The sequence below is a fragment of the Lissotriton vulgaris genome, chromosome 9, assembly GCF_964263255.1.
Source record: "Lissotriton vulgaris chromosome 9, aLisVul1.2, whole genome shotgun sequence".
Lineage (NCBI taxonomy): Eukaryota > Metazoa > Chordata > Amphibia > Caudata > Salamandridae > Lissotriton > Lissotriton vulgaris.
Window position 1 is genome coordinate 211,074,759 of NC_141697.1, and position 72,089 is coordinate 211,146,847.

The following is a 72,089-nucleotide window of genomic DNA, read 5'->3' on the forward strand; positions in this document are numbered from 1 at the left end:
TACTGCATGCTGGACTCAAGCAGACACCCTTGCATTATGGTGCAAAGGTGTGTGGTGGCACCTGGCATCCTGATTGTGCATCGACGCTGGGGAGAGGGGAGGAGAGTGCCATACCTCTCTAGAAAGGACACTTTCCTGCTCTCTCCCTGTCATACAGTCCAGCAACTTTGGGTTCTATGCTGCAGGGTGTAACCAGGTTGTAAATTGCCTAAATTTGATTTTGAGTTGAGATTTTCTAAAGCGCATGAATGCTCTTGGGCGTCTTGGTGCTAGCATTATCCTGCATCCAACCCTAATGTCATAAAATGGGGGGGCAATAGAAGCCTATAGAGAAAGTGAAACCGAAAACATTGTAGGTGCTTGCAGAAGCTGAGAGAATTAAACTGTCTTTTGAGGTTCATGGTCAGTCTGTTCCAGAGTTTGCAGGTAGAATAAGCAACACTACAAGCGCCCCAAGAAGCTTTCTTGTTTCCAGGAATGATTAATGAACTAGAGATGGCATATCACAGCAATCTTTTTGGGGAGTACCACCTAAATTCATTTTGAGGAACTCTGGTCCAATTGCATTCAGAGCTTTATGAGCCAGAGAGAGCCTTAAAGGCGATTCTTTTCCTGACTGGGAACTAGTTAAGCTACGCCAGGGTGCCTGATACACTCTGTATTTTCTTAAGTAAGCAGCACGTTGCATTCTGTAGGATCTGGAACTTATTTAATGATCTCTGTTTAATGCCCATGTAAAAGTCTTCACAATAATCAAGCCTAGATAGGACTAGAGTGATGACAAGTGGTTTTTATAGATTAAAGGGAATAAATAGCAACACCTTCACGGAAAGAAAAAAAACAAGACAAGGGCAGTTGTTTATCTGATCCACAAAAGACAACCTAGTATCAAAGCAAACAGAAGGATACAAAGTTCCCCGGGGAAGAGAGTGAAATGAGTGAATCAGGCCCAAAATTTCAAATCTGACCCAAAGTCTCAAATGGAACTTATTGCAGTTGTGGGAAGCAACAGGACATAACCTTTGAGCTTAGTTTTTCTACAGGAAGTGACATCATACAGTCAATGAATATCTAAAAAATATAACACCTTTCGAGTATATACAAAAACTTGCAATATGTGTAAAATAAATAAGAGTACTTTAACATGCCAGTAACACACATTAATGGTTATGTTAGTTATCCACTGTTTGGTAAACCAGTTAAAAAGCCTTATTTACAAAGGTAAATTTACACCTATAGATTTTCCAACTTACAAATCTTCTACTGTACTTAGGTGTAGATCTCTAAATTTTATGCAATTTAACCTTTTCGAGTGTATATTTACACTCATAAGTAGACGTGTGTGTGTTCATCCTGGAAAGGGCGAGAAAAAACAAGAGTGCAATGGCAAACCTATACAAGGTTATGCTGATAATTTCACATTGTGTCTCAGGGTTATTGATGACTTGCTCATTATTTCTATAGGAGACACGTGTGCAGACAGAATGACGAGTTTTTTATATCGACTGGCAGAAATTTCGAGTCATAAATATCGTGAGTGAGAAATGTCAACGGTAAGAATATCTTGGTCAAGAATATTATCTTAAAGTAAGTAATATCAATTTTACAAATATTGAAGTGTTTAATATCGTTTGCAAGAATATGGTTGTTAAAAATATTGATTTTTTAATTAATGTTATTTAGTATAGTATATGTTTTAAATGTATGTGAATAAGGGTGGGCATAGTTCGCGAAGCAGCGCTACGCGAAGCTACGCGAAGTGCACTTCGCACTACGCAAACTTCACGTAGCACTATGCGAGCTGCGTAGTAGCATGTTCGCACTGTGCAAGAAGTGTTTTCAATGATTGTACAGTGTGGACAAGCATCCGGCACTATGCAATCATTGAAAACGGCATCTTGCACAGTGCGAGCTGTAGTTTTGTGCTGCTCGAGTAGATTATTACTCGAGCTGCAGCTTTCTCAACGCGAACTGATAGTTTCTCATTGAGAGCGGTCGCGAGCATGCGCAACCACTCACAATGAGAAACCTTACCTCCCCGCGTTGAGAATCTCGCTGGGATGTCATTTTGCTTGCTCGCAGTCGCGAACATGACGTTCAGGACCGTGAACAAGCAAAAAATGAGCTCTGCACTACGCTACGCTGCACTACGCGTGTTCGCACTGTGCTACGTGCAGCTCGTGTAGTGCGAAGTTGGGCAAACTTCGCAAACTCCGCGAGCGTATAGTAGTGCTTTGCCCAGGCCTATATGTGATACTTTATTTGGTATAAGTATTGTTTATATTTTCTAATATATGTTTTACATTTTTAGCAGTTATAAAATAAAATTTGAATTTAATTATATTAAGTGAATTATTAGTTTTTTTAGTTAGTTTATTAGTAATATTTATTTAATTGAGATGATATAGTGTTAAATGTGTAAAGCAATATATGATCGATTAATTAATAATGAGTTGTTAATTAATATTAATAATTGTAATTAAATATGGTAATTGTGTAATTAATTTCGGATGTGCGTTTTGGTGTTTATTGGTGTAAAGGGTCGGAAGAATGTTTTTTATTGATGAATTAGTCATTTGTTGTTAATTAATATGAATTAGTTAATTTGTAATTAATTATCTTAATTCTCTGATTAATTTTTGGTGTGTGTTTTGGAGTTAATAGGGGGTAAAGGGTGGCAAGTAATTTTATTTATTATGAATTATTGGTTAATTTAGTTTAATTAGTGTAATTAAAAATAATTATGGTAATTGTGTATTTCATTTTAGGTGTGTGTTGTGGTGTTTATAGGGGTAAATGGTGGAAAGTACTTAGGGGTCCATTAGGATGTCGGGCGGTGGCACCACCGCGGTGCTGGCGGGGCGGAAAAACGCATTTTTCCGCCCGCGAGCAGCGGAACTCACGTCTGCCATATTAGTATAGCAAAACATAGGTCATTTCCCGTCTGCCGGGGAGAGATGTGCACTGCCATCAAAGTGCGCGGGCCACCCCGGCAGTGGTAGCCAATGGAGACTGACCACCGAACGGATTGACATCCGCCCCGCTCCACAAATTAGGATGGCCCAAACAGGCAGATGCACCGCAGCGGAGACACCGCCCAACCAGAGACGGCGGAAACTTGATAGCGGAGCGCCATAGCACAGAGCCTGTCATCACCACCCGGTCATGAACGCCAAGGACCCAGCCCTACATATGCATACAGTCATGTACCTGCTACTGCACTACCATCAACTGGGCCGCCGTGGACGACGCCGCAGGTACGCAAATACACAAATACAACACACAACACATGGGCTGACACAGGGTCCAAGTCCACCACAGACACTTTGCTGGGGGTCACAACACATCCACAAGGGCGCCCCTACATCACCCACCTGCAAACAAATCCCCCCTCTGCATCCGGGACACACATCAACCAAGAAACTAGCAGCAACGTCCCGCTCCCGGTCACTTCACTGCAGCGGTCAACACATGCGCACAATGCAGAAGGCAGGGCCACTACAAAACATGGGCAGGGCACAGAGACCACAGGGACACACCACCCCCAACAACACATCAAAACACACCAGCAAGTCACAGGCCAAGTGCCCATCCTGTGCACACCAACAAGCACAGCAACAAGCAAGCACAATACACACCCGGCACCACACAACAGACAACCAGGGATACAGCCACTGCATGAGTGGCTGACAAGGAACACACAACACCAGTGCCACACACACTCAAGGCTGACAATACTTCCCAGCAAACACACACTCCCCGGGTGTATCCAAAAACAGAAAACACACACAGGGTAGCCTAAATAGATGCCTTACCAATACTACACACAAACCCCACAGGAATACCCCCCCCAACAGAAGCAGACATACCCTGCCAGCCCAACTGTGGAAAGGCAATGTGAGTACAAACACAACATGAGTGCACAACATCATCACTCACGAAATAAACACACACACAACATAACACAAATCACACAAAATTGCACCTGCACAGAACTACACTGCCAGATCAAACAAACCACACATGCACATGAAAGCACAAATCAACAAACACCACAGGACATCAGGGGATGCACATCAGGCAATGCCAAGCCCACATACTCACAGCACTGTATGTACAACAAGCATTGTGTGCACCACAAGCACAACAGCTACACACAGACATGACTGACACAACCTCAACACACACACCACAAGTCAGCACAGCGCAACAGCACACCCAGGAAGTGAAGCTACACCGCAGCCAACACACAGACATGCAACACAACAACAACAGGATGCACCACTCTGGGATACAAGAGCACAATCAGCCACACCAGAGCACTGGGCAGCATGCACAGCTTAAGTGCACAAGGGCAATCCACACTGATGAATAGCACAAGAACATCACACATAAACCAATGTGGCCATGTCCAGAGTGGAACAGCACTCTTGGCCCAAATACTGCACCACAATGCACAGTCTCACAAATGAAGGGATGGGGAGGCACATACACATGTAAACAAAGGGGACAGCTGACATCAAAATCAACTGACTTGCATGTCAGTAGTAGACATGTGAGGTGTGTACCATACACAAATAGAGGGAATGTAGACCCACAATGGCTAGGCACAAGTGGTACATATAGGGGATGGCAGAACACCACACACCATGCCATACAGGAGGAGAAAAGGCACCATGTGCCTGCAGTGCAAGAGAAATTCACACACAATGCCAGTGAGGAGCCGCAGGGACACACAGTCCATACAAACACACACAACATACATTGATGATCAAACAAACACAACACTGATGTGTAAGTCACACACACATACTTTGCACACTCATAAGTGACCAAAACAGCAAGGCATGGACACACCAACACAATGCACAGTGCACAACAGACAAATCACACAAGTGCATACAATCATTTACACAGGGCAGGACAATCCAAACAACAGGCACCCAACTCCTGGCTGACACATGTGTGGCTATCACAATCCAGGGGCACACACACATCCACACTCACTACAAAGTCATACCCTTCACACCGCACACCTCCTCGCCACCCAAGAGCACACATCTCATGTAGGCCAGGGGACCAGGACTAAGGGCCAACACAGGATGACCATACACATACACAGCTGCGCACATATACAGGAATAACACACATACATCATGACAGTACCCAGCTGTATGCAAACCTGTGCACAGCATCACACCCTGTGCTGGCAGTGCACCCCAACCTGACATGGCAACAACGTAGCCAACAATAGGAAACCACTACAAATAGAACTGCATGACAGGTAAAAGAGCCAATAAGGAAAACACAAGTATCAGTGTCTGAATGGACTGAAGACCCTGTCACCCCTGTTTAAAAATGTGATGCGGCCAAAGAGCTTGGTAATGTTGAAGTGACGCATAAAGCATGGGGCACAGGCAACCAAATGCACACACAAATAGAACTTTAATCAGCAAGGACACTGACAAAACACACAACAGGAGTAACTGTCTTCATTCACATATTGCACAGATGTGACAGTAGAACAACTGTACACAAGAGCAATGTACAAAATGCTGATCAAATGCAAAATATCCTGCAGAAGCAAACTACAAACAGGAAGGCCAGTGTCCATGGAACAGGGGAGACTCCAACACAGAAGATGAACAGGGCCAGTGCCCAGGGCAGGTGGGACAGCAAGTACATGAGAGACTGCATAGGTGAGATGGAAAATACAGCAGACAAACAATGCCAGTGGGCATGGAACAGGGGAGACTCCAACACAGCAGAGGAACAGGGCCAGTGTCCATGGCACAGTTGAGAGTACAAAACAGCAGAGGAAAAGGCCAGTCTCCAGGGCAGGTGGCATAGCAGGTACATAATAGGCTACACAGGTGAGACTAAAAAAACAGCAGAGCAACAGGACCAGTGGGCATGGCACAGGGGAGACTCCAATGCAGCAGAGGAAAAGGGCCAGTGGCACAGTTGAGAGTACAACACAGCAGAGCAACACAGCCAGTGGGCATGGCAAAGTGCAGAGTCAGAACATGAGAAGCTGCACAGGCAGTGAACGACAAGGCCAGTGGCCAGGGAGAAGTGCAGAGTCAGGACATGAGAAGCTGCACAGTGAGTGTGTTTGATTGTAACCTTCCATGGCCAACAACACACCCAGGTGGCAAACAATGGTCAGGACTAGCACACCTGTATGAGAGACAGGTGTATGAGGGGGACTGCCACTCACATTTGGCTGTCAGGTGGACTTGGAGCTGTCTGTGTGTCGGGGTCAGCATGAACACTTGAAGCCGATGATGTAGGGCTATCAGTCGTTTGGCAAGCTGGAGGGCTGTTTGGACCAGGTGGTATAGTGGCACGTGAAGGTGGAGTCATGCAGACCTCTGACACAGTGTGGGTGGGAGAGGTTGGAGGGGTGCCCTTCCACTTTTTGGCAATATGAAATGTCTTCCCTGTCTTGGGGTTAATGGGAACTGGTGATGACACAACAGGTACACACACCAACTGTCCCGTATCAGGTTCACACACTGGCACTCCCTCTGGTGATGTGCTGGATCCTGCGGAACACTTTGTCTGGATAAGCCTCTGGGCCACCTTCTCCTGCTTGCCAGGTGTCCCACCTACAGTGCCCTCCTTTGCCTCTTTGCCAGGGGTGGTCCCTACAGTGCCTCCTTTGCCTGTTTGCCAGGTGTCCAACCTACAGTGCCCTCCTTTGCCACGTTGCCTGGGGTGGCCCCTACAGTGCCCTCCTCCACCTGCTTCGCTGGGCTTGGAATTGGAGTTGATGTGGTGGGTTGATGTGGGCCTGTGCCCTTCCTAGGTGTACCCTTGCTATACAACACCTCCTCAGTGGGCACAGACACTACACCCCTAGCTCTGTGTGTAGTTTTAGGGACTTTTGATGCCTCAGAGGTTTGTGAGACTGATGTCAGCCTCATTGCATTTTCGGCCTTGCTCTTCCCTGATGGGCTATTGTCTTTGCATTCTGGGCTGGCTCTGCTCTTCTGTGTGGATGGTGTCTGTGGGCGGGACCGCTTGGGTTGTGTCTGCTTTATGTTCCTTGTGCTGTATCGTGTCTGTGACACATGCGAACTGTGGTCACTGTCCTCTGATGTGGCCACTGACTGGGGGGTGGACAAAGGCACCTGAGCAGGAATGGGAGCATGTGCTTGTTGAAGGGCAGACGTTACTGCGGATGACAAAGCTTGGACTGTACGGGGGAGCCCACCCACGTCAGAGTATATGCCCTCCATGTAGGCAACCACCTGCCCTAATTTATTGTCATGGTCTCTGAAGGCATTGAGTAGGGCGGTCTGGCCCACAAAAAGCTGGCGCAGGAGCTCTACAGACTCAGCACTGAGTGCAGCAGGGGGGACAGGTGCAGGGTCAGCGGTGCCAGGTGTGAATGTAGCTCGTCCCCTCTTACTGACACGGACACGGACACGGCCAGCACAAGAGGAAGTGGATGGGAGGCTGGGCACTGGCTGTTGAGCGGTAGATGATGTAGCAGACTCCCCATCCCCTGTGCCTGACAACATGGATGCATTACCATTCGCATCAGATGATGTAATACTCAGTGTCTCAGGCACAGATTCCTCCTGCATACTCCTGTCCCCTTCAGATGCACTGGCGAGCTCCGTGTCACTGGCGTCCGGTGCAGCTGTAGTGCTACTCTCGCCACCACCGGTTTCTGGCTCCCGTTCCTCCGGGGCCCACTTGCAGTTCAGCATTAGAGAGAGATGCAGGGTTGTAAAAATGATATCATCAGGACAAAGCAAAACAAACAATGCATACAGGGGATGCCCACATCAACATGCTGACCACCACACCCTGCATAAACATTGCAGCAACACACTACATACACCACAACAGTGCCTTCAACACTGAATAGCTGCGATGACAGAGCCATGTTGAGACCACACAGTACTACATCTTGCCCGTGGATGAAGTGTACCACACACAACTTGCCATGCCCACACCTACCATGTCCCAACACTTGTTGCCACTGACAGGCCTTCAGGGAACCTGAGGGGAGAACACACACACCTATTAGGAAATTACAGTCCACAATGCCAAGTAGGCCATACCAATTACCATGTGCTACTCTGGGGCACCTTGTTATCAGATGTGTGACCCTCAAAAATCATGGTGCATGCAAAGTAGGAATACATGAACTCACACTCAGATAGTGGACCCTTCTGTTCATCCCTAATAGATTTCCCACACCATCCCAATGCATAATGACCATGTGGATCCAAACATATGTGGCTATGATAAAGCACAGCAGGGATGATCAGCCTTGTAAGGGCTGTTTGGCACAATGACTGACACTAGCACACATCCGTGCAGTCACTCACATGACACATCACAGCACCACTCCACGAACAAACATCACATGGCTCACCGCTGCCACAGGCTCAGTACACATGCACCCGCTCCCAGGCAAAATCACTGTGCCCAAATACTCACCCCTGCCTTGCTGGCCATGTTCCTTAAGACGTGCATCCAACTCCGGATTAGTCAATGCCAATATGCGGACCATCAGTGGTGTTAAGTTGCACCATGCCAGACGACAAGTGCTTGGTTGCAGCCCCAAGGTCATCTCGGCCACGTTCTTTGCCAGCCGGCTGATGTCGTCCCACCTCCTGTGGCTGTGGGTGCGTCGTCTGTTGGATACCCCCAGGGCTCGTACCTTTGCAGCAATGGCTCACCACACGGCCTTACGCTGGTGTACCTTGAGCTGCAGGTATGGGAAAAAAGTAGGGTAAATGACCAGTTGCACAGTGTCATGTACCAACATCTATCACAACAGTAGCAATACACAGACTCAGGACCAATTGTAATCCCCCTAATTCCCAAACTGGGGGACACCTCACAAGGGCACTCTGCATAGCCCAAATTGATATCATAGCATGCAGACATGAGGGTGTAGAGGCTACAGGCTAATCACACACACATGCAGCATGATTGCACTGAACCCCCTCAGTGGGTCGCACACATCACCAGTCCCTTGCATGTCTGACACCACCCTCAATGTTAACTTACCACTACATTGGGGCAACTGTACAGCCTCGGGTACTGTGCCAGTACCTCGTCCACTAGCACCTCCAGCTCCTCACTTTTGAATGGACTTGCACAGATCTTCTCAGTTCTTGCCATCCCTATAGACATGTAACACCTGTTCTTGAAGTGAGTGGTGAAGAGTCCCAGGCAGCAGGCACTTCAGGCAGCAGCAGGAGAGGGTCCCAGGCAGCAGACACTTCAGGCAGCAACAGGAGAGGGTCCCAGGCAGCAGGCACTTCAGGCAGCAGCAGGAGAGAGTCCCAGCAGCAGCAGGAGAGGGTCCCAGGCAGCAGGCACCTCAGGCAGCAGTAGGAGAGGGTCCCAGGCAGCAGGCAATGTGAGCAGTGGAAATGTGGGTCTCACTCCCACAGATGTATAGCCCCCTGGGCTCGTTTGTGAGGTGCAAAGCTGCAGTAATTGGTTGTGCAGGACTGCCTCATTGAAAAGCATCCAATAATCGGCTCTGCTGTGGCGGAGCACGCCTTCCTCGATTTTCAAACCTGCATCATGCCACCTCAAACATCGCTCCCATTGGCTGTAGGCAATGTTTCATGGTGGTGATGCACCGCAGGGGCCCGGGGTGCGGTACCGCGATGGTGCATTGTTAAAAAGCATCCAATGACCTACTCCGCAGTGGCTTAGCACGCCATCCGCGATTTTCAAACCAGCATCATGCCACCGCAAACATCGCTCCCATTGACTGTAGGCACTGCTCCATGGAGGTGTCGCAACGCAGGGGTCAGACGGTAGCAAACGCCATTTGTGTGGCGCAGCATGCTCACCTCCAGCAACCCATGCCTCCACATGCCAATGTCTACCCCACTTGTGTAGGGGGTGGTGCTTGTCTCACACCGCCGTGGAAAGCGGTAGCAACCACCATTTATGTGGCACAGCATGCCCACCGCCCGTAAACCATGCCAAAATCTACTGCAATTGTGAAGGGGGTGGTGCTTGTGTCACACCGCCGTCAATAGGCGGTAACAACCGCCATTTGTGTGGCGCAGCATGCCCACCGCCAGCAAACCATGCCATTGTCTACCGCACTTGTGTAGGGGGTGGTGCTTGTGTCACACCACCGTGGACAGGCGGTAGCTACCGCAAATTTGGTCACATGCAATGCCAAATTCCATCGTGAACTCTGCATCAGTACACAGCAGGAAAATATTTAATGGCACATCATTGTGCACACAATGCCATTAATTGATTCAATGCACAGGTGCTCGCACGATATGTGTGACGCACATTGGTCTGTTGTCCCTGCAATGTCACTGATGCATTTGATGGTTGTGACAAATCGATCTGTCGTGGGTCAGTGCTGACGTTGGCAAGGCTTGTCTCACTGTATGGTGTTGTTTCATACTTGTGCTACCATATCAGCCCATGCACACAATTTTACCATCTACTGTGATAATTGGGCTCTTGATGTGTGCCAGCTTCACATGATGCATTGAGGTGTGACAGATACAGCAGATGTGTGTGAGGCATTCATGGTCATCTTACGCACTTTTGTTGATGATACGGTATGAGGTGTGCACATGTGGAATGTGGTGTTCAGAAACTGTGCATTTCTATTTACATTCTGTTTTGTTTGCGGCACCTGTGTATTTTAAATGGATTGGTGTGTCCTCTGTGTGCCTCAAATTTAAACACATGTGACCTTATGTGCCACGCATCTCTCATGGAATTTTAAGGTTTTGCATGACATGCTTAACGGTATGTGCTGATTCCACCTCATGATGGTTGTCATTGACATGTGCCCATGTACATCTCACCTAGGAGGAGACCAAATACCATATGTCACCTGACAGTTCTGGAGGACAGGGAGGATATAGCGATCATACGAAAATTCCGCCTCAACACAGAGACCATGAAAACCCTTTGTGATCTGTTGGAGCCCCACCTGCAGCCTTGTCACCACTACCCAAAAGCCTTCACATCCACATACAAAGTGATGGCAGCCCTCCACTTTTTTGCAACTGGTTCCTTCCAGGAGACCATGGCCGGCGCTGCAGGGATGTCGCAACCCATGTTCAGCATGGTGCTGAGGGATGTTCTTGCAGCCATGATGAGATATAAGGATCAATACATACATTTCCCCAGGGGAGCAGAATTGCCCGGTGTGAAGGGTGACTTCTATGCCCTTGGGCACATCCCCCATGTTGTAGGTGCCATCGATTGCACCTATGTCGGCCTTGTGCCACCACTGGCCAATGAGCACATTTTTAGGAATCACAAACATTATTATTCAATAAATGTGCAGGTGGTGTGCCTTGTGGACATGACTATTTCACATGTGTGTGCAAGATTCCCCATTTCAGCCCATGATTCATATGTCATGAGAAACAGCATGGTACCCTGGATGATGGCTAACTTGCATCCCGATCGTGCTTGAATTGTGGGTGAGTATGCCTAGTGATATGGCGTGATGTGTGTTTGTGACCTGCTGCCCTCTGCCTGTGCAACATTGCAATGTGTGTTTGTCATTCCTAGGTGACTCTGCATATCCGAGTCGTCCATGGCTGCTAAGACACTAAGGAATCCCTGGACCCCGGCTGACGTCAGGTACAATGAGGCCCATGGCATAACCCGGCGTGTCATTGAGTGGACTTTTGGCCTACTCAAGTTAAGATTCCGCTGCCTTGACAGGACTTGAGGTGCACTGGCATACTCGCCTGGGAAGGTGTGCAAGATCGTTGTGGCATGCTATATGCTGCACAACATGGCCATTCACAAGGGGATTCCCCTGCTTCTGGATGACGGAGAGGAACCAAGGCCCCCGCCCGCCCAAGGACCTGAGTCTAGTAATGAGGACAGTGGAGAGGAAGGAGTTGACATACGTCAACAGCTCATCAACCGCTACTTCACTTGAAGGTGTGTGAAGATGTACGACTTGAACATCGTCTGTTGTGGTTGTTGTTGTTGTAAAGGGCTATGGGCAGATGGTACAGACAGGCACATGTTGAGTCACCTGTGTGTAGGAACGGTGGCATTGACATTGCATATGTGGAAGTATGCAGGACTCTATTGGTTGACACCTGCTGCACATTGTCTTGTATGCCTGTAGACTCATGTGTATGTTTTGTGTAGTGTTATGTCTGTGATGCCACAATGTCACCATTGACTGTTGTTCTGTTGAGTCTCCCTAGGTGCTTCAAAATAACCCAGCCCTACATACTGTACATCATTTGGACACATCATAGACATTTTCTAAATTATAAAAATTGCACTAAAAACAATACAGCACAAAATCTGGTTCATCAGGTATTTTATTTGCAAAGTAGTCATGTGAGGGGTGCGGGAATACTTACACGAAGGTGGCGAAGGAGCAGTGATTTGACAGTCATGGTAGATGAGATGCAAGAGTAGACGCCACATGGATGTGGTGACCCAGTCCAACAGACAAGTGCCCTTGCCAAGGCAGTGTGGGGAAGGACAGTCCAAACAGTCAATGCATTGGGGAAGAGGGTTGCCATCAGTGCTGGCTCCGTGACTGGCATTAGGCTGGTGCTTTGCCTCTGGAGACTCCCAGGCTCTTCTTTGGACGCTCCTTGATCTTTTTGCAGGGGGCGCCTGCTGAATGGCCAGCAGCGTCTGAGGACTCACCCCTCTCTGTTGGTGTTGGGGAGGATAGTGCACTGTCATCCTGGAGCACAACAGAAAAGGGCGGAGGTGTTGATTGTGACACAGGCCTGTCCCTCAGCAACGCCAATTGCTGGGCCATGATGTCCAACATTTGACCAATGCGTGCGTCGATGGACCTCATCAGCAGGATGAGCTCATGTAATAGTTCATCCGACCAGCCACTTTGTCCCTGCACCTATTCAAATGTACCGATGACTCTGGTGAAGTGGTCCAGGGATGGTGTGCCAACCTCCTGAGGTCAGGGGGGACCCTGGCCCTCCCACCTGCCCCGCTGCCACGGACCTGTTGCCTCGTCATGGTGGGTACTCACACACTCTCACTGCCCTCCACAGTTGGTGGTGTGTCCTGGTCATCCCCTGGCACAGGGAGGATGCTGGTGGTGGTGGTGGCCGAGGTGGCAGCGGTGGAGGCACAGGCCGTGACTGCAGGGGTCTGCTGTACAGTTGTTTGTGCAGCAGACGTGGTGGTGGGGAGGATGCGGTCCTGGGACCGGTTGAGTCTTGGCACACCAGATGGGCCGGCCCGGAGCTCATTGTCCAAACTGTCCTGGGAGTCAACATCCCAGAGTCCATGTACCGTGGGTGGAGACTGGCTCTGCTGGTCGTTGTTGTCCTCAGCAGCAAGATCTTCATCACCTGTGGATTAGATGGGGAATGGTCAGTGTTGTGTAATGTGCAAGTATTCTGTTAGCTGCATGTCATCTGCTGTCTGACACTACACAATTGAGACAACTTTAGTATTATTGTTAAATGCATACTGGCTGTTATTACATGGTGAAGGGAAACATCAAATAATCATACATGTCCTGTATCAATGCATTGCATTCAATTGGTGCTGTGTGGTGGAGTGTTGTAGGTCTCACAACCACAAACAGCCAGACCTGTGACAATGGCTACCTACCTGTTAGGTGAGGGTGAACAGTGCAATGGCTGACACATGCTCCTGGGTGGGGGAGGCCTCCATGCTGCTGGGGTATGGGACAAGGTGCATGGTGGGAGTCGTGGTACAGCCCTCCAACAACCAAACAGCCAGTACAGGGAAGATGGCTAACTACCTGTTAGGTGAGGGTGAACAATGCAATGGCTGAAAAATGCTCCTGGGTGAGGAAGGCCTCCATGCTGCTGGGGTGTGGGACAAGGTGCACAGTGAGAGTCGTAGTACAGCCCACCCACAACCAAACACCAGTACAGGGAAGATGGCTACCTACATGTTAGGTGAGGGTGAACAATGCAATGGCTGACCCATGCTCCCGGGTGGGGGAGGCCTCCATCCTGCTCAGGTGTGGGACAGGGGGCATGGTGGGAGTTAGATTGCAGTCCTCCCACCCTCAAACAATCCTCCAATACCAGATGGCTGCCTACCTGTTAGGTGAGGGTAAACAGTGCAATAACAGGCACATGCTCCTGGGTGGGAGAGGCCTCCATGCTGCTCAGGTGTTGGACAGGGGGCATGTTGGGAGTGACAGTGCAGGCCTCCCACCCCCAAATAAGCCTCCCAGTAAAGGTGGCTGCCTTCCTCTTAGGTGAGGGTGAACAGTGCAATGGTGTTTGGGTTGTGAAAGGAAGTACATATCAGTGTGTTGGTTGCCATTTGTTTGTACTTACCAGCCTCCGTTCCCCCGGCTTCTCCTGGGAGACTCTCAGGAGGCAGTATGGCAAGCACCTTCTCCTCCCATGGTGTGAATGTTTTCTATGGGATTGGAGGGCCACTGCAAGTCCGGTTCGCCAGCTCCCAGTTCTTGCTCCTCTTCTCCTTGACAACCCTCTTGAGATCATGGCACCGCTTCATGAGCTCCTTCTTGGATCACGGGGTGGTTCCTAATGCATTGACCCTTTGGACTATCCTTTCCCCCATTTGAGTCCTTGTGGCTAATGGTGTCTGTTGGACCAGGCTACCAAACAGTTGTGGTTCCACTCTCACTATCTCATTGACCGTGACTGTCAACTCACCCTCTGGGAATTTTAGCATTTTATGTGCTGTCATGGTGGTTGGTGGTTGGAGTGTTTGTGGGTGCAGGGGTGTGTGTGTGGTGTTGAGGTGTGAGGTGTGTTGTGTGCTGGGGGATTGTTGGTGCTGGTGTGATGGTGGTAGTGATGGTGGTGGTGGTGGTGTTGGTGGGGTTTGTGTTGTATTGTTTTGCCTCTCCTGTCAGATGTGGTGTTTTCCCTTCTCTTCTGGAGTGTTGCAAGGGATTATGGTCAGTAAAAGGGCTGTTTCTATACTCAGATGTGTGGGTGTGTCCAAATGGGCTTTTGCTGTGAGGTGTATTGTGGGTGTTGCCCTGGGAATTGTATTTTTTTTTGCATTAGTTTTATCATTGGTATGTGTTTTGTGTATTTGTGGGGCATTGCTATTTTGATTTGTGCTCAGTTAGGCATCGTTGCGGTGTTTTGGCTTTGTCTGCCATGTTTTTCATGTACCGTCTGCTGCAGTGGCTATGCTGCAGCTCTTCCGCTGGCTCTCCCATTCACTGCAGTGTGCGACCGCGGCGGTCAGAAACAGTGATTCGTACCACGGCATCAACGGGGAAATCCTAATTTCCCGTGTGGTGTCTCCGCTTTGCTTGCGGCGGGGTGTAGCTTTTCCCCTGCGTTTCTGACCGCAGCGGTCAGTTTTAGGACGTCACCGCCTGTGTCGGGCAGTTTTTGTTAGCCCGCTACCGCTGATGTCGGTCTTTTTTGGCGGTTGATCTTAATTCGACCGCTGGTTTATCCGCGGTCCTGGCAGACGGTTGATTCCGCCTCCATGGCGGTCTGGGTGATTTTCAGCCCGCTATCCTAATGGGGCCCTAAGTGTTTAATTATTCAATATATAATTGTTTATTGATGTTAATTATTTGATATTTATTTTGTGTAATTGTTTACTTTTTGATGTGTTGTTTTAACTTTTAAAGTGGTTAAGGGTGGGTATTAAATACATTTTACTTACTTCATAATTAGTTGTTTAATAGTAATAGTTTTTAATTTAAAAATAAGTTTCATTGTGTAATTTAGTCAAGTCAAGAGATTTATATAGCGCGCTACATACCCGCTACATACCCTCAAGGCGCTTGAGGAAGGGTGGGGAATTACTTGTCGAATATCCAAGTTTTAAGTTGCTTTCTGAATGCTAGGTGGTTATGAGTAAGGCGAAGGTGAGTGGGAAGAGAGTTCCAAGTTTTAGCTGCCAAATAGGAGAAGGATCTACCTCCCAAGGTGGTTTTGTTGATGCGAGGTACAGTGGCAAGAGCTTGGTTGGAGGATCGTAGCTGACGGGGGGGTGTAGAAGGACAGTCGTGTGTTGAGGCATTCGGGTCCAAGTCCGTAAAGTGCTTTGTGTACGTGGGTTAGGAGGCGGAAAGTAATCCTCTTATTTACGGGGAGCCAGTGGAGGTTTTTCAGGTGACCAGAGATGTGTTCTTTACGCAGGATGTCTAGTATGAGCCTGGCTGAAGCGTTCTGGATGCGTTGGAGTTTTTTCTGGAGTTTTGCGGTGGTACCGGCGTATAGGGTGTTTCCGTAGTCTAGGCGGCTCGTGACCAGTGCATGGGTGACCGTTTTTCTGGTTTCGGTGGGGATCCAGCGAAATGTTTTTTTGAGCATGCGAAGAATGTTGAAGCAAGATGATGAAACGGCGTTGACTTGTCTGGTCATCGAGAGTGAGGAGTCCAGGATGACGCCCAGGTTCCGTGCGTGGTCCGTCGGGATGGGTGCTTTTCCAAGGGCCTCTGGCCACCAAGAGTCATCCCAAGCGGAGGGGGAGGTGCCTAAGATGAGGACTTCTGTTTTGTCTGAGTTCAGTTTCAGACGGCTGTGCATCATCCACTCGGCTACTTCTTTCATTCCTTCATGTAGGTTGGTTTTGGCGGTGTTAGGGTCTTTGGTGAGTGAGAGGATCAGTTGAGTGTCGTCAGCGTAGGAGATGATGTTGAGGTTGTGTTGGTGAGCGATGGCCGCGAGGGGGCTCATGTATACGTTGAAGAGGGTGGGGCTGAGTGACGATCCTTGTGGCACGCTGCAGATGACTTCAGAGGCCTCTGACTTGAATGGTGGGAGGCGGACTCTCTGGGTTCTTCCGGTGAGGAACAAGGTGATCCAATCCAGTGCTTTTCCTTGGATTCCGACGTTTTTGAGGCGCTGTAGAAGGGTGCTATGACAGACTGTGTCGAAGGCAGTGGAGAGGTCGAGGAGGATGAGGGCGACTGTGTCTCTGTTGTCCAGTAGAGTTCGAATGTCATCTGTTGCTGCGATGAGTGCGGTCTCAGTGCTATGTTTGGCTCGGAAGCCGGACTGTGATGAGTCAAGGGATTTGTTGGTTTCGAGGAAGGCGGCGAGCTGGTTGTTGACAGCTTTCTCGATGACTTTGGCCGGGAATGGAAGAAGCGAGATGGGGCGGTAGTTTTTGAGTTCGGTGGGGTCAGCTGTGGGTTTTTTCAGAAGGGCGCTGAGTCTTATTTTACAGTTTAAGTTAGGTCTGTGTTGTGGGGACTATAGGGTTAAAGTGAGGGTGGTTAAGTAATTTTTATTATTTTTGTTTATTAATATCATTTTTTAATTGATAAGTAATTATGTTAATTATGGTAGTATATTTTTGTAAATTAAAAGTGTGTTGTGATTTGTGTGGTGTTATAGGGTAGGAAATAACATAAATAAATGTATTTTATAAATAATGACTGTAAATATTTTCCAGTTTAAAATATTTTTGGGGGAATTTTTTTATTTGATATAATATTTGTAGGTGTTTGTTATTTGTAATTATTATTATAATATGTTTGAATATATATATATATATATATATATATATATATATATATATATATATATATATATATATTATATTTATATATTTTTTAATTATTTACTTTTGAACTGACAAGTGTGAATAGCACATTTTGTCCCTCCACTATCCAACACTTTCCCTACTGCAGTCACTGAAGTGGGAAGAGTCATTTTTACCCCTTCGCTATCCAACATTTTCCCTACTGTTGCACTCACGGGAGTGGGAATAGTAATATTTACTCCTCCACTATCTATCACTTTCCCTACAATTGCAGTTATTGAAGTGTGAAAAGTAATTTTTACCCCTCCGCTATTCAACATTTTCCCTACTTTTGCCCTTGATGGTGTGGGAATAGTAGTTTTCACCCCTTCACTAACAAGCACTTTCCCTACTGTCTTACTTATTGGAATGGGAATAGTAATATTTACTCATCCACTATCCATCACTTTCTCTACTATTGCAGATATTGGAGTGTGAATATTAATTTTTACCCCTTCGTTATTCAACATTTTCCCTACTGTTGTACTCATTGGAGTGGGTATAGTAAATTTTAGCCCTCCACTATCCAACACTTTCCCTACTGTTGCACTCACTGGAGTGGGAATAGTAATGTTTACCCCTCCGCTATCCAAAACTTTCTCTACTGTTGCAGTCACTGGAGTGGGAATAGTTATTTTTACCCCTCTGCTATCCAACACTTTCTCTACTGTTGCACTGACTGGATTTGGAATAGTAAATGTAATCCCTCCTCTATCCAACACTTTCCCTACTGTTGTACTCATTGAAGTTTGAATAGTAATATTTACTCCCGGCACCCTTGAGTTTCACAGGTCGTTAACGGCCATTTGCATATTTACATACCTTTTGAAAACTGGTCACTGAGGCTTAGTTTTTTTTGTTATAGTTCCAGTACCCCCTTTGCCCCAACTCAGCCTTTCCCTTACATTTGGATTTTAAATCTACTGCAATAGTGTGAGAATGTATTTTATGAAAAGAAATAATAAAAAGTAGAGCTGCCAGAAGAAAAAAATACCAGCCATTTTTCAACACACTGTTTGCTACCTCTCACATTTTGTTTGCTTTATATACTTGCACAAGTGCCACCATTGCCTACGTAACGTTTGTTCTTGTGTTTGAGTGTGCCATTTATTGCAGTATTATACCTGTACTTTTACTTTGTACGCTTTTGTAACCTGCACACATCACTTTTTCCTCCTGTAATGTACCGTTTGCCACCTCTTGTAATTTGGTTGCTCGCTATTGTCACTTTTGCCTCATGTAACTGAACGTTTGCTTTTGTACTTAGTTCACTTGTAATTTTCTCCTCATGTAACATTACTGTTCCTATTGTGAAGCGCTCTGACACCTTCGGGTATTCGTAATGTGACTTTTCGGTCTTTGTTCCCTTTATCAGTCATGGATCATTGAGGCAGCCCTAGAACACAATTAAAAGTGCTTTCTATTTATATTTGCTGTTCCAAGTATGCACAGATGAGTGCTGAAATATACAGCTTTACGTGACTGCTTATTTTTGTACCGTCTGGGACATCAAAATATTGAGCAGGCAACCCTAATCATAGGACTGGAAGTATGTTGCAAGATCAGAATATTTATTTCCTCCACCCTCGATCCCTGATTAATGTCATAATAGCAATAGTTTAACCTATATCTTAAACCCTACGCCGCAGTCAATAATATGTTGAGTTACTTCAAGTGTCTGGAAATACACCCTGCATTCAGAGAACTCACTTCTCATTCTAGCACTTCACTTTCATGCTCACCCTGCATTCACAGCGATCACAATGCACTCACACTGATCACCATGCACTCACATCATTCACCCTCTCACCCTGCACTCGCAGTGATCACTCTGCAATCACAATGCACTTGCGTTGTTCTCCCTGTACCTCAACCTGAAGTCACGCTACTCATCTGCACTCATCCTGCACTCATGTGACACCTCATTCACCTGCCCCCTCACTGCTCAATTTGCAACTCACTCAAACAAGCCCATCATTAACCATGCATTCTTTCATCCCACTCTGCACTTATATCCACACTCAAATTCATATGGCCACCTCACTCATCCTGCAGTCACTCCTCTTTCCCTACTCTCATACTGTTGCATCGCTCACCGTGCACTCACATGGGCACTCTTCTCATCCACAGAGGGCAGGGTTTTAGGGACCCCTGCTGCTCCCGGACAGGGCCAGGTGAGCTTCTAATGTGGCAGCACGTATTCCTGCGGAGTGGAAGGCCCATCACAAAGGTTGACTAGACATCTTTCTGATGTTAATTGCTGTATTTTGGTTGTAAACTGGTACCGTTTTATTGTGAGCAAAAAAATGTCAAAATAATGAAGCAATTCTATCCCAAAATAACGTGGCATCACATAACATCTACATTTTCCTCTCACACAATTTAGTCAAGCCTTCTGTGTAATTTGGTCCTCACCTGCCTCGTAATTCCAGAAGCCCTGCCTACAGGTTTAGAAATGTTTGTCAGGAGGGGGTCCTTATGTCTGAAAATGTTGACAGGGGGGTCTCGGCACCCAAAAGTTTGAAGACCTCTGCCCTATACTGTCCAATACTTACCTTAAATTGAATGTAATTGTATGTGTTGTAATGGTATACGTTGTAAAGGTAGTATGCAATGCAATAGAATGTGTTGTAAAAGTAGTTTTTTAAAATGCGAGGTAGTGTAATGCAATGTAATGGAATGCGTTGTAGTGGATGTTGCGATGTAAAAAATGTGTTGTAAGTGCATGTGTTGTAAATGTATGTGTTGTAACATCATACATTGCCACCTGAGCTACCTAAGAAACCGAAAACCCTTCCTTGAGGGTTCTGACCTCAAAACGGCAATCCAGGCTCTAGTAATTTCCAGACTAGAATATGGATGCTCCACTCTTGCAGGGCTACCCAAGAACTCCCTGGCCCCACTGAAAGCCTGCCTCAACACCGTTGCCAGACTCTTAACTGGCTTAAAGAAATTCAACCACATTTCTCCCCACCTCAAAACTTTGAAGTGGCTTCCCCTAAAGGCCAGCATCCAATTTAAACTGGCCTGCATTACTCACAAAGCTCTCAACTCCAATTCCCCTGCTTTTCCCGCCCACAAACTTGTGATATCAGTAGGAGCCAGAAACCCCCAATCTGCCATAGACTTATTGCTGCAACCAGCCTGCTTCTGGAAGAAAAAACCTACAATCAGGCCTTCTCTGGGGCCACTCCAAGGGTCTGGAACTCCCACCCGCCATCAGAAGACTTCCATCCTTGGCACATTTCAAAAAGGAGACAAAACCTTCTTAATGGGCAAATACCTGGTTTTATGATTACATCTCAATCATTGTAGCAACATGTTTCAACCCTCCACCTTGACATCATTCACGGCTATTTGGAGGATACCTATTACTGCACTCCGGAGCATCCCACCCAAGGGTTGAGACTGTGTGCCTTCTTTTATAAGTGTCTACCTATTTTTACCTTTTTTAACTTTTTATCCCTCTTGTACCTGGGATCTTAGACTGCGTGCTTTTTCTCGTATAATGTTTAATGTTTGCCCCATCTTACCCAATTGTTCCCTCCCTTCCTAACGCTTTGTATACCACTCTTAAACCTGTAAAGTGCTCTGATACCCTCACGGATCTGGTTCGCGCTCTATAAAACTTTAAAATACATAAATAAATACAATTAAGTTTAAAAAATATATATTTTGCAGGTATGACGGTATTCCTGCAGTACCAGTGATTTAGCTTCACCCTAGTGGTACTGCGGTCTGTGCATCTACCATGGAAGCACATCATGGAAATGATGTGCACACTGTAACAGTTCAAGTTTACGTTTTTATCTCTCTTTAGAAAGTTTGACATTTTTAGATACACACAGAAATATTGTCATCTTTTCTGTTTAATAACTAGGCTGACATATTTTTTTTTTGTGTGGTTTATGGATGCTGCCAGGACATCATGGATGCTCACCGTATTAGCTAAGATGTTTTTATTGTTTTTACTTATGGGGCATACATTAAGCATGTGATTCAAGATGACATAGTTATCATAATCTTTGTTTAGTCTTGTTGATGCTTTAGTGTCTGCAAGTGTGTTTTGTTTATAAACAAAAGATAAAGTTGGTGATCAGATACTGTAAAAACTTCGATATCTGACCATGAGATTAAGGGCCCGATGTAGGTAATCCTAGATTACCGATTCTTAAATACCGAATCATACCGATTCGGTATTTAAGAACTGGCAATCCGGATTTAGGTAATTTTACCGAATTCATTACAGAATCGGTAAGATTCGGTAATTACCGAATCGGTATTTACCGATTCGGTAATTGCCATTCATTCCTATGGGCCTGGAGGCCCATAGGAATGAATGTCAAATACCGAATCGGTAAATACCGATTCGGTAATTGGGGGAACATTGAAGGGTGGCAGGGTGGCACTTTGACACCCTGTTGCACCCCTCAATTGTGCATGGGTGCACATGTTGCAGACATACATGCCCTTAGGGGATGTATGTCTGCAACATGGCACCGTTTTAAAAGCAAAAAAAATGCTTTTGAAAGGATTTTCATTATTTACCACCAACTTATAGTTGGTGGTAAATAACGACTTCTTAAACCCCTGTAGCACTGATTTAAGTGCTACCTACATGTCAAAATACAGAATCGGTAATTTTACCGATTCGGTATTTTACAGAATCGGTAAAATTACCAATTCTGTATTTTAACATGCCCCTACATCTCCATCTTCAAATACCGGTCGGTAACGGCCGAAATCGGCCGTTACCGACCGGTATTTGGCTACCTACATCGGGCCCATAGTGACTTCACACTAGAACTATTAAGCCAAAGTCACGCCTGTTACAGCGTCACCCAACCTAGGTCAGAAGTAGCTTTCAACCTGGCACTGTTTTTCATTCCTGGGCAAAAATAGCTGAGTTGTTATTTTTCTAACAAAAACAAGTAAGCTGTGTGATCCATCTTAAGTAACCTGAACAATAAGCTTGCCATTTACTACTTCAGCTAAATAGCGACTGGAAACAGTTTTAGGATGTTAGGAAGCAAAGAACTAGCTAAATATGTTAGAAATGTTCTTGCTACTTTTTCTGACCATGCATTCTGAGGGCCTCATTTATGAAAAGTGATGCATTGCTGCGTGAAAACAGCGATTCGTCACTTTTCATTGCGCCCTCCTTGCGACACCAATGATGCGCCATATTTACAGCATGACGCATCATTGCGCAAGGAGTTACAGATACGTCAGTATTTTTTATGTATCTGCTTGGCACAAAAGTGACGCATTGCTGGAGCTGTGTCACAAAAGTGACACAGCTCCAGCAATGTGTCCTTTCACATGGGGCAAGCCCCATGTGAAAGGGCCTGCGTCAGTCTTACGCCTGCTGTGAGGCAGGCGTAAAAAAGTTACGCATTGCAACCTAGAAGTGGCGCAGTGAAATCTTATAGATTTCACTGCAACACTTCTATGACCTTTTTGTGAGTCAGAACGTCCCCTTGCATACATTATACCTGGCGCAGGTATAATGTAGCACAGGGGTTTACAAAGTGGCGCATCTACCTAGATGCGTCACTTTGTAAATATGGTGCATCAAGGCTCATTTTTACGATGCTGATGCGTCACAAAAAGTGACGCACCGGTGGCGTATAAGTGAAGCACGGCCTCATTAATGAAGCCCTTAGTGTTTACTTGACACATTTTATGCACTAGACTAGGATTTTAATATAAACATTTTACTTTCCCCCTACTGTTTCTGAGTTCTAATTTGAGTGTGTAATTTATTGATGATACAGGGTTTGGTCTTCCACTAAGTTCCTGAATTAATCTTATGGTATTGATTTTTTGCAGAATCACTTCCCATGAAATATTACTAAGCAGACTTTATCTATGATGCAGCCCAGTCTGATTTCGAATTTGTATTCATACATTGACTGAGCCATTGCACCAGAGACTTCGAAATCCTACCCCTGTGAGTTTGGAGGGGGCTCCCAAATCGCATCAGGAGGGCCTCGCTGTGTCACGCAGGAACTTGGTAGTAACCCATAAAAACGTTTTTTCCTTTTGTCTCCATAATTCTTTCTGGGTCCTCCCCATGTTCCCTGAGTCATTTTATCCCTATCTTGCCCCCTTATACTATTTAAATATTACAATTTCAGAACACTGGGACTGGCCCCAAAGCCCAGTAATGGCAGCATGACTATTTCTTTCAAATTGCAGATGGCCCATGAGATTGCACGATCCCACAAGACCAGTACGGTCCTACAGTACTGAAAAGCCTGAAGGTAGAAAATATCCCTTGGCCAATCTGTGGGCATTTTTTTTAATTCGCAATCCTGCATGACTCATGTGGGACTATCAAAATATACCTATTTTCGTAACCCCTTTATTACCACCTCAAACATCTCTTTAAATGCAAATTTCTCTGAAATGGTTGAATGAAACAAATAACAAAAAGCACACTTTCTGAGTAACGTTCTAACTGTTTGCTACAGTTGATGTAATGCTGTTCAAACATTTTGTTTGGTACCTGTAATTAACATGAGAAATTAATGTTTTGGGCTTCCCCACTTTCCAGAAGGAACCTGAGTTGTATCTTCCCAAAATGTTCATCCACCTGGAAATTTTCAGGGTGATCCATCAAGAAGGGGCTAAGAAAAATGGTGGCGAGTCCCAAAATGTTGATTTCCCATGTTAATTTAATTCTCTTAGGAAAGTTTGGAAAGGGATCAGAAAATATAGCTGAATGGAATTACATTGAATTTGGCAGAAAGTTTGAACTTCAATCTGAAATGATACTTTTCATAATGTGGTTTAAATCCATTCAGATGTTTTATAAAAAATAGACCCCAACGAGGGCTCAGGTAGGTGTAAAGGGGTCATGAAGTTAGGCATGTCTAAACAGTTGGTGTCCAGATGTCCTCAAAGTGGCCACCTTGCACTTCCAACAACTGCAGCAGTTAATTACCTTGTAATCTACTGCAGAGTCATCAGAGAATTCTAATGAACAACTAGCGCACTGACATTCTGTATTCAAGACAAGTTCAAGTTCAAGTTTTACATTTGTATAGCGCACTACTCACCCAGAGGGTCTCAAGGCGCTTGAGGGAGGGGGGTACTTTACTTATCGAATATCCAAGTTTTTAGTTGTTTTCTGAAGGAGAGGTGGTTCTGTGTAAGGCGGAGGTAGGTGGGGAGGGAATTCCTGGTCTTGGCTGCTAACTCCTAAACAATATATTGTTGGAATGGGAGCTGTTAAATTTAAAGCATTCCCTGAAGAGAAGACTGGAGTAAATGAGCCCGGAGGTGGAAACGAAGGTATGTAGCCAGAGGGGCAAAAAAGTGAGGGGAGGTGTTGGTTGTTAGTAATTCGATACTGAGAAGAAGTTCCCTTGAATGAGATATTCAATAAAACAACTTAATTAACAAATCAATTAGGACAATAAAGTTAAGAAAATTGTACACAATTTATTAATATTACAAAATATATTAAGAAACACAAGTGGGCAAAAGCGCCACTGTACACAAATAAAAACAAATAAATTAGATGAAAAATTGTTAAAACGGTTTTTTGACATACATGGAGATCAAAATCGACCAGCAATATTGATACCAGGAAGGGGGAACAGACAACAGTACGACATCCAATTGTTACAGTACTAGGTGTACATTCAAACTCAATGTGATACCCATGTGCTGTGCACAGTTTTTATATTGTATCAACACAGGTATCCAAGTCTAGGAATTGTACTTGAAAGTGCGTCGACGCATTTCGGTGGTTGAAATAGTTTTGGACCACCTTTATCAAGACTCTATCTTTTGTCTGTCGTGTATCTGGGGTCAAGAACGATCACCCTTTAAATTCTTGTTTGGATAAACTCCCTGTACGTCCAGTTGTGGAAATGTGCGCTTAAGGATAAGTGGGTTGACATCAGTTTTCCTTCACACTTTTATGTGACTGACTTCAGTTTATCGGTTTAAAAATCTTGCAGATAAACGTGATGCGCTTGGCAATACTGCTCGTTAAAGAGCGTCTTTTTCTGTTTAAAAGAAGTGGAAACCAGGGGCGCTTTCGTCTTGTCCTCCCGGCGAAAACAATTGTTTCCCTATTCGGCCGAAGAGAACTGCCTGCTTCTCTGGTTTCAGTCCGGTTACTGGAGACTACTGAAGGGTCCACTGAAGGGTCTTTTTCTGTTTAAAAGAAGTGGAAACCAGGGGCGCTTTCGTCTTGTCCTCCCGGCGGGAAAATATTTTTTGTTTCCCTATTCAGCCGAGAAGAGAACTGCCTGCTTCTCTGGTTTCAGTCCCAGTAATAATAATAAGTAGTAGTAATTCGAAACATAATGCAATAGTAAAGATAGAGATATCTGCCTAGGTAGAGCATCTTCTTTCCACCACATCTGTTTACTTAGCATAACCTTTTTCTCAGTCGCTTCACTGCTTTCTACTTTTAAAAAGGTTATACTTTACTATGATGCTATGATGATTCTTGCAGTAACATGCTTTTGGATGAACAGATTAGGAAGGCTCTTGCCTTTAAATGTTATGCTGCAAACAAGTTTGGGACCCGATACCTGCTGTACTCCAATGAAGAGCAAAACACATGCCGGGGCTCAAAAAATGAAAGATTTGAAGAAATTAATAGCTATAAAGCTACACAATTGAAACATTAGCTATCAAGCTCTGCTTCACAGGATGAAATTACCTTTTGCAAGTGATGGACCACATTGACTAGAATGCACTAGGAGGGCTACTCTGCTGTGCTTCACTTGAAGCTCACAGGTGAAGGCTAATGGTGAGTGCCAGTCCTCTTTTGAGTGCTGCTAAATGGATGCTTTTGCGTAGGGCCATTGACAGAGTACCAGCGAGAGATGACCCTTGCAGTATCATGCTGTTATATGAATAGTTAAAAAGGTACTAGTCTTTAAATGCTATGCTTCCAAAATGTGTGGCACACTGAGTTGTGTTTTACTTGAAGCCCACAGTTGATGGCTTATGGGGAGAGCCAGTCTTGTGTAGAGTGATACCAAATGGAGATTTCTTCTTTTTGCATATATTACACAATGGTGGTCACCACTGGGTAGTTATAGATAGGATTGTGTTTCCATAGGAACTACCTTTTTTGTGTTCCTAATAATTGTGGTGAGGTTTCATGAATCAGCTCAAAACATTCCTAAAAAAGTATTACTTTTTGACTACTTTGAACATGGATCCATCAAGTGGGGGCAGAGAAAATGGAGATCCCTAGAGTTATTTTCCCATTAATTTTTCCATAAGAACTTTAGACTAAGGGTGGGCTTTGTTCGCGAAGTAGCGCTACGCGAAGCTACGCGAAGTGCACTTCGCACTACGCGAACTTCACGTAGCACTACGCGAGCTGCGTAGTAGCATGTTCGCACTGTGCAAGATGTGTTTTCAATGATTGCACAGTGCGGACAAGCATCCGGCACTGTGCAATCATTGAAAACTGCATCTTGCACAGTGCGAGCTGTAGTTTTCTGCTGCTCGAGTAGATTATTACTCGAGCTGCAGCTTTCTCAACGCAAACTGGTAGTCTCTCATTGAGAGCGGTCGCGAGCATGCGCAACCACTCACAATGAGAAACCTTACCTCCCCGCGTTGAGAATATCACCGGGATGTCATTTTGCTTGCTCGCGAAAGCGAACATGACGTTCAGGAACGCGAACAAGCAAAAAATGAGCGCTGCACTACGTGTGTTCGCACTGTGCTACGTGCAGCTTGCGTAGTGCGAAGTTGCGCAAATTTCGCAAACTCCGCGAGCGTAGCGTAGTGCTTCGCCCAGGGTTACTTTAGACACAGATGCAGCCCAAACCACTGAGCATATTTTACCAAATTTTGTATAAAGCTAGATCTTGGCCCAGAAAGTGTGTCTTTTGTGAATTGACATCAATCCGTTCAGTAGTTTTTGAGTGATGAGTCCTCACAGAAAATTGTATATCTAGGGACGCTGAGCCTCCGTGGAACTGGCAGATCTCAAGCTGAGATCTGATTGTCTGCCACCACATCAAACAGGAAGTGGCAGCAGCCATCTTAGGGCTCAGGATTCAGTCCTGTGTCCTAATAATAAAAATGTATTAAAAGACATAGGGGGCAAGGTAGGGATACCCTAAACCCCTAGACCTGCTGGTGGGGTCCCAAAAGGGCCCAATATGAGGCCAAAAAGTTTTTTTAAGACATTCTGCAACTTAAAGGAGAATCCATTAAATGCGCAGTAAAAAAGCAAGTGCAGGCTTATACATTTCTTTTTAAAACCACTCACTGTGGGCCAAGGCCTGCGGGGTGCAAAGGTAGGTTATGTTTTTTATCAGGGGACAAATAGCCCACTTCTCGAGCCTCTGAGAGGACATGAGGACCTCACCCCACAGTAAAAAAAAAAAAAAAATGTGGTACGGAGCCCCCCTTCTGGAGCAAACATAGGCCCAGGGGCACCATGTCCCGGGGCCAAAATATAAATGAAAGGGGAGGGATCTCTGACCCTGAGCCATAAAAAGACCCTGGGATCCCATCCCCAAGGCAGTCACTTTATTTAAAATGGAGGGGGGCAGACTTATGAGGGCCCTGGCAACCTCATCTCCCAGGGCTGGCTCATTGACTGTGTCTCCGGGAGTCCACATCCGGGACACAGTAGTTTCCTTGCCTGCACTAGTGTAGGCTGGAAAATGTGCTTGCTCCCTTCTGGTAGGAGCATTTTCAAGTCACCTGCCACACAAGAGCAGGCATCTAAGTCTTCTCCCAGTCAGCATGACACTACAATTTTTTCCCACAGATGGGAGCTGAATTTTGCTCTGTTTCCCCGACCACACTGATGCAGGCAGGGAAACAGAACACATATGGCTCTCGCCTGTGGGGATCATGCATAAATTACTGCTCCCTCCGTGCATGTGCAGTGTCAGATCCTGCACCATGTGGTGAGCTGGCTAGGACAGTGGTGGCCTTGGTACTCCCCTGTGGCCCTCAAATCATGAATACCTCAGGGGATAGGGCCCCTGGAGCCAGATTAAGCTCTGGGAGGGGGCTGTGTGGCCCCTCCCATTTTAAAAAAACAGATGCCCCCAGGGAATCAGGCCCTCAAGTCTACTAAGGCTCAGGGAGAGGGCCGCTAGCCCCTCTGCATATAAGTCAGCCCCGGTGGAAGGGGTCCTCGAGCCTATTAAGGCTTGCAGAGGGGGGTCACATGACCCCCCTTTTCTATTATATATGCACCCAGAATGCGGTCCCTGGGGCCTGATGAGGCTTGGGGAGGGGGTCTGCATGCCTGCCCTCCTTAGAATTTAGCTCCCAGGGAAAGGGTCCCCATGGCCTAATAAGCCTTGGGAAGGAGGGCATTTTTTTTAAATGAATTTGGGCCCAGGGGATGAAATCACAATGGATTAGGAGGCTTGGGGAGAGGGGTACCGGGCCCCTCCCTTGAGGATGGGGTTTCTGGTGCTTATTGAGGCTCATAACATGCACCTCTCCCCTTATAATTTGCCCCAGGGGGTTGGTGCCATGAGGCCTAAGAAGGATCAGGAAAGGTGTTGCATGACCCATGCAATGGTTAATTGTATGTGCCCCCGGGGAATAGGGTCCCCAGAGCCTTTTAAGGCTTGGGGACATGTGGGGCATACCCCATCCCCTTAATGTATATGTTTTGTCCCTGACAGATGTGGTCTCTGGGTCCCGAAGGCCAACCCTACACAACAAACGCCAAAGGCTCTGCACGGCGTGGTGTTGGCAGCGTGCTGGGGTGTTGGCCACAAGGCCTGGTGGCTAGCCAAGCCCTGTGGCCAACCCTCTACTGCACATGACAAAAGGCAATTTGCAGCAGGGGGTAGTTTTACACAAAATAAAACAATTCATCAGCGTATCACTGTAGTGATAAACCCTGACTGATCTCGGGAGTTCTCCCCGGCTTAATGTCAATGGACATGTAAATGGTTTTATTATTTTGTTTACATTGGTTCTGCATTTTTCAAGAAATTTGCAATTAAAAAGGTGCTCCGGGCAGTTGGACAAGCTGGAGTCCTGCAGGATCATGTTTTAAAAATGTGGCCTTCTGACTGGCTTAGGGAGCTTGTTTTCTTTTGGATCTTTTTTGGTACTGCCTGACCAGGACCAAACCACTGATACCAAAAAATCAGATTGGCTGGCTGCAGCTAAAAACAAAATGCTGCAGCATTTATTACTAAATACAAAAAGGAGGGGTTGGCCCAATGGACAGGACCCAGATAGGGCCTTATACTTACTAAAAAAAGAAATATATTACAGCACTTGGAGAGTTGGTCCACAACCCTTTCAAATTTGTTTCAAAAGCCCATAAGTGGGTAGGTTGGGCACACCCTACCTCCAGGGCGATGTGTAGGTGCCAAAAGATTTTAAAAAAGAATTCAGGAGGTGGGTACTGCTTTATGAAACAGCTAATACCATAGTACCCAGTGTGGCCCACTACGTACCATAGTACCAGCTGTATGTTTCCACATTCTGCAACTCTTTTACATTTCTATTTTTTCAAATATCGCTCTGGCCATGCAGTAAGCTTACTACAGATATCTGCCTGGAGGGGTAAGGGCAACACAACAGATGATAAAGAGTAGGAAGGAGGGTTAGGGGAAGCACAATTACCATGGGGCACACTCAGGGGCCTGGGCAATACAACGGACTGCAGAGTGCAGTATTGAGGGATCAGGAGCACACATAAAGAGTGTAGGAGGCAGTGGCAGGGACGACAAGCCGACCATAGAGGAAGGCGGAAGAGACAGTTGCATCAACCATGCATAATAATCATCATTATGTCATATGCCAATGGCACCCAGCTCATACTCACCCTCGCAGAAAATATCTCAAACACCCAAGTGAACTTCACCAGTTGCATGTCTAAGGTCACAACTGGATGAACAAAAAAACAGCTAAAAACTCAACTGAGATAAAACAGAAATGATCCTTTTTGGAAGAGACACCTCTCTCCAGGCCTAGACCTCAGGATCTACACAGCTAGGAACATTTCCACACCCATCCAGCTCAGACACGAGCCCAGGAATCATGATTTGCAACAAAATCTCAAAGACCAACCAAGACACCATGGTCGCATCCACCTGCTTCTACTCTCTTTAGGCAACTCAAGAAAGTCTTAGGATGGCTCCTGCTTGATATCAAAAGGTTAGTCATGCAAGGTCTTATAATAAGAAGGCATGACTACGGCAGCACCCTCTACATCGACATTACCTCTTAACTCACCAAGAGGCTACAGTTAATACAGATCACAGCAGCAAGAATATTGTGCAAACTGAAACTACCACACCACATGCATGTTTCCAAATGCCTCATGGCCTTCCACTTGCTCCCTATCCACAGACACCCTCTCTTCAATCTCTGACACACACCTGCAAAACACTACACAATAAAGCGTACCTCAATAACTGCATCCAGTTCTACCACACACACAACCAGACACCTCTGCTTGGCCAATTTCTCAACACACATACCCCCGCATCTGCCAAATCAGAGACCTTGCCGTACCCAAAGTCTATAAAATCTCCCCTATCGCATCAGAGCCACCAGCATCATCCTAGGGTTCCATAATAAACTGAAAACCTGACTTTTCCAATAGGCCCCAGACAGATTTGCACCCCTCCTTCTCAGGTGCAGGATACCCTCCGAGGTGAGATGTGCACCATACAAATAGGTATATAAATACCTTGTGCTGCCACTGCTCTCCAACCTGCCCCCCAGTGTCTACTTTCTGCCCCTGTCCCCATCCCTCTGCCCTCGGTTCTCTATGTATATACACCTTCCTTCTCCATCTGGAACTATGTGGTCTGTTGTGCCACCACTGTCCCTGCTGCCTGGCCTTCCTGGTGAGCAAGCAGCCCCTATCACTGCCCTAGCACCCCTCCCTCTGTCTTTCCTTCTCCTTGTATGTATCCCTGCCCTCTGAGGTCAGTTGTGGTGCCACTGCACCTCCTGGCTGCCCTTTATGATCAGCTTACTGACCATGTGTCTGCACCCTCCACCTGGACCTCTGTTCTTAGTGTGAATGTCTTTGCCCAATCCATACTGCCCTCCTGTTGCCACTGTACCTCCCCGTTGCCCTCTCCCTGGTCAACTTACATGTCTTTGCCTGTATCATTTTGCCTTCATTGATCAAAATGCATGATTTTAGATACATTTGCAATGATGACATTTTTTTTTCTTCTGTTTGGACACTGATAGTTTAGGTCAAACTCTTGGCATTTCCCATATTGGGCCACTATAATTCTCAAGGCTGCCCTAGCTCCTTCACTAGCACTTTCATTTGCACTGGGGTCAAACTCTGGAGTCAATATGCTCAAACCTCTGTTTCTGTTAATGAAACCCCTTTGTATGTTGCATGGACATCTTGGAAAAATGAGGCTTGCCTCTTACAAAGGGAAAAGAAAGGGGGAGGTTAATATATCTTGGGAGCTGGATGTGTGGAATGCACTTGCTCATTTTAATTCTAGCCTTTGAACCTGATATTTATTGTTATGCTTTAGATGATTTTGGTTTCTTGGTGAGAAGCATCTTTTGGTATTTGTAACATGTTTCTTGCTGCTAAGTGGTTAGCTGGTTTATCACGGGTTGACTACTGGCAGCAGAAAATCGATGTAGTTGTCCCTGGATTCACAAGGTAGCCTTTCTTTGTGATTCCACTATGACTAGTAAATACATATATATATATATATATTTACAAAACCTTGAAAATTCACTGAAAAAACCATAGGTTATAGACCATATATAGTTAGGAATTAGCATTTACAAAACCTTATTTTACTCACACAAAACCATTGAAATTCGCATATATAGTTAGTTGCACTAACTATATATCGCGCACCCGCAATCCACTGCTGATGATGTCACATATTACATCATTCATGACATGGTCAGTGACATCACTGATGACATCACTGATGACATCTCAAATGACATCACTGATGACATCTCAAATGACATCACTGATGACATCACTGATGACATCTCATTTGACATTACTGATCACATCACTGATGACATCATTCATGTGATAATACGATGAACCTCTTCAGACTCTAATATAACCTTAGATACAATCAGTGTAAACAGACACTCACAGACTGTCACTCATCCATGGAGTTACTCACACACCTAGTCAGTCATGCAAAGAATCAATCACACCTCCATTTCCTCAACTATACAGTTATACAAACTTTACTTATTCAAACATATACTAACACATATTTACTCTCTTATACAATCCCTGATACAAGTTTACAATGATCCATACAGCCACTCACACATTCACTGGCTCTTATGCACAGTTATTTATATATGTCAACTCTCACATGTACTGTGTTTTACATATGTACTTACTTTGACATGTAGCACTGAGATATCCATGCACTCACCAATACACTCATGCACACAGTCAACCGCCCATACAGCTGTTTCCACATGCACTTTTGAAACCATACATCTAGTGAATCAACTGCTCACACATCTATGCACAGAGTCATACACCTCCCAGCCCCCCACACACACACTCAGTCTCCCATACAAATACTTGGGCAACCAATCAATAACCCATATAGTTACTCATATAGCTACTGATCAACACATGCAGCAGTTTACAGAACAACAGACATAATGATGCCCAAATTAAGACAGTTTAGTCACTAACCCATGCACTCAGTGAGACACATTTAATCACTCACTCATACAGTCAGTCATGCACCTACTAAATCCTTCATCCAGACACTTATACATCCACTCATTCTTCAATATGTAAGACATATTTTAACTTTACAGAAACATACAGTCACTGGATGTTGTCATCAGTGATGTCATTTGAGATGTCATCAGTGATGTCATTAGTGATGTCACTGACCATGTCATGAATGATGTATTATGTGACATCATCAGCAGTGGATTGCGGGTGCGCGATATATAGTTAGTGCAACTAACTATATATGCGAATTTCAATGGTTTTGTGTGAGTAAAATAAGATTTTGTAAATGCTAATTCCTAACTATATATGGTCTATAACCTATGGTTTTTTCAGTGAATTTTCAAGGTTTTGTAAATGCTAATTCCTAACTATATATGGTCTATAACCTATGGTTTTTTCAGTGAATTTTCAAGGTTTTGTAAATGCTAATTCCTAACTATATATGGTCTATAGCCTATGGTTTTTTCAGTGAATATATATATATATACATACATATATAAACATATATCATCTGTATATCTATATAAATACAAACATAAATGCATGCATACATATACTTATATGCATACAGATGCATGTTATTTACATGAAAGTTGAAAAAACACTAATAAAAGCAAAGCTAAAAAGCCACCTCATTACAAACAGAATGGCTTTAACTTAAACGAGGGCGAGATCTATTGCATTTTCAATGCTTGTTTACTTTGGTTCCATCAAGAAGGCATTCAGATGTGTCACACATTTGCCATAAATTCTGAATGTTAGCACTCTAGTTGCACATTAGATCACTGTAGTAAAGCTACTGCTCACCAGGGACGTCTGCTGCTGGTATTCAAAGTGCATGTTTCAGTCTGCATGTCAGAATGTTTTTAATGAAATAGAAGAGGATTTGAGAAGTCACTCAAAATGATCCCTAATTTTTCTTTCTGAAGCACTAATCATACTTTCTATGGCAAAATTAACCCCCTCATGTTGTTCCTTTTTAAATTGAGTGTTTTCAGACTTACCACTTCATTCCAATCAAGATGGCTTCTGGTGTGCCATACTTTTGTCATAAGTAAGACTGTTAGCGCTCTAGTTGTTCTTTAGAACACTCTGGGACATTCTGTCATTGGGCTATAGTTGGGGTACATCTGGGTGATATTTGGGCTACATTTAGGCTCTTTTGTCTCTGGTGGCCATCTTGGGAGACTGTATGTCAGAATTTTTTAATGAAATTGAAGAGGGTTTGAGAAGTCACTCAAAATGTGCCCTAATTTTTCTTTCTGCAGCACTAATCATAATTCATATGGCAAAATATACCCTCTCATTTTGTTCCTTTTTAAATTAAATGTTTTAAGAGTTACCACTTTATTCCAATTAAGATGGCTTCAGGTGTGCCATACCTTTGTAATAAGTAGGACTGTTAGCGCTCTAGTTGTTCTTTAGAACACTCTGGGACATTCTGTCATTGGGCTATACTTGGGCTACATCTGGGTGATATTTGGGCTACATTTGGGCTCTTTTGTCTCTGGTGGCCATTTTGGGAGACTGCATGTCAGAATTTTTTTATGAAATAGAAGAGGATTTGAAAAGTCACTCAAAATGTGCCCTAATTTTTCTTTCTGCAGCACTAATAATACCTTCTATTGCATAATATACCCCCTCATTTTGTTCTTTTTTAAATTAAATGTTTTAAGAGTTACCACTTTATTCCTATCACGATGGCTCCAGGTGTGCTATACCTTTGTAATAAGTAGGACTGTTAGCGCTCTAGTTGTTCTTTAGAACACTCTGGGACATTCTGTCATTGGGCTATACTTGGGCTACATCTGGGTGATATTTGGGCTCTTTTGTCTCTGGTGGCCATTTTGGGAGACTGCATGTCAGAATGTTTTAATGAAATAGAAAAGGATTTGAGAAGTCACTCAAAATGTGCCCTAATTTTTCATTCTGCAGCACTAATCATACTTTCTATGGCAAAATATACCCCCTCATGTTGTTTCTTTTTAAATTAAATGTATTAAGAGTTACCACTTTATTCCAATCAAGATGGCTTCAGGTGTGCCATACCTTTGTAATAAGTAGGACTGTTAGCGCTCTAGTTGTTCTTTAGAACACTCTGGGACATTCTGTCATTGGGCTATACTTGGGCTACATCTGGGTGATATTTGGGCTACATTTGGGCTCTTTTGTCTCTGGTGGCCATTTTGGGAGACTGCATGTCAGAATGTTTTAATGAAATAGAAAAGGATTTGAGAAGTCACTCAAAATGTGCCCTAATTTTTCATTCTGCAGCACTAATCATACTTTCTATGGCAAAATATACCGCCTCATGTTGTTTCATTTTAAATTAAATGTTTTAAGAGTTACCACTTTATTCCAATCAAGATGGCTTCAGGTGTGCCATACCTTTGTAATAAGTAGGACTGTTAGCGCTCTAGTTGTTCTTTAGAACACTCTAGGAGGCTGCAGTAGAACACAAAGGAATCAACTGACAGTCTCTGTCCTTGTTGGATGTACATGTTTTACTGAGAATGTCAGACTTCATTTTCACATGACTGAGAAAGATAATGTGAATTTACAGAAAATATGCTTTCAGTTTAGCTTATAGATCCCCTTCCAAACCACTGTGGGAAAATCATGAGATATTAGTGTTCTTTCAAACAATATTCATGATATCACAGCAGAAGGTTTTTTCACATGGTAAAATCACCTTAGAACCCACCACAATTCCTAAAACGAGTATGGTACCATCAACAAATGATTTATAATGTAACTAAAGTCCTAAAACCCTCTATTAACTACAATGCTTTTTAATGAGGTACTATCATGTATATTGGTCCCAAGATGGCTGCCAACACTTCTTGGATGAAGTGCTGACAGCCAATCAGATCAGATGTGTGGTTAGGCTCCGCCCAGATATATATCTTTTTTTTAACCTAAATTACTCAAAATCCACTGGAGCACATATATTGAGACCTAGCAAAGGCACATCGGGCTAACAGTCCCTACAATTTTGCCAAGTTTCGTGCAAATCCATTCAGCCGTTCGAGCTAAAAGTGAGGCCAACCGCCCTATGGAAATTAACATGGGAAAAACGCGTTTTGGGACCCCCTTTTTTCTCGGCCCCCCCTTGACGAAACCCCCCCAAATTGTCAGGGGCTGCTCAGAAACAAAATGTGCCATTTTCCTGAAAATTTCAGCCGATTCCGTCTACAAACGCCAAAGTTATTAGACATAGAATTTTGTGCGAATAGTCCCAAGGCAGCACAACGTGCTGAGTTCTGGAGGGCACCTAGGTGATGTTACCTGGGTGCCGCACTGGTTTTTGGTATCCTAAAATGCAGCTCCGAAAAACGGCGATGGGCGTCCCGGGGGGTGCGCGGGGAGGCCTCGTCAGTAGCGGTCTGTTGTGCGAATAGTCCCAAGGCAGCAGAACGCGCTGAGATGTGGATGGCACCCAGGTGATGTCCAGTAAGTTGTCGCACTGGTTTTGGCATCCTACAATGCTGCTCCGAAAAACGGCGTGGGGCGCCCCGGGGGGGGGGGGGGGAGGCGGCGTGAACGGGTCTCCCCAGGTGGAGGCTCGTCGGCTGTACTGGGGCGCCCCTTTACCGTTTCAGTTGACATTCCGCCCGCTTTTGCTACACTGTGCCTCATCCGCCATTCAGCTGTTTATTGCCCGCTCTTGCGGCTACAGCGTCTCGCTCATCATGTAGTTGAGTTGCGCCCACTCTTGCGGTGCAGCGATAGGCGGCTGCCACAGGACTCTTAAAATGGCGGACGGCTCTTCGGATTTGGGCCTGGTCCACTAACATGGCCCTGGGACACCTTGGAACTCAGACCCCTGAGCCTTGAAGATTTTTACAAAAGTCTTGGGGGCTCCCAACTCCTGCAGGCTTCCGGTGGGGAGCGGCTGCCATGATTGCTCGCGGAATGACCACGACAGAGCCACGAGATGGTGGTGCTCCCAGGCTGACATCAGCTTTAGTCTGAAACATCTAGATACAAGGTGGGGCTTTCATCATTTGGGAAAAAAAAATGTTTTAATCCAATGAAAAGTGATATTTTTAGGTCATATGATCAAGCCTTCCATCATTAGGAAACCAAAAGTAAAATGAACCAATGAAAAGTTTTATAAAGAAGTCACATGACCTGTTATGCTTACGTTACGCGCTGCTATAAAAAGCGTAGAAAATCCGTTGGCACGTGAGGCGGCGTCAGTAGCGGACCGATGTGCGAATAGGCCGAAGGCAGCACAACGCGCCGAGATCCGGATGGCACCGAGGTGGTGTCCAGCAAGTTGTACTGGTGTGGCCATCCTACAATGCTGCGCCGAAAGTCGGCGTGGGGTGCCTGGGGGGGGGGGTGGCGCAAACTGGCCTCTCTCGTCTCCCCAGGTGGAGGCACCTGATGTGCAGTGCGCGCCCCTTATCTTTTCACTCGCCGTCCAGCAAAGTTGCGCCCGCACTTGCTGCTACAGTAGGCCGAAGGCAGCACAACGCGCCAAGATCCGGATGGCACCGAGGTGGTGTCCAGCAAATTGCTGCACTGGTGTGGCCATCCTACAATGCTGCGCCAAAATTAGGCGTGGGGCGCTCCGTTGGCCTGTGAGGTCGCGTCAGTCAGTGGGGGCTTTTTGAGAAAGCAATGTGATGCTGTGCGTCGCCCCCAAGATGGAGGCTCCTCGGCTGCAGTGGGGCGCCCCTTGGTGTTTCACTCGCTATCCAGCTGAGTTCGTCCACACTTGCGGCTACAGTAGGCCGAAGGAAGCACAACGCGCCGAGATCTGGATGGCACCGAGGTGGTGTCTAGCAAGTTGCCGCACTGGTGTGGCCATCCTACAATGCTGCGCCGAAAGTTCCATGGTCCGGCGGAACTTTTTTCCTTTTCCTTTCTGCATCTTGTCCCACAATCCGTTTAACCTTTAGACACGACCAGGTCCCTGAATGTGTGCAGGGGGACGCTATTGATTGAATCAAAATGGCGGCTTCACACAAACTGACTCAAGCGTTGCTGGTGATGCTATACAGACAAAAAATGGTTTTCAGTTTGTACATTCTTCAGGATATTTCCATCCAAGTCTGCTTGAGAGTTTGTAGAACAATGGCTTTAGATCTTGCCCTCCATTCTTTTGACTGTTGGCCTTGTTGCCTATGTTTTCTGTTGTCATTTAACTGAACCTTTTTTGACTGCCGAAAGGGGTTCTGGTCCGACCGCTGGTTGGTGGAGATATTTTGACTATATCCTGGACCTGCCCGGCCTCGCCCAAAATGGCGCCGGTATAAATGCGACTCGTACCTCCTTGTTGTGTACTGGTTGCACAACCTTGATATCACGAGATACGTATGCAGTTTTGAAGCACATGGCGGGCGGGAATGAGAATTGATTGAATATTTCGACATCCCTATTGATATTAAGTTCTGATGTGTTATTGATTACTGTACTATTGAAAGTTCGAATTAACGTCACCCATGGTACTTGCCCGCAAATGTATATCTAGATAATTTTATTGTAAGTGGCCCTGTCGTATTTTAATTACAAAATGTACGTCCACCGATTCCGCAACTGTTAGACACCTTAGTTCTTGCAACCTAATGGCCCGCTCATTGCGTTCCTCTACAGTGTAAATGTCTCCTCATCATATACGATTCCAGTTTGCTCCGTGGCCGGCCCACGTGGTTATAGGCCCATATTTGTATACTGACATTTTCACAATAAAGGTTTTTAAAACAAAACATGGTAGTAGTATTTACATTGGTAAAGTTTTTAATTTTAGTCACTGTTTTCGAATCAGTAAAAGGCAAGTGAAATAAAGCAGTCCAATTACATGACGGATAAAAGGTATAATACGCAGGAGCGCAGTAAAGATAAATGGTCAAGGGCTGTTGTGTTTTTTACTCCTGCAACATAAAGTGATCGATAAGAATCTGATATTCGGGCGTATCGGCGACTAAGACAGCAGGCCGAGCATCTTTTGCTCAACGGCTCCGTCATGGGATGAAGAAACGCCCTTTTGCTAGAAAAAGGAATATATTTTACTTGCAGGACAGTTGTAAACTTTCCGGGAAAATACATTATCCTGGAACATTATAACATATATGTTTAAGAAAAAATAATGTTCGAAAGCAATAAAAAGCGTAATTTTTAGGTCATATGACCAAGCCTTTCATCATTAGTATAACAAAAGTAAAATGAACCAATGAAAAGTTTTATTAACAAGTCACATGACCTGTTATGCTTACGTTACGCGCTGCGCGCCGCGCCCCGGATCCCTTCCGGGAAGCTGCGCTTCGCGCACTGGAGTACTTCCGAATGCGCTAACGCGGCGTGTTATATAATGCATTACGCGACAACGTAGGTCCAGAATATAGTCAGAATGTCTCCACCAACCAGCGGTCGGAACACAACCCCTTTCAGCAGTCTAAAAAGTTCTGTTAAATGACAACAGAAGGGACAGGCAACAAGAACCATCAGTCAAAGAGGGGAGGGCAAGTTCTTCCCTACCGGGTCACGTTGGGGCGCTACCGGAACTCATCGAATTGGTAGTCTACAGTGTTTCTGGATGTTTCAGACTGAAGCTGGCGTTAGCATGAGAGCACCACCATCTCGTATCTCAGTCGTGGCCATTCCACGAGCAATCATGGCAGCCGCTCCCCACCAAAAGCCTGCGGGAGTCGGGGGCCCCCAAGACTTTTGTAGAATCTTCAAGGCTCAGTGGACGCTTTTGAGAATGGGGCCCAAGCCCTAGCAGACAAGCGTCCAAGTTCCAAGGTGTCCCATGGCCATTTTAGTGGACCACGCCCAAATCTGAAGAGGCGGCCGCCATTTTGAGAGTCCTGTGGCAGCCACCTATAGTTGCATCGCAAGAGCGGGAGCAACTCAACTACATGGTGAGCGAGACGCTGTAGTCGCAAGAGCGGGCAGTAAACAGCTGAATGGCGGAAGAGGCACAGTGTAGCAAAAGCGGGCGGAATGGCAACTGAAACGGTAAAGGGGCGCCCCACTACAGCGTGTCTTCAGGTCAAACGGATTGTGGGATAAGGTCCAGAATGGAAGAGTCATCAAAAGGCAAAAGGTTCCGCCGGACCCCGGGAGCCGGCCGCCTATGTCGGGGGCGATCTTAGGCCACGCCAGGGCAACACGACTTGGGGAGGGGGCAGAAGTCAAGCGCTCCCTCCCAGTTCGCGCCACCACACCGTATGTTGAAAATCTGAAGCCATCGTTCTACAAACTCTCAACCAGCCTTGGATGAAAAATCTTGAAGAATGTACAAACTGAAAACCAGTTTTTGTTTGCATAGCATCAGCAGCAACGCTTGCTATCAGAATGCATGAGTTTCATGCTCGATCGATTGAGCTAGCCGGATCAGGCAACAAAAAGTATAAAATAGTTATGTAAATAGTTATTTAATAAAATGTTTTACCCTGTTACTTTGCTGGTGTGTTGTATATATTTATAATATTTGCATATAGTTTATCGTTATTTTGGGCGGGGTGGGTGGCGGAGCCGAGCTGTCTTGCAGCCAGCATGGTGTGGAGCTCAGTTCATCTCACTAGTTTCGTATTTCTCATGAAGGGTTGTTCCTAATGTTTCTATTTTAGCGAGGTCAAAAAGAGATCCCATTAGTGGCCTACTGATTTTGCTCGAATATTTTTTTTTTTAACACGATTTTTCACTATCTGCAAAGACTAAACAGAGTATTGCGGCTTTGTGCTTGTTAGTAAATAGAGAATGAACCAAAGAGAATAAATTCTAAAATAGTAAATGCTTGGATAACAATCAATCAAATGGAGAGACAAGCAGGCACGACGGATTACAATGGGGGCAAAGGCCTGCGTTAACTACCCTTCACTATCTGCAAAGAGAGAGTACTTCTAAGAGAAAAGAGGGGGGGCAGCGTTTAAAGCACATCAGCGTGCATAAACACGAAAATGTTTTTACCTATCACGTACTTGACATTTGACAGCTTTTGATATTTGTTATTAAAAATCCATTGAAATTCAATGAAAAAACCATAGGTTTTAGCCCATATATAGTTAGGGATTAGCATTTTCAAAACCTTATTTTACTCGCATAAAACCATTGAAATTCGCATATATAGTTAGATGCGCTAACTATATATCGCGCACCCGCAATCCACTGCTGATGATGTCACATATTACATCATTCATGACATGCTCAGTGACATCACTGATGACATCACTGATGACATCACTGATGACATCACTGATGACATCTCAAATGACATCACTGATGACAACATCCAGTGACTGTATGTTTCTGTAAAGTTAAAATATGTCTTACATATTGAAGAATGAGTGGATGTATAAGTGTCTGGATGAAGGATTTAGTAGGTGCATGACTGACTGTATGAGTGAGTGATTAAATGTGTCTCACTGAGTGAATGGGTTAGTGACTATCTGGATCACCTACTGATGTAGCTCCACCAACCATCCTCAATCTTGTCTCAGACACAGTGGCCCCTGTGATACAGGATGTGATTAATACACCCTTGGCCACTGGGGTAGTCCCACCTATGTGGAAACAAGCTAGAGTAAGAGCGTTACTAAAAAAGCCCAACCTCAACCCTGACGATTGCTCCAACTATCGTCCTATCTCCTTGTTGCCAACTGTTAGCAAGATTGCCGAAAAACATGTCAACTCTCTTCTATCTACCTTCATTGAAGCTAATAATCTGCTACATTATACCCAGACTGGGTTTAGATGCAAACAGGGTACGGAAACGGCCCTTGTGGCAGTAGTTGAGGAAACTAGGAAGATTCTGGACGAAGGGAAATGTGCGGCCATATTATTATTAGACCTCAGTGCGGCCTTTGATACCGTTAATCACACGATTCTCATTCAGAGATTGAGTGATGTAGGTATCACTGGGACCGCACTGAACTGGCTTAGCTCTTTCCTGTCCAATCGGACCTTTTCAGTGTTTGAGGATGATATAGTTTCAGCTCCAATACAGCTTCAATGTGGTGTTCCCCAGGGGTCATCCCTCAGCCCTACTCTATTTAATATTTACATGAGACCTTTGGCTGAGGTGGTGCAACCTTGGGCAGTACAATTAGTAACATATGCTGATGATACTCAGCTTATCATCTCCCTGTCCGGGCAGGAGGCGACTTATAACAACCTATCCTCTTGTCTTAGCAAAGTCCAGGAGTGGATGAATGACTCTTTTTTGAAGCTTAACGGAGCTAAAACAGAGGTCATGATGCTAGGACATAAACCACCTACCTCTGTGGATACGTGGTGGCCGGACTCCTTGGGGCAGCCTCCGACCCCTAAAGAGCAAATCAAAAGCCTGGGAGTGTGGCTGGACCCAGCCCTTAACTTTCAGGTCCAAGCCCGGAAGGTAGCAGGGACTGGTTATGCCCTCATGAGAGCACTCAGAAAGATCTTAGGACTACTTCCCTTTGAGGCCAGAAGGATCCTAGTACAATCTCTCATCCTATCACGATTAGACTATTCCAACGCAGTCTATCTAGGGGCTCCTAAAGGGACAATCAAGATCCTTCAGACCATCCAAAATTGTGCTGCCCGAATGCTACTAAATATCCCACGCAGAACCTCTGCCAAACCAGCATTGAAGCAACTACACTGGTTGCCTGTACAACAACGAATCGAATTTAAAGCAATGACTATTGCTCACAAAGCCCTGCATAACTCCGGACCAGACATTCTTGCACCTTTGTTTAGTCCTTATCAAACATGCAGAACCCTGAGATCCAGTGATAAGAATCTACTGGTAATCCCCATTATCAGGAGATTGCGCACCGGGGGCAGGCGGTTTTCACTACAGGCTGCAAAGCTTTGGAACAATCTTCCAGACGCTATCTGCTTGGAGGAGAACCATCTCAGGTTTAGAAAAATGCTGAAAACCTTCTTATTCTGCTAAAGTTAATGGAGATGACTGGACCACTTAAGCGCTGGGATGCCTCATGGTAACCATGCGCTATAGAAATGTGTAATCATTCATTCATTCATTCACTAATCTGTCTTAATTTGTGCATCATTATGTCTGTTGTTCTGTAAACTGCTGCATGTGTTGATCAGTAGCTATATGAGTAACTATATGGGTTATTGATTGGTTGCCCAAGTATTTGTATGGGAGACTGAGTGTGTGTGGGTGACTGGGAGGTGTATGACTTTGTGCATCGATGTGTGAGCAGTTGATTCACTAGATGTATGGGTTAAAAGTGCATGTGGAAACAGCTGTATGGGCGGTTGACTGTGTGCATGAGTGTATTGGTGAGTGAATGGATATCTCAGTGCTACATGTCAAAGTAAGTACATATGTAAAACACAGTACATGTGAGAGTTGACATATATAAATAACTGTGCATAAGAGCCAGTGAATGTGTGAGTGGCTGTATGGATCATTGTGAACTTGTATCAGGGATTGTATAAGAGAGTAAATATGTGTTAGTATATGTTTGAATAAGTAAGGTGTGTATAACTGTATAGTAGAGGAAATGGAGGTGTGATTGATTCTTTGCATGACTGACTAGGTGTGTGAGTAACTCCATGGATGAGTGACAGTCTGTGAGTTTTTGTTTACACTGAGTGTATCTAAGGTTATATTAGAGTCTGAAGAGGTTCATCGTATTATCACATGAATGATGTCATTAGTGATGTGCTCAGTAATGTCAAATGAGATGTCAAATGAGATGTCATCAGTGATGTCACTGAGCATGTCATGAATGATGTAATATGTGATATCATCAGCAGTGGATTGCGGGTGCGCGATATATAGTTAGCGCATCTAACTATATATGCGAATTTCAATAGTTTTATGCGAGTAAAATAAGGTTTTGAAAATGCTAATCCCTAACTATATATGGGCTAAAACCTATGGTTTTTTCATTGAATATATATATATATATATATATATATATATATATATATATATATATATATATATACATACATACATACATACATACATACATACATACATACATACATACATATATATATATATATATATATATATATATATATATAAAGTAGTTGTGTAACTTAGGATGCTACCTTCTGCAACCCTGATGCTCATTATGGCCATCCGCAGATTGACAATCTAATCACTTTCCCTTACTCTTCAAGTAAATAATAAAAGATCCCGGAAAGCTTTGGTTACACATTGCTCCATCTCTAGGGAAGTTGGCAATCTCTGAAGTGACTGCTATATGAGATGAGTGTCTCTTAGGGAATATGTTGTATCTCCCTCTAATTTTACTTAAATAGTGATGGTATTCATAGCTTGTTTTTAGGGCAATTTTAATGTCTTCAAGACAGTAAAAATTCCTGGGCTGATTCTCTTGCTTTCCGTTTGCTGACTTCACTTTTTCGTTTGTTGGCTAGAATTCAGAATTGGGATTTTCAGACGATCTATATTATTAGTGTCTATCACTTTCTGATTGGGAAAGGATGAGATCCCAGAGAACAAAACTTCACTAACTCATAAGAAAAGTCATAAGAAAATAATTGTTCAAATTTAGATTGTTAGGTTTCAATTTAATTTTTTGGCTGCTCTCATATAAAATAACAGACAAAAATATGAAAAGTATCATAAGCAACAACAGAGCAAGCAAAAAGTAGCACAAGAATTTGCTCGACCATATATACACTACAAGGCATGTGCACCATTGTTTATCAAGCCTTGTCACTAGTAACATCCTTCATCTGTCTCTGACCTCACTGGGCTGCTTGTGTACAGCATCTCTTTTAGAACATGATCGTCCTCATTCCCCATCCCTACTTCATCTCTATTTCTCATCCAGCAACCCGTACTTCTCAACCATTTTTCCTACTTTACATCCCTCATCCCTGCTTCTCATCCCTACTTCTGATCCATCATCTTCACTTCTCATCCATCATCCCTACTTCTCACCCCTCATCTCTACTTTTCCTCCATTGTTCCTAATTCTCATGCCTCATCCCTCTTTATCACCTCCACTTCTCATCCATTATACCTACTTCGCATCAATCATACCTACTTTTATCGCTTATTAATACCTCCCATCCCTACTTATTTTCCATCATCCCTACTTCTCATCCCTACTTCTGATCCAGCATCTCTACTTTTCTTCCACCATCCCTACTTCTAATCCGTCATCCACACTTCTCATCCATCATCTCTACTTCTCATCCATCCTCTCTACTTCTCCTCCATCATTCCTAATTTCCATTGCTCATCCTTGTGTCTTATCCCCACTTCTCATCTATTATCCCTATTTCCCATTCATCAGCCTTCCTTTGTATCCATCATTCCTACTTCTCCTCCCTACTTTTTCTATCATCTCCACTTCTCATCTACCATAACTCTATCTCATTTACCATCCTGCTTCTCATGCATCATCCCTGCTTGTCTTCAATCAATCCCACTTCTCATCTCTCATCCCTGCCTCTCATCCCTACTTCTCATTCATCATCCTTACTTCTCATCGATCATCCTTCTCACCTATCAGCCTTACTTCTCATCCATACTTCCCATCCATCACCTCTCCTCCCCATCCCTGCTACCCATCCCTCATCCCTACTTGGCACACCTGCTTCTCATTTATCATCACTACTGCTCATATCTTCTTCTCATCCATCATCCTTACTTCTCATTGCTCATTCCTTAAACACAACAACACACTATCAATGTTGTGAAATAACCCTTCAGACTGATTGGCTGACAACATTCATTCTACGGGTCTAGCCTTTGAAAAAAAAACTTTTTCAATGCACATGCTTGTTGAGGACGAAGGAGGGGAAATACAACTGGCATTTGCTTTCAATGAATCCAGGGATGTACAGCATTATTAGTTGTATTTAAGTAAGTGATTTTCAGTTTTCACAGGCCTCTGTGGAAAGTTCTGATGGTTTGGGGAAGACAAGGGCCACCCACCTGGGCCATAAATCAACACTTGGAGTGAAGGCTCTACAGTTCAGCCAGAAAATATGTTTCATTTCATATTTAACAACTCTGTCCAGGCCTGTTCTTCCTACTTTCCTACACAACTGAAGTGCAGCCCTTGGAATCTGCAAATTGCAAGTAAAGAAAAAAGACAGTTCTCAGAGCAAAAAGCAGCCTCAGACTAAAACATTAACACACTGAAAATATAAAAGTGCCTGATGAACTGTATTAAATAGTCTCCAAAAGTTGATTTTAAACATGTTCCTTGTTACAATATTAAACTGAAACCAGCCAAGGTTTCTGATGACCCGTATACCAGTCTCCAAGTGTTGATTTATCACTCAATCAATCAATCAATCAATCAATCAGGGGTTTTTAAAGCGCAGCTACTCACCCGTGAGGGTCACAAGGCACTGGAGGATGGTGGCTACATTGGGCTCTGGGGTCATCTGAAGAGCCAGGCTTGATGTCCTTCTTAAACTGTAGTAGTGTAGAGCTTTGTCAGAGGTAGAGGGAGAGGTTGTTCCAGGTCTTGTAGAAGCACAGGATGGTGGTCAGAAAGAGGCTGGCTGATTGAAGGTGTCTCTTGGGTGTGTGGAAGGAGAAGCGGTTGTTTAGGTATTTAGGTCCAATGTTGTGTATGGTTATTCTTCCGATGGGGAGCCAGTGGAGATCGCTGAGTTGTTGAGTGATGTGTTTGTGAGGGAGATGTCTAGGATCAGTCTGGCTGCAGCATTCTGGATAGTCTAGAGCTTGCAAAGGAGTTTTTTGTTGATTCCGGCATGGAGGGTGTTGCCGTAGTCCAGTTTGCTAGTGATGAGTGCATGCATGACTGTTTTTTTGGATTTGGAGGAGAACCCTGTGAACGTTTTTCAGAGTTTGCAGAGGGTATTGGAGCAGGCCGATAATACAGCTTTGATCTTGCAGTTCATATTGAGTGATGCGTCCAGTGTGATGCTGAGGTTTCGTGTATAAAAGGGGGTGGTGATGGACGGAGCCTCTGAATCAATCAAACACTCACACCCAGTCAAGAGATCTGGGTTTAATCCATCACCGTTCTTTAGCCCACTCTGCCACCCCAGTTCAGACATGGCTATAGGCAAATCAGTCTGACCCTGTGCCTCATGGGAACAGTCCAGACCGAACTGCCAAGCCATGTCTTCCCTGGACCGGAAACAAGCTTCCGAGGACCGGTTTCTGGCATTCCAGCCGTCTTCAGCCCGGCATGCTTGAATCCAGTGGCAAAGTGAGCAAGGGACTCACGTCTGAGCATACCCTGCCACACGTATGGCGGCCAAAAGCGGTACAAAAGGGGGTGGTGATGGACGGAGCATCTGAATCAATCAAACACTCACACCCAGTCAAGAGATCTGGGTTTAATCCATCACCGTTCTTTAGCCCACTCTGCCACCCCAGTTCAGACATGGCTATATGCAAATCAGTCTGACCCTGTGCCTCATGGGAACAGTCCAGCCCAAACTGCCAAGCCATGTCATCCCTGGACCGGAAACAAGCTTCCAAGGACCGGATCAGTTGACTGGGGGTGAGTGTTTGATTGGCTCAAACGCTCCGTCCATCATCCCCTTTTGTATCGCAAGGTGTCTTGTGTGGTCTGCCAGGTATGGTGGGTTCCGAGGGAGGGGGCCACCATGTGTCGTCCCATGTTGAGGGGCTGGAGCCAAGGATGGGACTTCTGAATTCTCTGAATTGAGTTTCAGGCAGCTATTCTTCATCCACGTGGCGACATCTTTAATCCCTTCTTTGAAGTTGTGCCTTGTGATGTTGGGTTCCTTGGTGAGGGAGAGGTTGAGCTGGGTGTCGTCATTGTAGGAGACAATGTTGATCCCATGATTTCTGACGATGGTTGTGAGGGGGTACTCCACATCTGGTCTCTGTTGGTTCTAAAAAGTAGGGTAGGAGTCTGACTTGCTGAATTTTGCCTGTGAGAAATTAGCTCATCCAGTTGAGGGCCTTTCCTCGGATGCTGGCATCATGGAGTCTGGTAGTAGACGGTGTTGAAGGCAGCATAGAGGTCCAGGAGGATGAGGTCATATCCAAGTGGAGGACCCTTGTCTTCCCTAAACCATTAGAGCTCTTCACAGTTGGTCTTTATAAATAGTAAAACACCTAAATAAAATGAAATGCTGTACAGCCTTGGATTCACTGAAAGCAAACTGCATTGTGCAATTAGAAGGCTGTTTGTTCAGTAGCAGATCCTATAGAATGCAGCCCTCTCTCTTAACTTTGATTGTCTGTTGCAAACCAATCAATGTGAATGTATGTTTCACAGCATTGGAAACATGTTAGTATTAAGGAGGGATGAGGAATTAGAAGTATGGGCTGAGACAAAGGGATGATGGAGGAGAAGTAGGGATTATGTATGATGGATGACAAGTAGGGATGATAGATGAGAAGTATGATTTATGGATAAGAAGTACGGGTGATGGATAAGAAGTGGGAGTAAAAAGTAGGGGTTATGGATGAGAAGCAGGGATGAGAAGTAAGGATGATGGGTAAGAAGGGATGAGAGATAGGAGTGATGGATGAGAAGTAGGGGTGAAAAATAGGGATGAGGGATGAGCAGTAGGGATGATGGATGAAAAGTAGGGGTGATGGATGAGAACTAGGTATGAGAGGTTTGGGTGAGAAGTATGGATGATAGATGAGAAGTAGGGATGATAAATGAGAAACAGGGATGAGAAGCAGGGATGGGATGTAGGGATGATGGAAGAGAAGTAAGAATGAGAAGAAGGGAAAATTGATGAGAAGTAGGGATGATGGATGAAAAGTAGTGATGAGCAGCACGGTTGAGGGATGAGAAGTAAGGATGATGGAAGAGAAGTAGGGATGATGGATACGAATTACGAATGATGAATGATCTATCAGAAGTATTGATCATGGATGAGAAGTAAGGAAGATGTATGAGAAGTAGGGATGAGAAGTAGGGATGAGGAGTGAGGAATATGGAATGAAGATGTCCTAAAATGGATGTTATACTAGGGGCATGTTTACAAACATTTCTCTCACACAATGTAGGGAAACAAGCAAAGTTGCTGCACTGCATTGTGCGAAACTGAGAGAGCAAAAATGCACCATATCTAATATGATATGGTGCATTTTTGATCCCTCCTTGTGCTGATCCACTTGAGGCTGCCTAGCATCAGTGCAGGCACCCACAAGGGTGCCTGCATTATAAGCAGGATTGTTTTTTTGCAGGTGACATACATTCCTGCACAAAAACAATGCTTAAAGGCTTTTTTTCCCTAATTGTGATACACAATGCATCACACATACAGAAAGGAAGAAACAAGAAGAAATATATATTATTTTCCTTGTTATGCACAGGTGTGGAAGGCGCATTATTTTTGTGCAATCCCAGCTTTACTGCCCTTAGTAATTCTGGGATTTTATCATAAGCCATAGGTGGCCTCCTGGTCAGTGTCACTGCTCTCCCCTGTGCAGCTCGCTCTGTTATGATCTTTCTCTTGTTGCTATTTCTGTTTACCCTTCTCTTTTGCCCTTTCTTTTTGGCATTTGCTCTTTTTTTGATTCCATCTCTTGCCCACATTTCCCTTTTTGCTCGCTCTGTTTTGCCCTTCTCTTTTGATCCTTTCCCTGCACTCACGCTGCTACTAACCCCGCGCCCCCTCTCCCCAGCATGCTGCTCCCACTTCTGCCTCCTAGCTTACCACCCTCCCTGACCCCTACTTAATGGTGGTCGCTGGTGTGCCAAAGTTGCGTCAAAGGCAAGCATGTCTGCACCAGTCTGTGACCCGACCTTGACCAAGTCGAGGAAGCCTGGTCCCTCGACCCGCCGCTGGTATGACCCCAGCACCCTCTGCGCTCTCTACCCCGGATGCAGTAACAACTGCCAGCTCTCAATACCAAGAAACACCCATGGCCTGATCTCCTGCTGACACTGCTGCTGCACCTTTACCCACCACTGGACCCCAGCTTTAGCCCCCAGCCCACTGGACACAAGCACACACAAAACACTGGACTGAATCCTCCTCAATGTGTGCTCCCTGCACTGACACACCATAGAAATTTAGGACCTCCTCAACACTAACACGCCTGAGTTCACTTTACTCACAGAGACCTGGACCAATGCCAACTACACACCCAACATTGCAATCGCCATCCCTGATGGATACAAGATCCTGAGGAAAGGCTGTGCCACCCACTCTGGTGGAGGCATCACCATCATCAACAAAATCTCACTCTACATGACAACCACCGACCCGGACGATATCTTACCCTCCATGGAACATCTCTGCTTCCAGATCCGGACCAACCCCAAAACAACGCTCCGCAGAATCCTTGCCTACAGATCACCTGGCCTCTGTGCTCCATTCACCAACACCATCGCTGACTTCATCGCACCCCACACCCTTGCCTCCACTGACATACTACTCAGAGACCTAAACTTCCACCTGGACAACCATGACCCCAATATTACCATCCTCCAAGAGAATCTCACCAACATAGGGCTGAAGCAACTTGTCTCCACCCCAACTCACACAGGTAGACAAACACTTGATCCCATCTTCGCAGGAGGAAACAGCACTCTGGACTGACCACCTCTGCATCCATGTGCTGCCTCCCAAACAGAAGCTGGAACAAAACCACTGAAGAACACCTTACATCCACCCTCACCAGCACTCCACCCCCACCATGCCAGACACCAACATCGTGGCAAGCAACCTCCACCTATGGATCACCAACTGTGCCAACACACTCACCCCCCTACAGATGAAGGCTACATGGTGACGCAACAAGAAAGCAAGCTGGTTCACCACAGCACTTCAAGAATCCAAGCACTCCTGCTGACAACTTGAAAAGATGTGGAGAAGCTGTAAAACCCTGGAATCACGCACCGCCTATAGAACAGCCCCTACAGCACACCACCAATTCATGAAACGTCTCTGCTTCCATGCCTTGAGGAGAAACCTCTGTTTAGCCAACCTCTCCCTGGCCACCATCACACGCTTCTACATGAACAGAGGAGGTGGAAAGTCCTTCTCCTACCTCACAGCCAAGACCTGGAATGACCTTCCTCTCCACCTCTGGCAAAGCCCTAAGCTGCACCAGTTCAGGAGAGGCCTCAATACCTGGCTCTTCAGATGGCCCCAACGTAACTGCGCCCCCGCCAGCACCTTGAGACCATAACTGGTGAGTAATGCACTTTACAAATCCATGATTGATTGATTGATTGATAGGTGGATGCTTGGAAATAATGATGCTCCACCCATGGAATGACTCATTGGCAATAAAGTAATGCCATGCAGTGCACGGTGTTACTTTGCATTCACTAAATCACACAAGTGGCTTTGTGTGGCTTAGTAAATCCCAGAAAAGGACTTGCATTACCTTATAATGAGTTGCATCATACTTAGACTGTTATGTGGGAATCTAGGACCCTAGTGTAATTTTTCCCGGTTCATGCCCATATATAGGTATAAACCATCCAGTCCTTATATAGGCATAAAGAATCATTGCCTTATTTAGTTATAGCTGGCGCAGCCCTAATACGGCATGGCTACTTCAACTAAACTCCAAGAATCCACATTGATTTTGTGGTAAAACCAGCCCTCCGCAGTCAGGCCCCTCTCCCTGCTTGAATACTGATTTATCCAAGAAATAGAGGAGTTTTTAAGGAAGTAAGGCAGTAATGACGATATTATGTCCAATCTTAAGTCAGACTCAGCACCTTCAGGGGCATAAATATGCCTACATTTGCCCAGTCAAACACACGGTGGTTCCGGAGCAGATCGACTAACTACTTGCCCGACGCCCTGCTGATGCAAGTGCTGAAGGAAGCCGACCCTCCAACTGACGCACTGAGAGGACTCTGTCTTTTCTCCTGCCGAGAAATCCAGCTCCATTGTTTCCAGGCTACCCTTGTGAGTTGCTGGGAGATCGAGTCCCGAGAGAGAGATACAAGACCTCTATCATTCTAAATGATGTACGGAGCTGATTAGATCCCTAGAAAATTCTTGAACAGATTCTTTGCAGAGAAATACTAAAACTTAATCTACTCCTCACTTACTCCTCCCTCGTACTAGGCTTAGGTTAAGTACACTGGGGTAGGCGTACGTTAGAAGCACCAGTTGAGTACTTTTAGCCATCATTTTATCACTGTATGTATTTTATGCATTTTATGTATTCTATGTTTATGGCTTAGAAACCAAATTATGCTTTTACAGTACTATTTTATAATACTATTCGTATTATATGCCTCATACTTCTTAACTAGCATTTCAATTGTATCAGTGCATTTCTTATGCTTAAGAAATAAGACTGTTCAATAAATACTTTTATTGAAAACGCCTGTCTCTCTATTTTTAAAGCAACTCTGGTGAAATGAAGCATGCACGGTTGACTGAGTGAAATGGCCGTCTTTTGATTCTGCGACTCTAGAGATACGTTTCATTATGGGGAAACAAAGTTGTCATGTTATATGGTTGTCAGAAGCTAAACCCTTCTTGTATATTTGAGAAAGTTTCTAGTGACCTCTGAACTAGCTGGTACTCACAATTAAGTCTAATATATTCGGCAGAGACCTAGTCGACTTCAGTCCTACGTCTAAACTGCAGGGTATATTATTCCAATGCGCAGAGCCTATTGGGAATATAGTAACTACACTACATGGCGCCCAACGTTTGGGAAGGCGATAATTTAACGCTAGATACTAGAGTAACTCAGTTGTGCTTTTCACACAGACCCCTTTTTCCCGTAAAATACTCCAATAGACGTCTAGAGTGGGTAAAAGGTTAATATCCGCCAAAACTGAGTAGCACGAAAATCCTATGTATTAGTTTTTGGTTAATTCAACGTTGAAGGATATAGTGTTCCAAAATATTGTGCACCTAATCTTTGTTTCCTTGAAACTTTGCTCTGAAAAAACTTTCAGTCGACAAAATGTCAGAGAGTGACGACGAAAGGGAGAGAGCAAGAGCAGCAGCTCAAGCAGTCTTAGATGACACAAATCTCCAACAAAATGACGCGGATGCAATAATCATCCCGGTAAATGTAAGAAAAACCATAACTATAAAACTTATAGAAAATGGCGTATCATCAAGAGGTGGTAAAGTAATCTTTGTTATAAAGGCACATGAATATCGGCAGACAGATGTATTCTATTGTTGGATTGTATTTCCTGCAGGAAATGCAGTAACACACGAGTTCCACTACTACAAAGTAGAGGAACCTCCATTGGAATACATTCCTTTCGAGGACGTTGAAATGCCATCAACTTACCAGGAGCATCAGCTCTGGTTTAAAGGCACACTAAAACATGAAAATAACACTACCAGGCTCGGTCCACTAGGTAGACCAGGAGCTACATGGCCGGTACTAGCCAGCTATACACCTCATCCAGACATTGAAAGGATGTCAGATGTAGAATCATTAGCTCAGCTAAAACAATGAATTGAAATACATAGACATTTGGTTCAATATGTCATGCGGACATTAACAGTCCAACCAGCTGTAGGAATTCAACAGCACACCCCTCACCAGGGGAACACAAATAAAATCACACCACAGACTATACAGTCAGTCATTGGTAAACCACAAGCGAAACGAGAACAGATTCCGTTCTGGTTAGCACAAAAAATTGCTCAAATAGAGGCAGTATTTCCTGATAGTACACCACATGAAAAACACAGGATTCTGACAATCTGTTTACCTATGGGGATTGCACCACACGTAGAGGATTGTGACACTTGGGGTACAGTCCTTGCTTCAATCTACACTAAAACACATGGTGTTCCGTCCATGGCGGTAATACCAGAAGTTCTAAGACAGATTCAAAATTATTACGATCCAGAACCGGCCTTAAATTTAGGTATGAAATTACTGAAAGATTTCAAACAGGTCTTGGCTATACTATTGGCCAACATTAGAGGAGAAGCAGCATCACCGGCAATCCGCCAGAAATTTAAAGAAACAGACATTACTGAGCACCCTTATGAGCTTGCCGGAATTATTGAAAAACCCGTTGAAGAACTAGGTATAGATAGTTTGGGTGAGAAACCAGTAAAACCTGAAATAACAGAAAATCCTGAAAAGGTGTTTAGTAAAAATAATCTCACTACTCCTAAAAAGAAGTGGGAAAATACTAAACAGACACCTCCTGGAGAGAAAAGTTCTCAGTCCAGAGGAAGATCTCCCCAAAGGGGAGGTAGGTCTCCCCAACGTGAACCCCTTGAAAAACGTTACAACCTTAGAAATAGGGATACTTTAAGAAAACCTGATAGATATCAAGATAATGACACACATCCCTCTCGATCTTTTCAGACTTTCTCGCAGAAATCGGAAAGAAGAGGACGATCAGAACACAAAGAAGAACGCTTCAAGTCCAAAGACAAAGAACCCATTCACCAAAGTAAAAAAGCTCAATTTTCGAAAGAGAAGGTAGCAAGCATAAAGGTCAGACATGCCGAGGATTCTGAGGACACAACTCAAGAACGGGGAATGGGCTCAGACAATGCTAGACAGCGCAGCAGAAGTAACCAAAGTTTGCAGGATCCTGAAGGATCATCTGGAGACAGTGGACTTGAATGAAAACATTCAGGTTGAAACTGCGGACACCAGGGTTAATGTACCCCACAAGTTATATGAAGTAACACTCCGGATGGAGGGGGACATAACTAGAAAAATAAAAGCTTTCTTCTGGGACAAGCTTTCCAAGGGTTATGACATACTTCTAGCTGAAAATGACTGGCCACCTGCAGTTTGTTAGGGAGTGCCCACACCGCGAAGAGATAATTATGCCATCCTTCTCAAATCAAATTCCAATTCATAAAAAATATACATATGCCAGGAAATTGGCAGTGGCCCAAGCCCCATCCTTATATAAAAATCATGTAGGATGGGATGAGGACTCTCCTCATCACAAAATCCAGTTAAAAAATCAACCTACTGATCAAAGGTAGTATCCAGTCGAGCAAGAAGCTAAAAAACAAGTCAGGGAGATCTTAGATCAACTTGAATATCAAGGGGTGATTGAAACATGCACCTCATCTATGAACAATCCTTTGTTTCCTGTCTCCAAACCAGACAATACATATCGTCTAGTTTTGAATGACAGACACCTGAACTCTTGTTGCAAAACTTTTGCAGTACAACATTCACACAGTACAGCACTGATGAATAACATTGTGCGCAAAAAATATAAAACCACATTAGATATTTCAAATGGTTTTTTTTGTCAAAACATTGCACCAGAAAGCAGGCATTTGACCGCTTTCTCAATCTTGGGGTCACAGTGGCAATTTTGCCGTCTCCCCCAGGGATTTAAGAATAGTCCGGGGTTATTTTCAGCCAGAGTAGAATAAATACTACAAATGTATGATGATGAGGCATTATCATATGTCGATAACATCTATCTTACAGCTGATGATTTGGACAGGTACTTGAAAAGAGTAAACACCATAATACTTGGGTTTGCTTCTGAAGGGTATGAATTCAATTTTAAGAAATCACGAATTGCCCACCTCAATGTCCTATTCTTAGGATATGAGTTATCAAGTGAAGGCAAAAGCCTGGCAGCAAAACTTCCTTCAAGAAATGTGCGCTGCTCCATCCTCCAAAAACGCTGAAAAACTTACTGTCAATTCTAGGTTTACTGAATTTTGGAAGAACTTATGTTCTAAACTATGCAGAAAGGGTTAAACCTCTCTACGAACTAATCAAACCTGATTTCAAACAAACTATCTGGACTCAAATACATACAAAAATTTTATGTTCAGTAAACGCGGGAGCACTGAATATCAAGACTATGCATGATGCATCTGAGGGTTGCGTGTGAGTATGTGGTGGAGAAATTTAAGTGAGTGAGTTGTTTAAAAAGTGCCTAGCTTGTGGGGATATTCAATTAAATTTTAATGAACCCCCCGGGCTGGTACCATCCTTCTGCCCCGGAGCCGCGCTCGGAGGCCGGCGGAGATTCCTGACACCACTAGTCGAGTCATTGGGCCAGACAAGTCCATGGGTGCCTCCAATGCCAGAAGAGCCTCAGGAAGGGAGAAATAAGAGATCAAACAATCATCAATGTTAGACCTGGCATCGTTGGTGTGGGTTTCCCCTGTATATTTGCCTTTGCCTCCTGTGTTTTTGCTGTGTGTTGGACTTCGTTTTGCTGGTGAAGATGCTTTGGGCACTTTGCCACTGATATTCAGTGCTGAAGTGCAAGTGCTCCCTTTGTAAATTAGTGCTATGGATTGGTGATTCCATGATTAGCATTTTTGATTTACTAGTCAGTCCCTAGTACAGTGCACTGTGTGTGCCCAGAGCCTATAAATCAAATGCTGCTAGTGGGCTGCAGCACTGATTGTTCCACCCACATAAGCAACCTGTAAATGTAACTACGGCCTGCCATTGCAGAGCCTGTGTGCAGCCTGCTACTGTCATGTCGATCTGGCAAGTGCACCCACTTGCCAGGCCCTAACCTTCCCTTTTCTTACATGTTAGTCACCCTTAAGGGAGGCCAAAGGTACCCCTGTGGGCAGGGTGCAGTGTATGTGAAAGGTAGGACATGCCCTGGTGTGTGTGGCATGTCCTGATATTGAAAGACGGATAATTTTGTTTTTCACTATTGCATCCCATAGGATAGAATGGGGAGTTTGCTTATAACATCTTATAAACATAACTACCCCTGGGAACAAGGTAGGAAAATAAAGTTTAGTATGCCTGAGTTCAGAATGTTAAAATGTATCTTTTAGTGAGGGTGAAGTTTACATTCTGTGTTTGAAAATACCACTTTTAGAAAGTAGGTATTTTCTTGGTTAGCCATTTAGTGTGCCTCTGCTAGGATCACCCTGCAATGCAAGCATTGATCTCACCGACTTCGTCACCGAGCCGCTGACTGCACCAAGCCATGAGGACACCCCACACTGCAACGCTTCAAACTCACACCGCAACCGCATCGGTTGCTCCTGACCGGATTGTGCCATCACGTCAGCCGCAACAAGAAACGTACTGTCTCTGAGTCTGTATAAGCTTTAGCTAACCCGTACTGATGTGGTGGGATGGAATTGTTAGACTCTGTTGTGTTCAGTATCGGGGTAGCCCCCAAGAAGCTACCGATTCGGAGGAACATTGTTTTCTCTTTATTCCTGCAATTTAAAGGTTATTTTGCCCAGTAACTATTTTTACAAGTATTGTATGTTGGATTTTGGTCGCTTTTAGTCTTGTGTGGTTTAGATAAAGTTTTACTTATTTTTCTAACTGGAGTGGTGTCCATTTGTAGTGTTACTGAATGCATGCACAAATGCTTTGCCCACTGCCTCTGAGATAAGCATGTCGGCTCCTGCCAAGCTACTAAGGGGTTGTGCAGGGGTTATTTTTAGAGTGTATCCCACCTTCTCCTGACTTGGAAGAAGAGTCCCTACATGGACAAATGCACCTACCTCTGCTAACTAGAGACCCCATTTCTAACATTGGTGGGCATCATTGAGGATCTGGACTTGCATTTGTGCCCTACATACAGTGATTGGTGTACACTACTAGCATTGTGCTGACCATTACGCAACCACATACTATTACTAAGCCTTTCCTTTTGGACTTTTGGATTTTCCGCAACTTAAAGAACTGTTTTAGCAGTGTATCCCCTTTCCCCAGACTGCTAAGAAGGGTTCCTACTTGGACAAAGTTACCTACCTAAGCGAACTAGAGACCCCCTGTAGGAGAGTAGGGTCTGCTATCCTATGGTCACCTCAAATGTTTGCGTGGTTTCATGCGAGATGGTGCTCTAGCAGGAGCTGAGCCTGTCTGCAGCTGTCGGGAACAACTCCCTTAGCTGTTCCGGGATATTGCCATACCATATACTCTTAAGGGCATTATAATCCTCGCGGTTATTTGCTAACTTTGGTATGGCTTTATCAAAGCATGTCGAGTAAGGTGTCATACGATTTGGAATAGTATCCCCTCAACAGTTCTGTCGACGGGGATAGCATTTCACCCTTCTAGAGGGACACGACATGTACATAACCTGAACCCCGGTTAAAGTTAACCAGAGCCTCAGCATCACAAAATGGATGCTGCCACCACAGACACAAGTCTGACCTCTTGCTGCTGGGAGTCCTTCCAGCGAGGGAGGCTTGGACAAAGGGTTTCCTGCCTTGGGAGGTGCAAGCACCACCCCAGACAGGATTTTGTGTATTGGGTAGGACAGGGCTGAATAGAATCAGACATGCCCGGGGCACACAAGGTGTCCTCGTGCATAAGCCAGTCCAAACCGGTACTGGGGCTTTCCAGCCCCAGTCCTAGCGCGGAGCTGGACAAAGGAAAGGGGGTGTAACCACCCCCCTTCCTGGTCCCACCCAGAGAAGGGACCTAGCAGGTGATCCACCCCTCAGATTGGGAATAAGAGTGGGAGCAGTGCCATAGCACCTCAGATCATCCTGAATCAACTTGAAACTAAGAAGATGACTGGACTTCGACATTATGCTGCACAGAAGACTGAAGAGCATCTCCCTTGTGGCCTAGGAGTGGCCACCCTGTAACACAGGCACCATCCAGCAACTCAACATCTGCTTTGCCACCGCCTCCGGCCGGAGCCCGAGCCCAGAGCCTGATGAGACCCAAACTCCCAGACTTCTCACATCCCGATCCACAGTCCCTGCAAAGAAGGGACCCGTGGAGGCACCAAGAGACGTGGGACCGGACATCTTGAAATACCCCCGAGAAGCCGACTGCGCAGCACCCGAGGCACCCTTGACTCTGTGCTTGGGGTTTGAGAAGCCTCACAACTGAGCAGCCCTTGCACCGAAGATCAGCCCCCCAGCATCTCCAGGATCTGCGTGGGGCCCTTTTGCATCGTGCCACTCGATGCGCCATCCTGGCCACTTTCCACTTGGTCAGCGGCCATCTTGGCAACAAAACCTACAATTTACACTGGGGGTCTGGTTGCTCCAGACTTGCCCTCGCTCCTGTGAAAAGGAACACCCGCTCTGACCTTGCTGGTCCAAGTGATAAGCTTTTTCCACTTCCTGCGTGGCTTGCATTAGCCAAGGTTTGTTTGTTCCAATCAAGTTGCCGACACCTCCATCAGCTAGAACATTTGTGGGCCAGCTCGTGATTGACTCCTGGATGTCCTCGATCTCTATGTGTCCACGTGGCTGAGGAGACAAGCTGCACCTCATCGCCTGTTTGCACCCGACATCGCCTGGTTCCATCCTGGTTCCACGGTAGTCACTGGCTAGTGACTTTGAACATTGTCTCCTTTGCTTTCAGGTCTTCACCACTTCAGATCCACCCTTGGATCCACCGGAACTCTTCTCGTCTCGACGCCTGCAGCATCTTCAGCTCCAAGCACCATCGACCTGCGTGACGAAACCCAACACTACTTCACACCTGTGCACCCGCTTCCTCTGGGTGAGGTAACTCAGCAACGCCGGTGTTCCTACACTGGTACACACCTCTAGTGCCTAGGTCTAAAGTTTTGTCCTTCTAGGTCAGCCAGAAGAATCCTTAAACACTAACTTTGTAACTTTTACGCACCATTGACATTACATTGGTATATGTGTGCACTTTCCGCACTGCACTGCACCCGAGTCCCGCGGCCCTTTCCCGACTTCTTTACTGTTAGTCCCGAACAGCTCCAACGATTCCCAAGGCCCTAGGCCTACTTTCTTTCAGCTAGGGGGTTCTTATACCACTATTTTAGTATATGGTTTAGGTGGCCCCTAGGGCTCATCCATATTGTGCAACTTTTGTGTGTTTAAACTGTGTTTTGTTTTAACGCATTTGCTTCTGTGCTCATAAAGAGTATAGGGGATATTTGTAGTAAATAAATATATATATATTTTCAATATATATCTGTGTGGTGTCCTTTCATTTGGTATTCAAGGGGATTGTGCATGGTAAAACAGCTTGCTTCACATGCCTTTACAGAGTTTAGCCTAAGACTGCTTTGTCCATGCTACTAGGATAGCTGGTCTATAAGGTTGACTTACAACCAATCATCATAAGGGTTGCTTGGCATGGTACAAGGTGATCACTAGAACTAGTGAGCATCATATACCAGGCCAACTTCTCACATTGGTGAGCAGCGGTTGGGATTTGTGCTTGCTGTTGTTTTACCATTACAATCTTTGAGAGTATCATTTGAAAGATCATACAGGTACCTGCTAGGTACATATAAAACAAGACTAGTATACTGAAGTTCTACTGAACTTAGTTGTTGTAGAGGATAGGGAGGAGCACACCCTGACTACAACTACTAGATAGGTTTAGTAGGTAAACACCAGTGTAGGTAGATTGCACCATATCCACCCACACTAGAGCAATGTCTGGAGCAGAGGGGTCCACTGGGACTGTCTCTGTTGAGAGTGACCCTCCAAGGGCACCATCCAAATTTGCTATGCTTAATTTTAAGGAATTGAGGCAGCTTTGTGCCTCAAGAGGTCTCAAGACAGGGCCAATCTCTACTACAGACCACCTTAGAGAGCTTTTAGACCAGTCTGAAGCTCTAAAGACCTCTAAAGCAGACCCCACAGGGAATGCTGAAGGAGGCTCTCCCACTAAAGATGACAATACTGACACCCCTGTCCCTGTAGTCCAGATAGATGAGGATGACCAAGTCACTGGAGAAGACAGAAATCTAGACAGTCCCTGTTGGATTCAATCAAGTGGATAGTAATATCCACTGTATGTAACCATAGCTCAAGAAATCCTACCATATAGGCCCACTTTGATAAGTTGTATACACAAATATGAAAACAATTTTAGTAAAAATACAAAGCAATTTATTAAAAATATACACAATTTTATACATCAATTACTGTGCCACAATGTACAATATAAAAAAACAGTGCAAGTCACTGGAGATACTCCACCTGATGAGGAGGACGAAGAGGAGACAGAAGGGGGAGCAGTGACTCTGATGATGGTAGAAATAGTCAGGTGCCATCCAGCAGGCTTACCCAGGCTAACTTAAGTGTATTTGGGACTGAGCTAAGGATGACCTTACCCAGACCCCCAAGTGGACTTAACCAGGAGCATAGGAGGAGGAGGAATCACTCAGGTGAATCCAATACCTCCCAGGCTTCTAGAGGCTCTCATGGTCACTCCAGAAGGGGGATGATTAGCCCTCAGAGAAGGGAACATGAGGCCAACATGAGAGAGGCTGAGCTTAGGATCCAGAAGAGGGACCTAGAGGTTACCCTTGCCCAAGAGAAACTTGCTAGAGCAAGACAGCCTAGAGAGAGTGGGTTAGAACCCACTGGTGGGAGCATTATCCCAAAGGATAAAGACAGGTCTTTTGATAACAGAAACTTGAGTAAGATTGTGCCCCCCTACAAAGCTGGGGATGATATCCACAAATGGATGACTGCACTTGAGAGAGCCTGCAAAGTACAGCAGATCCCTCAGGAGCAGTGGGCAGCAATCGTGTGGCTCTCCTTTGAAGGTAGAGGCCGAGACAGACTCCTCACAGTTAGTGATGGGGATTCTAGAAACTACCTGGTCCTGAAGAGTGCTCTGATTGATGGGTTAGGCTTAACCACTGAACAGTACAGGTTAATGTTCAGAGAGACCCAGAAGACCCAGACTCTGGACTGGTATGAATTTGTTGAATGTGCACTAAGGCTCTGGAAGGATGGTTGCTGGGAAGTAAGGTTACAGACTATGAAGGATTGTACAATTTGCTTATGAGAGAACAAATTTTAAATAATTGTCAGGACCAGCATTTGCATCAACATTTGGTCGACTCAGATCTGACCTCTCCCCAACAATTGGGAAAGAGGGCAGACAAATGGGTTAGAACCAGAGTTAAGCAAAAGAACCAGAACCAGAACCAGGGTGGTGACCAAAAGAAAACAGACCAGAAGGGTGGGGAGCAGAAAGCTAAAGACCAGAAGTCTTCAACGGGGCCCCAAACTAATACTGAGGGTGGGTCCCAAACTTCCAAGAAGAAGAAGAAAGAAGGTCAAAGAAAACCCTGGTGTAGTACATGTAAAAACACCTCTCACTGGACAAGTGAGTGTAAAAAGGGTAGAGCCCCCAACACTGCAGCCCCTAAGGCACCTGCACCCACTAATACAGTCAGCAGTGTTGGTCCACAAACTAAGGGGGTAGTGGGTATCACCTTGGGAACTGAGGGAGATGCTGGCTTAGTCAGAACCCCTACAATGCCAGCAATGTCACCACTACACATAGTGTGGCAATTGTTAACTTTTCCTGGGGAGGGGTAACTGGCCTAAAAAGAGTTGTGGTTAGTGCTGATCTCCCAGTTAAATGTTTGTTGGGCAATGACCTGGAGAACTCTCTATGGTCAGAAGTTGAGTACAGGACTCCTGCAGAGATGTTAGGGATATCATCACATGTCCTTGCTGTGACCAGGTCACAGGCCAAAAAGTGCCTCTCTGAACCTCAGGTCTTGGATCCTGGACAATGGACCAAGCACCTTCCAAGAAGAAGAACAGGAGGGTAAAGGCTATGCCTTCCCAACTGCCTACAAGTGAGGATCAGCCTTCACAGGAAGATGATCTTGAGACCCCTGAAGGAACTGTTCCTGAAGAACTTGAACCTGATCAGGTTGAGTTTCTGGGGACAGGGGGACCTTCTAGGGCAGACTTGGGGCAGGCTCAGTTAACCTGTCCTTCTCTTGAACCCCTAGGACAGCAGGCTGCTGCTGAGGCTGCTGGGAATGCTCAAGGTACCCATAAAGTATATTGGGATGATGGGCTCCTTTATTCAGAGGCTCCTTTATAACAACCAGGAGGTTGGTTATACCTCTGCAATTTAGGGGCTTCCTTCTTACCTTGGCCCATGATATTCCGTTAGCAGGACACCTAGGCCAGAATAAGACTTGGGACAGGCTTGTCCCTCACTTTCATTGGCCTCACATGTCTGAAGACACCAAGGAGTTTTGTCGCTCCTGTGTAACCTGCCAAACCAGTGGTAAAGCAGGTGGCACAACAAAGGCCCCCCTGATACCACTACCTGTGGTGGGGGTTCCATTTGAAAGAGTGGGAATTTATATTGTAGGTCCAATGGATCCCCCTACAGCATATGGACACAGATTCATACTGGTGGTGGTGGACCATGCCACCAGGTACCCAGAGGCAATTCCACTTAGGACCACAACAGCTCCTGTTGTGGCCAGGGCCTTACTTGGAGTTTTCTCCAGAGTGGGGTTTCCTAAGGAGGTAGTATCTGATAGAGGTGCCAACTTCATGTCAGGATACTTGACAGCTATGTGGAAGGAATGTGGTGTCAACTACAAGTTCACCACTCCTTATCATCCACAGTGTAATGGGCTTGTTGAAAGATTTAACAAGACCCTAAAGGGTATAATCAAAGGATTACCTGAAAAGCTCAGGCGAAGATGGGACATCCTTCTACCCTGCCTTCTGTTTGCTTACAGAGAGGTCCAACAAAAGGGGGTTGGCTTTAGCACCTTTGAATTGTTGTTTGGGCACCCTATAAGAGGACCCCTATGTCTAGTGAGGGAAGGATGGGAGTTACCTCTCAAAAAGCCTAAACAAGACATAGTGGACTATGTACTTGGTCTCCGCTCCAGGATGGCTGAGTATATGGAGAGGGCATCCAAAAACCTTGAGGCTAGCCAAGAATTACAGAAAGCTTGGCATGACCAAAAAGCTGTTTTGACTGAGTATCAGGCTGGACAGAAGGTATGGGTGTTGGAGCCAGTGGCCCCAAGAGCACTCCAAGACAAATGGTCTTTACCCCATACAATTGTTGAGAAAAAGGGAGAGGTTACCTACTTGGTGGACCTAGGAACTCCCAGGAGCCCCCACAGGGTGCTCCATGTCAACAGACTGAAGGCATATGTTGACAGGGCAGACATGGGCTTGCTCATGGCTACAGATGAGGGACAGGAGGAAGAAAGTGACCCTTTCCCAGACCTGCTAACTCAGAACTCTGAAGATGGCTCAGTTGATGGTGTGGCCTTAGATGGCAGCCTCACTGAACATCAGCAACATGATTGTAGACAAGTTTTGCAGTCATACAGACATATGTTCTCCTTGACACCCAGTCAGACTAACTGGTGTACCCATGAGGTGGACACTGGTGACAGTCTTCCTGTAAAAAGCAAGATTTACAGACAACCTGACCACATCAGGGACTGTATAAAGACTGAGGTGCAAAAGATGCTGGAATTAGGTGTTATTGAGCCTTCAGAGAGACCCTGGGCTAGCCCAGTGCTTCTGATCCCCAAACCTCACACCAAATATGGCAAGAGAGAGATGAGGTTCTGTGTGGATTACAGAGGACTCAATGTTGTCACTAGGACAGATGCACACCCTATTCCAAGGGCAGATGAGCTCATTGACAAGTTGGCTTCTGCCAAATATTTGAGCACATTTGATTTGACAGCTGGCTATTGGCAAATCAGATTATCTGAGGACTCAAAAGCCAATACAGCATTTTCTACCCCAGGAGGACATTACCAATTTGTGGTGATGCCCTTTGGTTTAAAAAAATGCACCTGCCACCTTCCAAAGGTTGGTGAATCAAGTCCTTAATGGGTTGGATGACTTTTGCGCAGCATATCTCGATGATATTGCGGTCTTCAGCTCCACCTGGGGGGATCACCTGGTGCACCTGAAGGAAGTGATAGAGGCTCTGCAAAAGGCAGGCCTCACTATCAAGGCCACAAAGTGCCAGATAGGGCAGAGTGAGGTTGTGTACTTGGGCCACCTTGTAGGTGGAGGCCAAGTTCAGCCACTGGAGAGTAAGATCCAGACCATAAAGGACTGGTCCCCTCCAACTACCCAGACTCAGGTCAGAGCTTTCTTGTGCCTGACTGGGTACTACAGGAAGTTTGTTAAGAACTATGGGTCCATTGTGACTCCTCTTAATGATCTGACATCCAAGAAGATGCCCAAAAAGGTTCAGTGGACAGAAAACTGTCAAAAGGCATTTGATGACCTGAAGAAGGCCATGTGCTCTGCACCTATCCTGAAGAGTCCTGACTACTCAAGAGAGTTCATTGTCCAAACAGATGCTTATGAGTTGGGAGTGGGAGCTGTGCTTTCACAACTTAATGTAGATGGTCAAGACCAGCCCATTGCTTTTATTAGCAGAAGGATGACCCCCAGAGAGAATCGTTGGACAGCCATTGAGAGGGAGGTCTTTGCTGTGGTGTTGGCCCTGAAGAAGTTGAGACCATACATGTTTGGCACTCACTTCAAGATTCAGACCGACCATAAGCCCCTCTTATGGCTTAATCAGATGAAGGGTGAAAACCCCAAACTACTCAGGTGGTCCATTTCCCTACAGGGGATGGACTTTACAGTGGAGCACCGCCCAGGGACTGGCCATGGCAACAGAGATGGTCTCTCCAGGTACTTTCACTTAGAACATGAAGACACAACTGGTCAAGGTTAGTCTAATGCCCCTGCGTTTGGGGGGGGGGGGGTTGTGTAGGAGAGTAGGGTCTGCTATCCTGTGGTCACCCCAAATTCTTGCTGTTTGCTTCATTGGTTTATGACTTAATGTGGCTGTGGGCCTGCTAATCAGACCCACAGCCTGCTGTTCTCTCTCTAAATTACTGCCAATGCACTCTAGGTGCATTACAAATTGGAACAGGTTCACCTTATAGGCCCCTGTAACAGTGTACCATGGGTACCCAGGGCATAGGTGTAGCCAAGGCCTACCAGGGGCTGCAGCATGTATTGTGCCACCCCTGGCCTGGCCTCCATATTTGACACAACTGGCTAATCACACAGCTGGGGTAAGCTGGTGTAATAACCTCTTACTTAGATATACTATCCCTATATCTAACCTTAACTGGACACAGGTTAACCTATAGACCACTCCTGTAGAAGGCCTCTGCAATCCTGGAGGCAGAGTGCGTGGTTTCATGTGAGATGGTGCTCTAGCATGAGCTGAGCCTGTCTGCAGCTGTCGGGAAGAACTCCCTTAGCTGTTCCGGGATATTGCCGTACCATATACTCTTAAGTGCATTATAATCCTTGTGGTTATATGCTAACTTTGGTTTGGCTTTATCAAAACATGTCGAGTAAGGAGTCATACAATTTGGAATACTATCCCCTCGACAGTTCTGTCGACTGGGATAGCATTCCACCCTTCTAGAGGGACACGACATGTACATAACCTGAACCCCGGTTAAAGTTAACCAGAGCCTCAGCATCACAAAATGGATGCTGCCACCACAGACACAAGTCTGACCTCCTGCTGCTGGGAGTCCTTCCAGCGAGGGAGGCTTGGACAAGGGTTTCCTGCCTTGGGAGGTGCGAGCACCACCTCAGACAGGATTTTGTGTATTGGGTAGGACAGGGCTGAATAGAATCAGACATGCTGGGGGCACACAAGGTGTCCTCGTGCATAAGCCAGTCCAAACCGGTACTGGGGCTTTCCAGCCCCAGTCCTGGCACGGAGATGGACAAAGGAAAGGGGGTGTAACCACCCCCCTTCCTGGTCCCACCCAGAGGAGGGACCTAGCAGGTGATCCACCCCTCAGATTGGGAATAAGAGTGGGAGCAGTGCCATAGCACCTCAGATCATCCTGAATCAACTTGAAACTAAGAAGACGACTGGACTTCGACATTCTGCTGCACAGAAGACTGAAGAGCATCTCCCTTGTGGCCTAGGAGTGGCCACCCTGTGAACACAGGCACCATCCAGCAACTCGACGTCTGCTTTGCCGCCACCTCCTGCCGGAGCCCGAGCCCGGAGCCTGACGAGACCCAGACTCCCAGACTTCTCCCAGCCCGATCCACAGTCCCTGCAAAGAAGGGACCCGTGGAGGCACCGTGAGACGTGGGACCGGACATCTCGAAAGACCCTGAGAAGCTGACTGCGCAGCACCTGAGGCACCCTCGACGCTGTGCTTTGGGGTTTCAGAAGCCCCACAACCGAGCAGCCCTTGCACCGAAGATCAGCCCCCCAGCATCTCCACAATCTGCGTGGAGACCTTTTGCATCGTGCCACTCGACGCGCCATCCCGGCCACTTGCCACGTGGTCAGTGGCCATCTTGGCAACGAAACCTACAATTTACACTGCGGGTCTAGTTGCTCCAGACTTGCCCTCACTCCTGTGAAAAGGAGCACCCGCTCTGACCTTGCTGGTCTGAGTGATAAGCTTTTTCCACTTCCTGCATGGCTTGCATTAGCCAAGGCCTGTTTGCTCCAATCAAGTTGCCGACAACGCCATCAGCTAGAGCCTCCGTAGGACAGCTCGTGGTCCACTCCTGGACGTCCTCGATCTCTTCGTGTCCACGTGGCTGAGGAGACAAGCTGCACCTCATCGCCTGTTTGCACCCAACATCGCCTGGTTCCATCCTGGTTCCACGGTAGTCACTGGCTAGTGACTTTGAACATTGTCCCCTCTGCTTTCAGGTCTTCACCACTTCAGATCCACCCTTGGATCCACCGGAACTCTTCTCGTCTCGACACCTGCAGCATCTTTAGCTCCAAGCACCATCGACCTGCGTGACGAAACCCGACACTACTTCGCACCTGTGCAGCCGCTTCCTGTGGGTGAGGTAACTCACCAACGCTGGTCTTCCTACACTGGTACACACCTCTAGTGCCTAGGTCTAATGTTTTGTCCTTCTAGGTCAGCCGGAAGGTTCCTTAAACACTAACTTTGTAACTTTTACGCACCATTGACATTACATTGGTATATGCGTGCACTTTCCGCACTGCACCCGAGTCCTGTGGGCCTTTCCCGACTTCTTCACTGTTAGTCCCGAACAGCTCCAATGATTCCCAAGGCCCTAGGCCTACTTCCTTTCAGCTGGGTGGTTCTTATACCACTATTTTAGTATATGGTTTAGGTGGCCCCTAGGGCTCATCCATATTGTGCAACTTTTGTGTCTTTAAGCTGTGTTTTGTTTTAACGCATTTGCTTCTGTGCTCATAAAGAGTATAGGGGATATTTGTAGTAAATAAATATATATATATTTTCAATATATATCTGTGTGGTGTCCTTTCATTTGGTATTCAAGGGGATTGTGTATGGTAAAACAGCTTGCTTCACATGCCTTTACAGAGTTTAGCCTAAGACTGCTTTGTCCACGCTACTAGGATAGCTGGTCTATAAGGTTGACTTACAACCAATCATCATAAGGGTTGCTTGGCATGGTACAAGGTGATCACTAGAACTAGTGAGCATCATATACCAGGCCAACTTCTCACACCCCCATTTCTAACAATCACTATATGGAAACACAGAGAAAACCCAAAGATGCTAAATCCTCACAGCAGGAGCCAATACCTTGCTAATTGTCCGGGGAGCTGCAGACAGGCAAAAAGGCAACACCTAAAACTGGAAATGGACCTCGTCCACTGCAAACCCCAGGTACTGTTGGCTTCCATGATGGACACAGACATGCAAATAGGCATCTTCTAAGCCCAGGAAAGCCAGAAAATCACACTGTAAAATGAGAGGAATGATGGACTACAAGGTGGTCATCGGAAAGCAATCCAGCCGCACCAACCTGTTCAGAGCCTTGAAATTCTGAATCGGAAGTTAAGAACCATCTGGATTAGGGACCAAGAAGAGCATGGACTAGAAGCCCAGGCCTGTTCTGCCTCTGAAACCAAGAGGACAGCACATTTTGCCTGCACTATAACCAATCCATACAACATAGCAGCCCCCTTCACAAGGTCATTTGACGATGGGGTAACCCGATAGCACGTTTGAGGCAGAGGGCCTTGGGATGGAATCTGATACCCCTGACCAATGACCAACAGGTCCCACTGGTCAGAAATTAGACTTCACCACTGATCCAGGAACAAACAGAGTTGAGCTCCCACACTGGCATAATCACTTCTGCCCAGCACCCTGTGGCTGTTGCAGCTGAGACCGGGTCTTCTTATGGTATGCAGTCCCCCCATCCACCGGCCCATCCATGAAAGGTTTGAGAAGAGGAGCGAACACCCTGAAAGTTCTGCTCATAGGAAAATGACGTCTTCTTCTGGTCACACTGAAATGGTTTCAACAACTTCTTCTTCTCCACAGAACACTGCACCATCATGTTCAATTTGTCTCCAAAAGGTCAGGGACCCTCAAGAGGCAGTTTATAAATTAAGGGCATCTGAGCAGCCTCAAGATGCCAATGCTTTGTTCGCAGGGACCGTATATAAGACAACACTGCCCCGGCAGCTGAGGAGAAGGCCCAGAGAGTATCAAAAGTGACATCACACATAAACTGCGCCAAGATCTCCATCTGTACCAAAATAGGAGTGGTATTCCCCTGATCCGGTAGACAATCAAATAATGTCTCAAAGTCCTTGATAAGGACCTGGGAGTCATAGACGGAGTTAATGCTAACTCGAATTCCAAAATGAGACACAGCGTAGAAACATTTCCAGGCCATCTCCACCAACTGTTCAACCGTATCAGAAAGGGAAGCCTCCTCAGAAGACAAAGAAGAGGAAGAAGCCCTTAAGGACAAAACGGAATTGACCTTAGGAACCTGAGGAAACTGGACATCAAACTCGGCCAAGTGATACCTCTTGCGCAGAAAGCCAGGAATCCCCTTCTTGTCGTCCTCAAGCCATTCCTTAGCCAGAATATCCTTAAAGACATCATGCAAGGACAAATCATCCAAACCTGAGGTACTATATAGGGAGTAAAAACCATCATCCACCATTGACTTAGGATCAAATCCCAGGACCTCACGAATATGGCCAACATGACTGAAACGACTTTACCCTGGATATATTTCCCTTTTGGGTAACTGCACAATGTCCTCATCTTCATCCGCTTTAGATTTTTTGGCAGAAGGTCCAATCAGCACTTCCTGAACTACAGAAATAATCAAATCCTCCAAATCCAGCCTGGTGTCTAAACCTAGGAAACTTTGATTGCCAAAAGACAGGCCTGCCTCCTCCCTCACAGCCACATACAAACTAGGCATGGCCGCGGGAGCCAGGTGTTGCTGAAAGCCCTCAGCACCTGAATGGCCTGCCCCCCGACCACAGAGAAAGCTCCCCGCCCCAGCCAAGCACATGCATCGGGAACACATCGGGAGCAGAGCAGGGACGCCACCCACCGGGAGACTGGCAATGCCAGTGCAGGAGGCACAGAGATAAAGCATCAAACACACACAGTCAGAGAAATACAAAATAAAGTGACAAACACTCACAGTACGGCAGGCTGACATGGAGGAACAAACCTAGCACTCCAACGGAACGTCTGTCGGGCAGGAAATTAACTATGCATAGCTGTGGGTGGGAGGGGTTTATATAATAAACATTAAAAAAATACTAGAGATGCGATAACCTGTTGGGACTGGAGGCAGGATTGTCTCACTTGTGTAATGACTAGGACGAGGAGGACAGCACCTTTTGCCTGCATACAACCACTCCATACAACATAGCAGCCCCCTTCAAAAGGTCATTTGAAATTAACTATGCATATCTGTGGGTGGGAGGGGTTTATATAATAAACATTAAAAAAATACTAGCGATGTGATAACCTGTTGGGACTGGAGGCAGGACTGCCTCACTTGTGTAAGGACTAGGACAAGGAGGACATCTGAGGGGGTAAAGCTGGCTGTGTACGGGTTTTGTTTTTTCATTCCTATGAAAAACTGGAGCCAGAGGTTGTTCAATACACAATTGTTATCACATCACCAGGGCACACTGCCACAGTCTGGGTCCAGCACACACACCAGGGGGCAAAATTAGAGAATCGCAATTAAGGAATTTTAAGAAATCAGTATTTTTATAGCGATTTCTTGATGCCTTGTAATTTCAATTCCTTAATTGTGATTCCTTATTTTGCGCAATTAAGGAATCGCAAAATGCAATATTGATGCATGTGCCCCCAGGGATTGTAACACAGGCCCCTGCTGCCCCCGCGGCAGTGTGCTCCACATGGAATGTGCCCTTTGATGTACCTGAGAAAGCGCAATTAATTCTTCTCACCTCTGAGGCGCCATTGTTTAAACCTTTGCAAACTGTCTGTGCGCCCAAATTAGAATTTACTCAAGAGTGCTAATGACTCAGTTAATATAATAAGCAAGAGAAGGTCAGCATGTTTACAGAACTGCTGCAGAATTCAATAAAGAAAGGGTATTCTGCTAGGCCCTTTTTAAAGGATTAAGCAATTGAAAACAAAATGCCAAGAGTTTCTCAGCAAACATATGGTGCTAAGTACACTCGCAAGAGCTCGCCACTTGTAAGCATTCCTCTTGGTTTTAAACCCAGTGTAATTTGTACGTTCTAATACTCACTGGCATTAACCGTGATGATCCCAGACTCTTCAATCCAGGTGCCAAACAGCTTCAGATCTGTTCAACATCCGCAGTGAAATAATTATTCCCTCAGAGGCCCTAATCGCCGTCATCAAGACGCGCATCCAAAACTAGTGAGAAATGCATTTAATTCTATTTTCATCTGCTTGAAAAAATGTGACAAGATAGGCATTCCTGCGGAGACGCAACATGCCTGCTCTAAGACGATTGTACTTTTTGCACCCGCTGCAAATAAATCTTGGATTATGAGACAGGGATGGAATTAGCCTAATTATTCGTTTTCCTCAAATACTTACGGTCTGTTTACAGAATACAGTTGTGTTAATTCAATTATTTTATGTGTTTAGTCATTCAATACATATATTGTTCTACATAGGTTACATCGAACATAAAGAGAAGGATAATGTAAATTACATTATTATTGTTCAATAATTATGTGCTCTTGAAATAGTTTTCCAGAAAGAAAAAAGGAATAAAGGTGAAATTCAAATTGCTATTTTAGGTCCACATTCCAAGTCGGTATACTGGGCGTCGAGAAAGAAATGGAGGTAGGGGATTTTGCCCCACCCAGATCCAAGACTACCAGGTACAGGAATAAACCTGGTGAGAATAAATGTGTTTACAGTAGTAGGAAAATGTGGCTTGAAGTGAACCTGGGCCATGGAAAATCATGTAGAATAGTACACTGCAATTTCAAGTTCGGGACTGTATTGATCACTCCAAATGGCTAGTTTTTGGAGCTGAGATACCATCCAGTTTTAGCATCTCTGGTCCTGGTTATCACCATTCCCAA